The sequence below is a fragment of the Neophocaena asiaeorientalis genome, unplaced genomic scaffold (assembly GCF_003031525.2).
Source record: "Neophocaena asiaeorientalis asiaeorientalis breed wild unplaced genomic scaffold, Neophocaena_asiaeorientalis_V1.1 scaffold49, whole genome shotgun sequence".
Classification (NCBI taxonomy): domain Eukaryota; kingdom Metazoa; phylum Chordata; class Mammalia; order Artiodactyla; family Phocoenidae; genus Neophocaena; species Neophocaena asiaeorientalis.
Genome location: NW_020172456.1, coordinates 5,392,828 through 5,462,535, shown reverse-complemented (window position 1 = coordinate 5,462,535; position 69,708 = coordinate 5,392,828). Strand labels below are relative to the sequence as shown.

General features: G+C 50.1%; 2 protein-coding genes across 14 annotated transcripts; one reads left to right on the top strand and one right to left on the bottom strand.

The window, feature by feature from the left end:
• The first annotated feature begins 12,680 nt into the window (after positions 1 to 12,680).
• Positions 12,681 to 30,379, top strand: VSX2 (visual system homeobox 2). The gene is made up of 5 exons (XM_024737898.1): positions 12,681 to 13,050; positions 14,352 to 14,436; positions 18,308 to 18,431; positions 29,050 to 29,230; positions 30,054 to 30,379. The coding sequence occupies exons 1-5, from the start codon at positions 12,681 to 12,683 to the stop codon at positions 30,377 to 30,379; spliced, it is 1,086 nt and encodes a 361-aa protein (XP_024593666.1).
• A 23,395-nt stretch (positions 30,380 to 53,774) lies between these two features.
• On the bottom strand, positions 53,775 to 68,195 carry ABCD4 (ATP binding cassette subfamily D member 4). 13 transcript variants are annotated; one of them, XM_024737802.1, is made up of 19 exons: positions 68,075 to 68,192; positions 65,642 to 65,790; positions 65,356 to 65,483; positions 64,031 to 64,170; positions 62,660 to 62,776; positions 62,193 to 62,318; positions 61,509 to 61,559; positions 59,858 to 59,952; positions 59,506 to 59,627; positions 59,306 to 59,397; positions 59,002 to 59,091; positions 57,259 to 57,467; positions 57,031 to 57,122; positions 56,540 to 56,576; positions 56,105 to 56,154; positions 55,657 to 55,709; positions 55,260 to 55,336; positions 54,496 to 54,611; positions 53,775 to 54,332 (listed from the first exon to the last, which is right to left on the bottom strand). In XM_024737802.1, exons 1-19 carry the CDS (start codon positions 68,110 to 68,112, stop codon positions 54,264 to 54,266), a joined length of 1,851 nt encoding a protein of 616 aa, XP_024593570.1. In that variant the 5' UTR covers positions 68,113 to 68,192; the 3' UTR covers positions 53,775 to 54,263. The 13 variants fall into 13 exon arrangements, 11 of the variants coding, with proteins under 11 accessions (XP_024593570.1, XP_024593572.1, XP_024593571.1 ...); XM_024737804.1 differs by having other exon boundaries at positions 65,642 to 65,684; positions 68,075 to 68,121; XM_024737803.1 differs by having other exon boundaries at positions 65,642 to 65,760; positions 68,075 to 68,112.
• Positions 68,196 to 69,708: the final 1,513 nt, after the last annotated feature.

Genomic DNA, 69,708 nt, shown 5'->3' with positions numbered 1-69,708 from the left:
GCCTTGCCGCCCCTGGCCCCATCCTCAGGAGAGCCCAGCCCTGTAAAATTCCCAGAGTGCACCACATCTCATCTTTCCAAGCATCTGAGAGCCAGGGCCCAACTGATCACCCCCATTTCACCGATGAGGAAACGGAGGCTCCGAGAGGTGAGATGAGGCTCTGCTGGCCAAAGACAACCTGGACTCAACCTCTGCCACCAGCTTGCTGTGTGACCTTGAGCAAAGGGCCTCTGTGAGCCTCCTCGTAAGGATTACTGACAATGCGTGCACAGCGCCAGACACGTGGCAAGCACGCCATTGAGCATCGGCCAAGGTTACTACCCACACAGCAAGCACAGGCCAAGGCCCTGAAGCTAGGTGTCTGTGCCTGCTGACGGCGCCCCTCCCTGGCAGAACCTCATTTCCATCTGTTTTATCAAGGCCTGTACTGTATATTGCAGCCATTTCGAATTGCGCCATTCAAGATTTTATGCTGGAGACGTTAAAATTAAAAAGATCTATGTGCAAAGAGTCACAACGAATTTAATCAACTTGATTTAATAGAAAACAGCAAATGGAATTTATGATGCTCCAAAAGACAAGGGGATTTTTTTTCCAACAAAAAATAATAAAAAGCACTTTCTGGAAAACAGAAAGTGGAGTGGGATGGGGGTGGCTCCCCATCTGAGAGTTTATCAGAACCTAATCCGCGGCCAACAACCCCAGTCGGGGCGGTTTGCCCGCTAATCCCAGCTGCCATTAAAATATTAAAGATAAATCTAATCGTCTCTTTATCCAAAATAAGCGACTTTTGTGGGGGAGAAAACATATAACCCTTTGGGAGGAGAATTAGTCCTAATGCATCAAATGGAATTCGGTCCAGGCTGGGGCGAAATAGGGTTTAGAGTCAAATGAGATGGTAATAGAAATAAAGCCCAGAATAACAAATTAAAAACCCTCATTTACACGAATTAAAAGGGCGCACAAAAGGGCTGGAAGCCCAGGCCTACACTCCTCATCCCCCAGGCCCACTCCCCCCTCCCCTGGTCTCACCCGCCTAGCTCTTCACCCACTCACAGGCCCCCAGGAGAGGAGCCACTGCCTGACCTCATCCTCTCAACTTGTGTCCCGCAGCTTCCTGCGGACTCCCCAGCTTCCTGCTCCGAGCCCAAGTCCAGGCTGGGTTCCTGAAGGCTGACTGAGCCTTTAGGCATCTTTCCACATCCCTGGGGTGGGCTCTGGGGTCAGACAGAACTGGGCTCCTGTCCCAGGGCCGCCCCTCACTATGTGAGGTCTTGGTTTAATTTCTTAAACTCCCCAGGCCCCTGCTAAATTCACGGGAAAATGCGGATAACACTAGTCTCCACCCTTACGCAGCCTCTCTCCACGGCCTTGACCTCATTGCTGCCTGCCGCCCTAGCTCCCCTGGATTCAACAAGATGACATCAGGACAGCCCCAGGCAGCTTGGCCACTAAGGGACCCTGGGGAGGTCAGACCTGTGCCCCTGGAAGGCAGGAGAGCCTTCAGCAATGGGCCAGCCTGGAAGGCAGGGGGGCGGCCAGCAGCCATTTTGAAGAACTAGGTGGGGTCACCCCTAAATTGTCACTCGAGAGGCCTGAGGCCACTCCAGGTCTTCAGACTTTTCACTAAGCAGCGCTGTGTCCCCTGAGGTTGCCTCAGGGTTGATCTGTGGCTCCTCCTTCATGGTGGGATTTCGGGGGCTCTGACACATACCTCCCCCAACCCGGGAAACCCTCACCTTCGGGTCCAGGTCTGAATTCCCCACATTAAAATCACACTCTCTGCCTTAATAGTGGATGCTTAGCAAAGGAGACACACTCAAATAACAAAAAAAGAAAACAGAAAAAAAAGAAAAAAAAAAAAGGAGACACACTCCCCTCCAGAGGATTCAAGGGCCCCTCCCTGAACCATCACAAAGTTGACGGGTACAGACCAGTATGACAAACCCGCTCCCAAGAGCCTGTCTGGACGGCGGGCAGGAGAGGGGGAGGAGGGGGCTCTCATGCCTGAGGCACCCTGTACACACACACAGGAGGGCAGGAATACACCTCTGACCTCCCCCAGCCTTCTTAACAAATCCACTTGAACGGGAAGTTCATGCTGACAGCATTTTATTATGGAATATTAAGTGGAATCGGATTGCGGGGCTAAAGCTTTCCCTGGATGACTTTCTGTGTTCTGTTGGCCTCCTCCCCTCTGCACCCACCAGAGTCCCTCCTCCCTCTGGGAGTGCTAGGAGGGGGTCTCTCCTCTTACTTTCTTCAACACCTACCTGACCCCCACCTTTGGACTATGCCAAGTGGTAATTCTGGGAAATTGGGCTGGGCTGGAAGACATCCCTGGCCACTTGGGAGTGGGTGACCTTCTCCCCAGGATGACTGACCGGAAACGTGAGGAGATGCTGGATGGGATGGGGTTTCCCCAGAGAGGCGTCCTAAGCCTGAGGTTTGATGGGCAAGTGTTGAGGGAAGGTGGTCACAGGTGAAGGAGCTGGGGTGGCCCGTTGCTGCAAGCTACCTTAGCACATGGGGAAGGGGCTGGACTCCCAGAATAACACACAGTTCTGGGTTAGCAAATAGCACCATTATACAAGGTTGTTGTAAGGATTAAAAGGAAATATAACATTTGTGAGTGTCTACCATGTACCAGGCACTGTGGCAAGGGTTTTACGTACATTCTCTCACTTAATCCTCACACCTCCATAATGTGGATTCTTTAATTATCCCCATTTTACAAAACAGGAAACTCAGGCTCCCAGAGGTCAAGTAAATGCCAGGGTCTGATCCCAGCCATCTGACTCCAGAACTGTGCTTTTAGCCACTGAACCATAATAGCTCATATCAGGTGCTATACTAGCCACTTATGATAAAATGGTCAAGGTGTGAGCTTTGGTGCCAGATGGCTGGCCAGGTAGTATACGGGTTTGTCCACAATTCTTCCCTCCCTCTATACCCTTGTCGTGCCTTCCCTCGTGGGGGGAGTTTATTGCCCCACTTCATTGCCTTTGATCTTTGCTATGTGACTAGCTTCAGCTGATGGGATATGAGCAGGTATGACCCAAGCAGAGGCTTTAAATGGGTTTGTGTGCTTTGGCTGCCTCTGCTAGAAGAGCATGCCTTCGGTAGCCACAGTCCCAGAATGAGAGGTATGAGGCAGACCCAGAAGCAACCCACAGGTCACACCCAAGCCTAGCTGCGCATGGACCCTGGGACCCAGAGCGAGAGATAAACCGCCTGAGATGTGGACATTGTTGTTACACCTTACTTGTAGAAGCCATGGAGTTGCCCTGCTCAGACACAGTTCAGGAGAGAACTAGCTGTTCAGGTGCGAGAGTGCAGTTAGCAGACAGCCTCCAGCTGCAGCCTCTTCCAGATCCACAGCAGTGCTCTTTGATTTTTTCCCAGCTTTACTGAGATATAATTGACAGATAACATTGTGTAAGTTTAAGGTGTATAGCATGTTGATTTGATACATTTATAATCTGCAAAATGATTCCCACCATAGTATTAGTTATCACCTCCATCCCATCACATAGTTATCATTTCTTTTTTGTGATGAGAATATTTGAGATCTACTCTCTTGGTAACATTCAAGTATATGATCCAGAATTACTAGTTATAATCACTCACCCCAGTGTTTGAGTGACTGGGCATGGTGAGGGTCCTAGGGCCTGGCCATTTCTGCCCAACTCAAGGCTTCTTTAGAGGGCAGCCTTTGCTCCAGAGCTCCCCATTATATTGGCTGAGACTTTGTCAGAGCTGCATTGTGGTTTGAGGCTCTCCCTGTCCCATCCTGCTCCCCCTCCCCTTTACCTTTCACAGGGTTACCCCCACTCCCACCCCCAATAAACCACTTGCATTCCTAACCCCGTCTCATTATCTGCTTTCTTGAGTACTTGAACTGACACAGCCTTATCGCCACAAGACCTAACCATGCAATTCACTAGCTGCCTGCCTGTAACCGCACGATGAATCAGTTTCCTCATCTGTAAAGAGAAGATAACAGAAACACCCATCTCATAGGTTTTTTGTGGGTGTTGAGTAAGATAATCCATGTACAGTGCTGAGCACTCGATAAATGTTCACTGAGATTGCCAGAGGTAGTTGTAGCTCTCAATAAATAAACGCTAGCTACATATGAATGATATATGATAAAATATCAAGTCAACATATATCTAGGGCGGATCTTAAAAGACTGAAGTGTGAGAAGGGTGGGCAGATGAGTTGCAATTGTGGACAAGTATAAAGCAGAAAAAAATGACGAAAGCTTTCAAATGAGATGGTCGATATATTCTGAGCCATCATGTGTAACCAGAAAAAAGATTTCCAGACTTCTATATGATCTTTCACCTTCTAAATACATTCATGCTTATTTTCCTCCAAGAAAGCCAGGAATGGCATCACCATCTCCATTTTACGGGTAAAGGGACTGAGGCACAGAGAGGCTAAAAGACTCACCCCACAGCACACAAGTAAGTGTTGGAGGCAGAAGTGAAACCATGTTTGTAACTCTCCGTGCGCAGAGAATATCGGGCATCATGGAAAAGTACCAAAACAAAAAACTTAGGGGCTTCTCTGCAGCAAAGTACCTAGACCACTACAAAAGCTATTCTAGGGGACACTGGAGAAGTTCTCTAGATAGCACAGAAGAGAAGAGAATCAAGTGAGCATCAAAGTCTGTGAGGTTGGAGAGGAGAGACAGATCCAAGAGAGATTTCTAGCTGTCAGGACTTGGGGATAAGCCAGATCTCTGCTGTGATGGCAAGTCCTTCAATTTTCTCCCAGGTCAAAGCATTTGATTTCAAATCCTTCTCCAAGGTATCAGTGAAGTGTCACTTATGGCCTCTAGTAACAGAGACCGGACACCAGTGGTTTAGACACTGGTGGGGGAAAAAAAAAAGGAAATTTCTTTCTCTCTGTATAAAAAAAGCTCTTTGGGGGCAGTCCAGGGCTGATATGGTGGCTCCTGGGTCTTCAGGCACCCAGACTCCTAATCTTCAGTCCACTTTCCTAATGTTGGCTTCCATCCTCAAGGTCACCTCATAGCCCAAAACAACTGCTGAAGCACTAGCCATCATGTCTGTGTTCCAGACAGGAAGCTGGAAGAAAGGCAGAAAGAGCAAAAAGGGTGTGTGCTAAATGTCTTAAGATTTCTGCTCATATTTCATTGGTTACAACTTTATCAAATGGACACTTTTAGCTGAAAGGGAGGCTGGGAAATGTAATCTTTTATCTGTGGACATCACCACTCTGAATAAAATTAGAGTTCTGATACTAAGGCAGAGGAGAGAATAGAAATTGGGTAGGCAACCACCAGTCTCAGCATGCCCATAAACATAGATTTTATTAAGACATCTCTCTCCAAAACCCTTCTCTTTATTACCCCGTATTATTCATAGCTCAATGGCCCAAATTAGATTTTTAAGGGAAATTAAGGTTCCCAGGTTAAATTGTGTTGGGGAGTAGTGTGAGGTACTATACCCACAACTTTAAAATTTTGGTTTCAGGGTTATGGACAACTTTGTCTAATTTGACCCAAAAAGGAATTTACTAGAACAATACTGAGTAACTCAAAGATTCTCCAGGAGGTTGGGAAACTAGAATCAATGCCCAAAAGCTTGTCACGGTACTGGTCTGATGAAGAAGCCACTGCAGTTACTGTCCCCTTTACTGGATCCTAAGTGCTGGATCTCCCACTGCTGCCACCACTAACCCTGAGCAAGGAATTCTGCTGCTAATCTGTCACTCTGCAAGTTGGGCTTTGCTGCAACCACACTGCCACCAGAGGAGGTTCTCCCAACAACTTCTGCTTCTTTGTGTCCTTGGCTCCCCATTCAAAGTCCAGGGTGGCTGCTTCTGATTGGTGGAGCCCAGGTCACATGCCATGTTCTAGCTGCAAGAGAAGCTGGGAAAGCAAGTGTCTGGCATTTCCAGTTTTGTTGCAGCATTGGGGCTCAGTCTTCCAAAGAGTCTTGGGACTCATAAGTTGGGAAATTCTCAACCTGATTCTCAAATAGGAATCAGGTTCACATGATGGACAGCCCACAGAATAATAAATGACTATGATAGGACTTTGTAGATGTTCTTTCACGTAAACCACACAACAACTCATTTTATGCCTGATAAAGCTGAAGCTCAGAGAAGTGAAGTGACTTGCCTAAGGTCATGCAACTAGTAAGGACAAAGCTGCCCACCCCAGAGGGCCAATAAGTAAGGAATCAGGAAATTTGTGGGATCAGACCCTGGTGGTGCCTCTTTCCTTCCCCAACTGGATGCAGCATTGCCATGGTTCCCTTGTTCCCACCTGCCTCCTGGGTCTCTGGTAAAGCCACCCTCTAGGACATAGGCCCATCACCTCCCTTCTGTGATCCTCCTCCAGGCCCCCTGACTTTCTTGCCATTTACAGTAGCTTAATATTAATGGCTTCTGCAGGCAGCTCTACTGACCACCGGGACCTGCCTGGATCTGAGCCTCCCTCCTGATTCTGATAAATAGATGGAGGCCGAACTTCTGAGCACAGGGAGATACCCTTGAGCCAGATCAGGATCCCATGGGAAAAGCTCTGGGCCTGATGAGAGGGCTGCTGGGACTCTAAGGATAACAGAAGCAGCCATCAGAGAGACTTCTGGGCTCCAAGATCTCTGAGCTTTAAAAATTGTACTCTGCCTTAGGGATAGCGCTAGCTGCTTTCAATTTTTTTTTTTTTTTTTTTTTTTTTTTTGGAGTAATCCCCAGTCCATCCTCTTCTCTCCCTCCCCACTGCCACCTTCAACTCCTAAATCAACCAATGCTGTCTCTGGCCTGGATCACACAGTCCACCTCCCTCTTTGTTTCACAACTGCCGGCAGCTTCCCTTCACCCTGGGGATAACATCCAGTGTCCCACGAGGCCCTGCAGGCTTGGACCCCTGAAGACTGGTCTCCCCTTAAAGGCTCACCTGACCGTCAGCTCTACCCTCTAGCCTCCCTTAACTCCTCGCTGTTCTTCAGAAGTGCCTAGCTGGTCCTTCTCCAGAACATGGACACCTGCTGTCTCCCCAACCCTGTCACCTGCCCCAGCCCCCCACATGGCTGGCCTCTCACCACTCAGGTCCCTGCCCAAATGTTGACTACCCAGAAACCCCTTCCTGTCCTGCATCAAAAAGAGGTCCCTCCTGCTGTCAGTCTAAAACCCCTCACCCTGCTGTGTTTTTCCTTAGCACTTTGGATTCTTAAATTATCCTGTTTGTTTACTTACTTGCCTCTTTGTTAACTGTCTCTCAAACTAGAATCTAAATTCCATGAAAGCAGGAGGCTTTGCTTTCTTTTACCCCACAGTATTCCCATTAAGAGTATCTGGCATACAGTAGGTGCTCAGTAAATACTTGCTGAAGGTTCTTGACTAAATTATCTTGCAACATTCCTGTGGGACAAAACAAAACAAACATCCTCTCAGGGCATCAGGGATGTGGTCACTGTGTTACTGGCTCTGGATTCAAAGTGCAGGGTGGCTGCTTCTGATTGGTGAAGCCCAGGTCACATGGCCATGTTCTAGCTGCAAGGGAGGCTGGGAAAGCACGTGTCTGGCCTCTCCAGTTTCATTGCAGAATTGGGGCTCTGAGACCCATCACTTGAGACTGCAGGGAGACTGGACACAGCCCAGAGGCATGCAGCAAGCTGGTAGTGGAGCAAGTCCTCTAAGCCTTGCTGTTCTCCATTGTTCCACACTGCCCATAGGTGAACACTAGGGAAGAGACAAGGGCGATACATGTGGGATGTTTTTCTTTTCCCTTGAGTGGCTAAGGAATGGTTACTGCTGAGGGAGGGAGGAGACAGGGAGTTGTGGGCACCTGAAACCTGGTGGGTGGCGTTCTGCTGGGATACGAGCCTGAGCTGCAGATGGCACCTGGAACACCTACCTGGTGACAAGGTTTACAAGACTGGCTTGAAGGCAGTGCCAAGAGTCTATTCCTTCCTTCCCAATCCCTGGGCCCCTCCAAGAAAAGTCCAAAGGGTATAGATTATTCCTTGGAGAACTAGGAGAAGGAAACCAGCCCAGATGTTTGAGGTAAGGTGCTCTTCGTAGACTGAGGTTCTGGGGATTCACCAGCCTTGACCTCAGTAGCCCTTCTCGACCCTTTCTGGTGTCCCTTCCTTTTCTCTCTGCCATTCTCGGCAGGGCAGGATGGTAGCTCAAGCATTGCTGGGGCATCACTTGCCTGCCTATACCCAAGCTCCCTTCCTCTGTTTGAGGCTCTGGTTCCATCTTCAAGAAAACAAGAATGTGGTGGATTTGGACTCTGGTTGGCTCTTGGCAGCTGCATGTTCCTGGGGAGGTCACCTAGCCTCTCTGAGGTTGCTTCTTTTTTTTTTTTTTTGCGGTGCCCAAGCCTCTCACTGTTGTGGCCTCTTCCGTTGAGGAGCACAGGCTCCGGACGCGCAGGCTCAGCGGCCATGGCTCACGGGCCCAGCCGCTCCGCGGCATGTGGGATCTTCCCGGACCGGGGCACGAACCCATGTTCCCTGCCTCGGCAGGCGGACTCTCAACCACTGCGCCACCAGGGAAGCCCTGAGGTTACTTCTTCATTTGAAAAATGATATACATCTTTCAGGATAGTTGGGAGGATTTGTTGAGACAGTGTGAAAAAGTTCAGAACTTAATAAATGTTCATTGTGTATAACTTAAATGTGAATCAAAATCACTCCTGTTTTTCTCGTAGCATCAGCTACTTACTGAACAGGGGAGATGGGCTATCTGGCCCAGTGTCTGATGAGAGGAGAATGAGAGAGCTGGAGCTCAGGGACTCTGCCAGGACAACTGTCCAGCACAACAAGACAAGGTGTACTCTCAAGGGGTAAGCCCAAAATACACAAGAGCATTAAAAAAAGTGAAACACATTCGTGGGTGACAGATTCATAATGGGATTATTGATTCAAACACAGATCCTTTCTCTTCCTTGCATTTTCCACCCTCCTCCCTCCAAAAATTGTTGCTGACGGCTGGGAGGCGACTCAGGGAAGAAGCTAGCAAGAGACAATGACTTGGCTGCAACTGGTGCTAAAAATGACCAGCATCACAGCAAAGGAAGGAGATGGCATCGTCCCTCATCCCTAATCTCCCTCCCTGAGCCTTAGTATCTTATTTGTAACAAGGGGGAAAGAACTTGAGAAGCTGAGTGGATTAAATGCCATAAGGGGTCTGACACCCATTAATAATAGTAGTAAGAATCGTGATGTCTGGAGTCCCCAGGGCCAGACACCACGTTAAATGCTTTAAAAACAGCAGCTGCTTCGATCGCTGGCCCAAACTCCATGAAGGCCGGGACTAGGTCTGTCTTGCTCCCCGCCATATTGTCAGTCCCAAGTATAGTATCCTCCTGCATGTTGATGATAATAACCAACACTCCCAGGAACCTTATTTTGTAGTCTTATTTTGTATACTCACAGTATAGCCTTATTCACCCTTTTCAGCACTGTACATTTCTAATCTTCATGACAGTTCTAAGGGGTAGGTACTACCATTATCCCTATTTTATGGATGAGGAAACTGAGGCACAGAAGGAAAAGAGAAGCTGGGTAACTTTCCCAAGGTCACCAAGCAAGTGATAGAGCTGGAGTCTGAACCTAGAAAATCTGTCTCTAGAGCCCATGCCCTTGCCCCCTGTGCTAACTCAGGGGGTCAGTGAATGCTCACAAGTCCAGTGTCAGGCTGTTTTGTAGATAAAGCAATAGAAGCTAAGAGGGAAGTTAAATGATTGGCTCTAAGCCACAGAGCGATTAGGCGACAGACCCAGGATGTGGGTCCAAGGTGACCAAGCTAAATGCCTCTGAAAGGGTACAGTTTACTCCCCCAGGCCAAGCCCTGGGGGCCAGCCTTTCCCTGTAGCCCCAGCCCTGCCCCCCGCGACCCCAAATCCACAAATGTCCTCAGTTTTGGTCTGACCTCAGCTAGGCAGCTCAGAGAGAGCCCTCCAACCAGGAGTCCTTCAGGAGTCCATTTCCAAGGGTGGGACTGGCTGCAGGCTGCCGCTGGGCCCTCGCTTCATCTGTAGCCTCTGGCGAGGGTGCCTCTCAGAGGGCCTGGGGTTGTCCCCATTCCCAGCCTCCTAGGGCAGGGTGGAGACTGTCTCGCTGGGAGTGGGAAATGGCAGCTTCACATACAGTGTTTGCTCAAGAGATTTTTCATCCTCCTCTCCCGGCAAGAGCTGGGTTTCCATCACTCACATGCTTGCTTTCCATCACTCACTTCCTTGCCCATAGGCTGGCATCTGGCTCATGGTGGATGTCCCATGATAAGTCAGGGATATGACAGCTGCCATTAACAAAACTTCCCCATTCAACTTCCCAGGGTAGGTTGGCATGGAGAGGAGTCCGAGAGAGGGATGGAATCAAAAGAAAACAGCTTTTGACACTAGACTCATTTGAGGTTGAGTCTGGCCTCTCTGCTGCTTACAAGCTAGGTAGCTTGGGACAAGTCACCTAACCTCCCTAGGAACTTAAGTTTCCATATTCATAAAATGGTGATAGAAATTCTTATCTGGAAGGCAAAGCCACTGCTTTGCACAACTCTAGGGGTCATCATTCACATGGTTGTCTGTGTGAGTGGTGACACATGGAACCCAACTCCATAGAATAAAGGTGAAAGATGCCCTGAGATTGCATATCCCTGAGTCTGTACCTTGCAAGTAAGAATAGGTATGTGAACTTTCGAATGTGGAACCAAGATACTAACAGGGTCCTTGTGAAGACCTGATATTATGCTATGTAAAGGGGCTGGGGAGCGTGGATGCACAGTAGGCAAGGAGGCGGCCCTTGGAGTGAACAGTGCCCCTCTCCCGGACACCTGCCGCACTAAGGGATGTACCTGCCTAGTTCTGGATCTTGTGTGGACCAGCCCAGAGCAGATGAAGACCCACCTCACAACAGCCCTTAAGGCAAGGCCTCAGCTTCCATGTCCTATAGGGTTTCTTCTTACTTCTCAGTTTGGCCTCACGGCAACCACAGAGGGCACTAGATATCCTGGCAGTGGGCTGGGAGAGTTAGGGGGTTTCAATCTATTTGGGGGGTTGCAGTTGACTGGCCCAGAAATTCTGAATGGAATTTCTCTCCAGCCTTGCTTTCCAGTCTCTGCCTAAAACAACTCACCCTGTCTTTATTTCCCCTCAGAGGGTGCCTTCAAGTCAAGACAGCTTTATTAAAAACCTACCACTGTATGCTATGCTAGGCACAGTGGAGAGGAAGGTGCCAAGGTAGATAGACAGTCCTTAGTCCCACAAAGCTCACAGAAGAATTAGCTGAGGAGGTGGAGAGCAGGGACTCCGGGGTCCATGGTGCACGTACGTGTGTGTGTGTGTGTGTGTGTGTGTGTGTGTGTGTGTGTATAGAATCACGTTCACTTAACACTTGGACCCAAGGGAGCCATCCTCCCTGAAAGCAAGGAACCAGTAGCTCCACTGCCCACCTTTGGAATTCAAGCTTTTCTTGTTTCTCCAGGTGAGGGTCCTGCCTGCCTAGAGCAGTTCCCTGCAGCCTCTCACCACTTTTCAACTGGCCCAGCTGGCTGCACTTCTGCAGTTTCTGACACAGGAGTTAGTCAAGGGATCCCCATCGAATGGGCACAGAAGCTCACCTTTTAATTGCCTCTCACACCCTCCCTTCTCCCTCCTCCTTCCCTCCACTTCAACAATGCCATCCGCTTCATTTGTCTGTTCAGTGAACTCTGAGGTATAGCAGACCCCCTGACTTGTCTATCTGATTTACTGGGAACCCCTAGCTCCTTGCTCAGAGCTAGTAAGGGCTCAATACATATTAGTTGAGTGAATGGTTAGAAGAGTAATGAAATCTTTCCATGGAAGTTGGCGACCCTTCATTTTTATTCTAGGAAGATGTTCAGGTGTCCACCGGTGTTCTCCAAAAGAAGTCACCACCACTCTTCTTTCCCTCCAGGAACCCCTACTCCTGACCCCTTTATTCATTTATTCATTCATTGGGCGATATTTATTGAGTAGCTCTTCTGAACTAGGCATTGCATCCTGTGCTGGGGAGACAAGCTTTGAGCTCTCCCACTCCATCTCCCTCTTCAAACCCCCTTCTTTCTGCCCGTTGCCACAACACACCCTGCCCAGGACACTTGCCCCTTCCTCGTTCTGCCTTTTTTGGAGTGGTCCCATATTTGGGTTTCTTTGACCCTGCCAAACCTGTATAGGATTGAGGGAGGGAGGGAGGGAGGATGGGAGGGAGGCAGCAGGACTCCCAGTCTCTAGCACCTGCCCTCAGTCCATCCTTCCACCCCACCCCAGGGACTGTCCAAGCCAGCTCTGCCCAGAATCCCTAGCCACTCAGCCTCCTGGAACGGCCCTGAACCTTGTTGTCTCATCTCAGCCTCTGGGGGCCCTGCCCATAGGCGTCCTGCAGAGCCCACCCGGTGCCTGGCCCCCAGCGCCCTGGCCCCTCAGTGCTGCCCGCGGCGGGAGCTGCCAGCTTTTTGGAATTCCTAATCGCTCCTGGCCCCGGTGATTGGTTGCTCAGCTCTGACCCCACTTGGGCTGCCGCCTGGTTGGATAAAAGGGGAATCTCCTTGGGGCTCCAGAGCATTAGACATCGGAGGGGGCACCTGGGACCAACTTCGTGAAGCGGGGAGCCCGGCGGGGGGGTGGGGGGAGCAAAAGACCTGCGGCCTCAGCCCCTTCAAAGAGCCGAGAGATGACGGGGAAAGCCGGGGAAGCGCTGAGCAAGCCCAAAGCCGAGACAGTGGCCAAGAGTACCTCGGGGGGCGCCCCGGGCAGGTGCACCGGGTTTGGCATCCAGGAGATCCTGGGCTTGAACAAGGAGCCCCCCAGCTCCCACCCGCGGGCTCCCCTCGACGGTCTGGCCCCCGGGCACTTGCTGGCTGCGCGCTCCGTGCTCAGTCCCACAGGAGTGGGCGGTATGGGGCTACTGGGGCCCGGGGGGCTCCCTGGTTTCTATGCACAGCCCACCTTCCTGGAAGTGTTGTCCGACCCGCAGAGCGTCCACTTGCAGCCGCTGGGCAGAGCGTCGGGGCCGCTGGACACCAGCCAGACGGCCAGCTCGGGTAGGTGAGGGCGAGGCTGTGTGGCTGCCTGACAGGGGTGAGAGCCGGGAACCCCACGCCGTCGACTCTCGCTTGCACCGCAAGGCCTCCTCCGGGTGCAAAAGTTCGTGCCAGGCCGAGAGGTCGCAGAGCGGGCCTGGAGCCGGCGCGCCCTGGGCGGGGGCTCGGAGGATGCTCCCGGCTGCGGCCGGGTTTTGGCCTCCGCGTTTCCGGCGGCCGAGCTGTGCTCCGGTTCCCGCGTCGGGCCCGGCTCTGCCGCGGCGCCTGATTGGGGCCCCACTGGAAACAAGGCTTAGGGTGTCGGAGCGCGTGGGGCAGTCGGGGGTCCCCTTCCATTGCTCCACTTCGGCCCCGGCCTCTCGGAGGACCCGCGCTCCTAGAGCCCGATTCCGTTCCGGGCTTTGGCGGCCCGGGAAGCGGGTGCCAGCTTCGGGCCCCAGCCCTGGTGTCCAAAGTTGTCTTTTCCTTCCTCCTTTCCTCCGTTCCAAGCCTCCCGCATTGGTCAGCTGGGTTTTAATTTTCTCCTCAAGAGCTTAGACAACCCGGCCACGGCGGCGGCCCAAGGGGTCGCAATCCGAGATGCCACCTAAGCGGCACAATATCTCGGATCCCGGCGCCTCGCGGGCTCGGGACCCCTGGACAACCCTGCCGCGCCCTCCACGGGCAGTTTTCCCGGCCTCACGTCTCCGCCACCTCGGCCCTCCGGCTCTGGTTCGCGCTCTGCGATTTCCCCGATTTTTCGCTCTCGTTTAATTAATTTATTTTTATTTGGAGGGGCAACGAAAAGTGGTGCGTCGCAGTCTCTCCAGTCCTGAGGGGGGACGCATGGTGCGGGCGCTGGAAAGGGGGTTGTGCCCGGGAGTCCCCAGCCCTTCCCGGAGTCCAGCTCTCCGCGCCCAGGCTCCGCTCCTGCGGGCCACCTTCCGAACCCCGGCGCCACGGCTGCTAGCGCAGGGCAGGGCGCCTAACCCGGGGCACCGCCGGGGGGCCCTGCGACCCGCGGAGGCTGTTGCGACCCCCTGCTGTCCCTGCCCAGGCGTGTCTGGGCCTTTGCTTCTCAGAACGAAACAGAACGGAATGTGTTCACGACCTCGGGATTGCGGCGCCGGCGTGGGTAGAAACAGCCGCGGCTTAGGGATGGCGTAGACCTCACGGAGGGCTCTCCGGGGAGACGGAGCAGGCCCGGCTGCTCCCGGAGGCCGCCGGGGGTGGGGCCCCCGCGGGTTTCGGGAACCTGACGCGCCCGGGTGCTGCGGAGCGCGTCCCCCATTCTGCCGCACGTGCCTCCGCCCGCTTTTCAGATTCTGAAGATGTTTCCTCCAGCGACCGAAAAATGTCCAAATCGGCTTTAAATCAGACCAAGAAACGGAAGAAGCGGCGACACAGGTAAGGCCCCTGCAGCGTTTTCTGTCACCTTCCTGCTCACCTATCCCCTGCCGTCGTCCCCTGATCGGGGGTAGGGTCGCTCGGACCCTAATTTCGCCGGCTCTAGATCTGAGGTCCGCTGCTGTGCCAGGACGGGGAGACCGCACGTTGTTTGCGGACATCCGTCCGGGGCCCTGGCGTCCGGCCGTGCCGGGTGAGGACCTTGACCGTCCGCCGGGGAAGCGGCACCGTTTCAGGCTTTCTCCTGCTTCTCCGGGAGAAAGGAAAGCCCCCAACTAGGGCTAAACCCGAGCCAGACAGGAGCTGACGGCCCCCAGGTGCCAGCCCTGCATCGGTACATTCGGAGAGCCACGCACACCTCCGGGCGGGCAGATCGGCTCTCCCCTCCCGCCGGAGCCGGTTCCTCTGCCCTCTGCCCCGGCCCCTATTCCTCTCCCGCCGTGGCTGTCAGCGCCGCCAACCCCCTATCTTTCTGCGCCCACCGTTCGCATAATCTCGAGCGTGATACCCACATGGATGGCAAATTTTCCTTTGGCTTCTGCTGCTCTGTGATCCGTAAGCCTCAGTTTCCTTGTCTGTAAAATGCGGAGGGAGGAGTGTGTGCGCTGAAGGACTCCGCAAGCCCTCGCTGGAGTGGAGTGGGCTGCCTTGGAGGATACAGACTAAAGAGCGAGGGTTTTTTTGTTTTTGTTTTTCTTTAAATATTTTAAAAATAGACATTACTTGCACAAAGTTAAAATACAGTAGGTGCAGAAAGGTATATCCTGAAAAGTAATTCCCCACCCCAGACCCGCATTCCCTTCCGCAGCCGCTACCAATTCCTTGTGCAAATGTATGAGGAGGTTTTCAACAAATAAAGGAGTGAGAACCAAAAATCGACCCGACTTCCTGCGGGTGCTGTTTGCCCCTGCGCTTACCCTAGCTTTGTTTTCCCAGATCTCTCTCCGCCCCAGCGCGGATGGAGCGCCCGCAGGGTTCCCGATCGCTGGGTGGACGTTTCCCACTGGGGTGCTCTCCACCTCATCCTCTTCTCCCCAATTTGTTCTCAGCCTCTTTGCACCCTTTCTCCGGGTGCTTTTCTGCGTTCCTTTCTTCCTTCACCCCCGGAAATGACCCCCACGTTTTAAAACGGTTCTTCCTCACCTCTCAGGCCCCAACAGGTTCTGGCTTGAATGGGGGTGAACTTTGACTTGGTTTCTTGGTGACCTCGGTTTGTTCCCTTCAGGCGGCTGTTTGTTTTTGTTTTGTTTTGTCTTGTTTTATTGTAAACGGAAACGTTGTTTTTTTAGTCCTGATCCTGGGTCATTTTTTACATTCATCCGTCCAGCAAATATTCATTAAAACACCTCCGATGCATTCATATCATGCTGGTGGCAGGGTGGGGGTAATCCTGTCAGCCTCTGGAGCCTGGACAGGGACCTCCAGCAGGGACAGGGACCCGGAGGGCAGGCTGGAGTCCGGCTGACCGGCTTCTGTGCTGCTGACCGAATAGAGGTGGGGGAGGGATTCCCACAGCCAGGAGAGCCCCGGACAAAGCACCCCCAGGAGCAGTGCTTCTGCATGGGGGCATCTCCTTGTGTAGCACTTGGAGCTGACTGACCCACGGCCGAAAGTCCATGCTTAAGTTTTCTAACCCTCTATCCTCACCTGATACCCTCTCCACCAGGGAAAATTTGGGTGTTTTGGAGGGTTCCCAGGGAGACAGGACAACAGCCCTAGGTTTCGGGCTATTTCTGGTACACAAAGGGGGCAGATTATTGGAGAGAGGAGAATGGCTGCTGCAATTTTTAATTAGTAAAAAATGTGTTTTCCTGAGACTCTCATTTGGGGAGTTCAGGTAAGAGACCCTGGAATATGGTGATGAGAGGCAAGCATCTCTTGATCACCCAGAAACACAAGAGGCTTAGCAGGGGTTAGAGAGGGGAGTGGGAATGGAGCAGCAGCCTTTGGAGTCTCTCAGGTTTTGCTCTTCCCTTTTCCTGGAAGGCTCAGCTCTGATAGACTGGTTACAATGGGAAACTGAAGGGTCTGGGGTTCTGCGTAAAGCCAGGAGCAGGGTTTGGGTCACGTTGTTCGGGGCGCAGGGAGACTCCCTGGAGGGCACATCAGCATAAACACGTGGATTAGCTCTGAGGCAGGAACGAGGGGAAGTTTGGGGGATTTGAGGCATTGCTTCATTTTGTTTCTTTCTTAATTCCTTTCTTTTTTGTTTGGTTTGGTTTTTGGTTTGTTTTTTTGTTTTGGGTTTTTTGTTTGTTTTTAATGAGAGCTCTCCCAAGCCGAGGCTGGCACTTGAAAGGTTCTGAATGACCTGCCGTCCCCTTTCCTCTTTGGCTTTGGCCACGCCCCAATAGCTGTATGCCTCAGTTTTCTTAGTTTTGAAAAAGACTTGCATGTTTTGATTGTTTATTTTGACTGTTCAGGGACCCTTCGGTAAGTGGCAGGAGAGGAATAGAAAGCAGCAGATCTTCAAAATTCTGAAGAATTAACTTTCTGTATACATAAGCTTTCTGTTCTCCCCAAGAGGATAGGAGAAACAATTTAGAATCAAGCCAGTCATTTTCTATAAAGAGCAGAATCTTTCTTTCTCACACATCCTCCTCCACCCCCCCGCATCATCCTCCAAGACGTTAAAGCCAACACCAGCACAAGGAGTATACGGGGCTGACATTTGTACTTTTTCCTTGTGTTGGGCGAGGCGAGGGCAGCAGCGAGGGATTTTAAACCACACCCCCCCTTCCCATGCTGTTCCCAGGGTCCAAATCCCGGAGGTTCAAGCTGGGAAGGTACCATTGTTCAAGTGGAGTCTACGAACAAATCTGGACTATATTGCTCCCCGGCTTGTTGATGAGGGTGCAGGATAAAGGTCACCTAGAACCTGGTGAAATTCAGGGCTGAAAAAAGAATTTGTGTCTGTAAGTGGGTGTGTAGTGTATTTATTCAAGAAAGGGGGATATGAACCCCCTAATATTGGAGGTAAAACATTGTATGTACTGGAGCATATCCATTTGCTAGGGTGAGAGGATGTGGCTTTTACTGGATTCTTAAAGCAGTTTATGACTCAAAATAGGTCAATGTGAACCGCTCTGTGGGCGCTGGGGGAGTGTGTGGGAAGGCGCTCTCGGGATGACCTGAATGAAACTCCCCTGAATGGGGCTCCCGCTGGGTGAGTGGCTGAGCCTGTGTGTGGGATGGCGGGTAGGTGACCCTTCACTTCTGAGCCCAAGAAGAGACAGAGCACCCCCTTTCCCATCTCCCTGCCCCCAAGACTGCGTGGGGCAGCTCTAAGGAGGCTTTAGGTCTGGGCAGGTGAGGAGAGCGGGCGTGCTGAGGTAGGGTGAGGGGCTGCTAGAATCAGTTAGTTCTCTGCTGTACAGACGCTGGGGCTGGGGCGGCTGCTGCATTTGACCTTCTGGTGAATCTTTGAACTCTGAGTACAATTTAAAAGACCAACACTCCTGTCTGTGGGAGGAGCCCGGGAAGCTGGTCCCGACGAGGCTGAGGCATTTATTCACCTGGTGAGCCCTCCACGCTGTGCCCGGAAGAAGAGGGGCTTTCTGCAGTTTTCTAAAATTTGTGTCTTAACACCCTTTCCCCCCAAGCACTTCCAGGAAGATTCCCGGTATAAAATGTCACTGAGGGCTGAAATAATACTCCTCACCACCAGAAGGGTAGTGTGGGCCCTCAGACTTGAATGAAGAAGAGTTTAGAGGATGGGGGAGGGGGCAGGGAGCGAGGTTGCATCCGGTTGTGCTGGCCAAGCCTGGGTTTGGGGTCTGTCCAGGAGCCATGGGGGAGGGCCATTCTGTCCGCTCTGGGACAGCTTTTTCCATTTTTGGGGTCTTGACTGACCTTTTTTTGCTCCCCTCAGGACAATCTTTACCTCCTACCAGCTAGAGGAGCTGGAGAAGGCATTCAATGAGGCCCACTACCCAGACGTCTATGCCCGGGAGATGTTGGCCATGAAAACAGAGCTCCCGGAAGACAGGATACAGGTAACAGCTCTGAGTTCCTCTCTCACACTTTCCTTACCCTCAGGGACATCGACTGCCCCAGGCTCCCAGACACCCATCTCCCACCCCACAGCAGAGTGTGTGCTTGCTTGTAATCACGTCCTCATGCACAGCAGTTCATTTAAGCAGGCAGGTGTTTGCTGAATACCTACCATGTGAGATGGGCATTGCTGGGGGAACAAGAGACTTAGCAGAGGAGGCGAGGCCTGCTGCTGCACTGTGGGCTTCCTGAGGAGTATGTGAGACAAACCATGTGCCTGGAGGTGGCCCCAGGCCTCTCTGGGTGCCTGGGGGTGGGGGAGCATCTGTCTCCCTTCCTTCCACTGCTTTCCCATGAGGAAGATGTTGCCCCCTCCTTTCCTATCTACTCCCCACCACCTCCATCTACCTGAGCCTCCTTCCTCCTCACAACCCAACAGCTGGCCCTGCCCAGGGCTGCTGCTCCTTGACTTCTCCCAGATCTGGCCCATGATGTGCTCATTAAGCCCCTCCAGGTCACTGGAGAGTTTTGTGGCGGAACCAGCCCTGACCTGGACTGGGCTGTCCTCAGCTCTGCTGGGTGCCCAGCCTCCTTTCATCAGTGGCAGGATCCTCCCAAGTCCAGGACGCCTCTAGCTGGGCAGGAGTGGGCTGCTTAATCATTTCTTCGGGAGGAGATGAATTCTGATGATTCTCCAGACAGGGCCTCCAAGAGCAGGAAGAAGTGATGCGGTGGAGGAACACTTCCAGAAGCTTTGGGGTTGCCTTAGTTGGATCAAGACCTTTAATCAAAGTTGCTCCTATCGGGACACCTGAGTGGCCCGGAGTAGTTGACGGCCCAGGCTGGAAAAGGGCAGAAAGGGTCCCGACTTCCTGAAACCCCGTCTGCTCCGAATCTCCTCCTCCTTTGTGTCTCCACGTGTGATGTGAGTTGGGGTGGGTAGGGGACAAGTCCAGAGGAACCAAATAAGGTGTGTAGGTTCCTTGCGCTCCCTCACTGGAGAACCAGAGAATGGGAAACGAGGTGTGAGCTCCTTGTCCAGAAGAGGCTGCCTCTCCACTGGAAGTCTATGGGGAATTTCAGCCAATGGCTTTAGACAGTGACACTAACAATGAGCTCAATTATTCATAAGCAGATTATCTGTTTGGCGCATTATCCATGGTGGCCTGGCTCCACCATCCCCCCCAGCTGAGTTCCAGTGGGAACAGGCTGGGTGCTGCTTCTGGATCTTGTGTGTGTGTGTGCGCGTGTGTGCGGTCATGACGAGCAGCGGGGGTGGGGTGAGACTCCCCGATTTCCCCGTTGGTTGGTCCCACATTTGCGCTACTGACCAGTAGGAAAGAACAGCCTGTCCCTTGCGGTGGCTTGTCCTGAAATCCCTTTGGCTGTGGTGGTGGTGGTGGGTGGGAGCGTCTGAAAGATCTGGGGAAGCTCGCCCTTGCCCTCGGCTGTCACTGCATTGCTGCAAATGCCCAGCCGGCAGACTCTAGGCTTTTTAAAATCGCCTGGGGCGTTGTCTACAGGGTGGTGTCTGAAGCCACCAGAACCAGCATGGATGAGCCAAGAGTGTGGAGTACGTTGATTCCCTGGACTGTGAGGACTGGCTGTGGAATTTGCGGTTATGGGAGAACCAAGGCAAGGATCTCTCCAGCTCTTCCAGCACCGCCTGGTTCTTTTGGCTAAATGACGCCCCCAGAAGGTGTGTGAGTTGTCAAATAGCCGTGCCCCCAAGTGTTTTACCAAGTGGCCTGGGAAAGGTCTTAACATCTATCGGTGGCAGTCACAGCTCTATCCCACAGAGCAGTTCTCACGTGCCCAGTGCTCTAACTATGGGACATGCACAGGAGAGGCAGGGTGGTGCAGTGGTTAGGGACACCAACTCTGGAGCCAGACTGTCCTGGCCTCACCAGTTACCTGCTGAGTGACTGTGGACAGGTGACCTCACCAGCCCGAGCTTCCCATTGCTCATCTGTAAAATGGGGATGACAGTGGCAGCTGCAGGTGTCATGAGCCATGTGTGTGGCGTGTTCCAGTGGGTCCGGCATGGGCCCAGCTCACTTGGTTTGAGCTCTGATCTCATTAAATCCTGGCGACAGCCTGTGGGGGAGAGAACATTAGCCTCCTTTTATAACTGAGGAAAGTGAGACCAGACAGGGGGGACACAGGGACCCACCTAAGGTCTCTTTAGGCTGCACCTAAAGCCCACTCATTCACCACCTGCCTCTTGGGTTTGAAGCCTTTGCTTTGACTTGAAGCTGGAGGAACAGAGATGATTTGATGTCAGGTGGGAGGCCTGTATCAAATCTTTATTAAAAAAACCCCGATATTTATTGAGTACCAGATACTGTTCTAAAAACCCCCAAAACTCACTCATAATAAAATTATTTTTTGAATGAGCGAATTCAGGTACATGAGTTCAAAAGGGTGAAACGCGAGTCACCCTTGCCACTGTCCACCAGCAGTCCCTCCAGGGGTTACCAGTTTCCTTTGGTTCCTTCCAGAGATAGTTTATGTATATTCTTTTTTTTAAAAAAAATTTTTATTGGAGTATAATTGCTTTACAGTGTTGTGTTAGTTTCTGTATTCTATTCCCAAAGGATCCTCAGAATGCCCGATGGACTAGGTACTATTACTATTCCCACTTTACAGGTGGAGAACCTGAGGCCCAGAGTTCAGACCTGAGTCCCTTTAGACTCCAGAGCACTTACTTCACTATACTGCCACCCTTCCTCCTCATTTCCTCTCAGCATGTTGATTTAGTGGAACCAGTGCATCTAAGGATGGACCCTACCACTCAGAGCCAGTCCCCTCCCCTCCCCCAGCTTTCAGGCCTTTGTCTATGTGTTGAGGCTTAAGGGGAAGGGCAGTTATTAGAGGCTCCAACTCTGAAGTTAGACATTCTCAGGTGGAATGGAAAGGTTATTGGACTGGGTAACCAGTCAGGGACCCAGATCTTAGTCCTGGCTCTGACACCCACCAGGTATGGCAGAGGCCAAGCCATCTGTAAAGGAAAGAGGGGGAATCCCTCCCGGAGAGCAGCCTCCTCAGAATCACCTCTCTCACTGGGCCCCTGGGCTGCCATGGGTGTAATGGAGGAGCGGGACAGCCCCAGGTGGACAGCTGGGACACACACTTTTGCTGGGCCAAGCCAAGTAAGCCCCTGGATGTGTCTGAGACCTACTGTCCAATGTCTAACGAGAACACAGTGTAGATGTGAAAAGTCAGACACACCTACTTCTAATCTTTGTTTCACTGCCAGCAAATCAAACTCTGAGCCTCAGATTACTCATTTGTGAACGAATAATAACAAAAATTACCTAAAATAATTTAACAAAAGTATTGTTATTGGCATTATTAGTACATAGCATTGTCCCAGATATTAAGCGCTTTCCATGCCCTTTTTCATTACATCCTCACAAGAGCTAGATGAGTTAGATGCTATTCTTATCCCCATTTTCTGGATGAGGAAACTGAAGGGCTGAGAGGTGAAGTAAGTGGTGGACTGGGATTCAAACCCAGTACTCAAGTACTATCTCAGGAGAGCAAATGAGGGAAACGGGAGCACCCATCTACAGAAACTGGAATAATTAATGCAAATTGCAGTGATGAGGGACCAGCCCCCTCAGTAGTGGCGATTCCCTCTGCCTTTGTGCTTTGAGGGCAAGCACTTCCTCCCTCTATATCTCTCTGGGTTGGAGTGTGAAGGGATAAGGTGCATTGCTGGGGGAAGAAGAGATTTCCAGTCTTCATATCAGACTCAGACACGAAGTCCTTTCTGTGTCTCTGAGAAATGCTAGGATATGGCATTCTGGAAGCCCCTACCGGATGTCAGCCCTGGGGAAGAGGAAATGGATTTCCAGATTGACTTTACTTCCTCTGTGTGGTCACTCATTCTCAGAGTTGTAAGATAGGAGAATATTAAGATATTCACTTATGTTTACTGTATTTTTTTCTGACAAGAGTTGTATTTATTTAAAATGCCTCCATTGCAGAGATATGGATGCGCAAAGTGAACAGAGACATCTCACCTCCACTCTTAGCAGCCTGGTGTGTTTGGAAGGATGATATTTGGATTCTCTGACCAGCACTGTTCCATTCTGCCTCTTTTAAAGTGGTCCCCTCCCAAGGGTAGGGAACAAAGTTTTAGGGGATTATATTCCAGAAGTAAGAAGATAGCTGCCTGGATGGGAAAGGGTTTCCGTGTGTCTCAGTCCGGGACGTTTATGAGATCACAGGGCAGCTTTTTTAAATTACTCGTGCCAGCCCCCTACATCTAGCAATGCTAGGTTTGGTTTGATGTGGAGCCTGTACGTTTTTAAAGCTCTCCAGGTGATTGTGTGTAGCCAGTGTAAAAATGCTGGGTCAAGGGCTTCCCTGGTGGCGCAGTGGTTGAGAGTCCGCCTGCTGATGCAGGGGACACGGGTTTGTGTCCCGGTCCGGGAAGATCTCACATGCCGCGGAGCGGCTGGGCCCGTGAGCCATGGCTGCTGAGCCTGCGCGTCCGGAGCCTGTGCTCCTCAACGGGAGAGGCCACAACAGTGAGAGGCCGGCGTACCGCAAAAAAAAAAAAAAAAATGCTGGGTCAGAGGCTCAGGAAAAGAGTTTCAGTGTTTCAGGTGGGTTAATATGAGTGGAAGAAAGTGGAGTACTGGGTAACCTGGTGGGATGACCTATCCAGAGGTTCAGGGAAGGATGCTGCATGGGGCTGCCAGGAAACATGGGCAGAGCTGCCCCCTAGTGGACATAAGAGGCTACAGCAAGGCCAGGCTTTTCTGGGCCTGAAGCTGGGACTGGAAAGGGTGTGCTGAAATATGCTGTCAGAAGTGCTGAGTGGCTGTGGAGTGTGAGGTCGTTAAATCACGCTAGCAATGAGCCCATATTAATCAGCTTCCAGTCAGAGGAGAGGAGAGAATCTAAGTGAATATGATGGAAAGTGCCACATGGCCAAAAAAGCCGGGCCCGATAGCCTGGGGCAAGATTGGAGGGCAGGGCCTGGGGTAGCCAAGGGGCCAGAGGTGGAGAGCATCTATCATGCAGGATGTCTCCTTTAGTGGGACTATCCTGGAGGGACTGCAGAGGGAAGGAGGCCTGGGCACATAATCCTGTGGGGATACAAGGCTGGGAACTTGTGAATACAAGAGAAGCCCTGGTTACCCACAAAGGGTGAGAGACAGCTGACAATGTTGCCTGCCGGCTCGATGGGTGCCCTGTGGCCGAAGAGCATCCATTTGGCGAGAAGCCCTTTCCTGGGTCCAGTCCATCCTTGGAGGCACAAGCTCTTGGGACCCTCTCTGCCAGGGGTGGAGGCACCTGTCAGACCAGCTGTCGACAGCCAGAGGCCTCCTACCTGGGCTCTCTGAGTGCTACTGGGCACCACCTGTGAGGGGAAGTGCACCAGGAAACCCAGGCTCTTTCCTGAGCTAGAAGATCTTCCCCCTCTCCTTTCCCTGGGACTACCAAGTTGGTGACCCTTGATGTCCCTTGTAGGCCGCTTCTCAGGCACTTGGAGGCCCTGAAGTGGAAGGCAGGACTCTGGTCCTTGCTGGGGCCTGGACGCAGGCTCTCCTGAAGAGCTGCGGACCCGACTTCCTTGAGAGTGGAGCAGTGTCTTCCAGAAAGTACGCAGTCAGGAAAGTGAGAGAGAGATTGAAGGAGTATTGTGGGCTTGCCAGAACCAAGAGACCACGCAGGAAAGGGGGCCTAAATGCTGAAAAGACATGTCAAAGGTGGGAGATGGGAGGACCCGGCTTTATGGGAAAAGTGTCACTGAGCATATTTGCTTGAAAGCAAATCCTCATCTCGTAGCACATTTGTCCCCAGAATTCGCCCAGCATCAAGCCAACGTTTATCAGTTCTTACAACATGCCAGGCATTTCCCATGCACTATTCTGTTAAATTTTTACAACAAACCTGCAAGGAAGTGGTACCATAGGGCAGAGGAAGACTCGGAAGCTCAGAAAGGTTAAGAAATGCACCCAAAGTCACAAAGGCAGTTGGAGATAGAGCAGGGGTCTCCAACCTAGGTCTTCTAGCTCCTGATCATAGCCAGCTGCATGGGTGGTCTCTTGCATTTGAGCCTCAAGGGTCTGGGAAACATTAGAAACACGGGAGAGTTGCAGGGGCATCTGTTTGGCCCCTAGAGGGGAAACTCGAGGCTATCTGCATTAAAATCTTACAGCCTGAAGGTTAGCTCTGTACCCCCATCACACCTCCTGGAGTTGTTACTGTTATTATTATTATTTGTCAGTCCAGCCTTGCTGCAGAGCACGTGGAGAGGGCCAGGAGGGCAGGTAATGCCATTGCTAACCTGACCCCTGCACAGACTCCCACTGACTTTCTGTGCCTCCACTGAAATAATAATAAGTAGCTTTTATTGAGCACCTTCTGTGTGACAAACACTGATTTTAGGCACTTTCATTAATCCCTGAAAAAGTAGGTATTCTTTTTTTTTTTTTTGGTATTCTTATTTTATGCTTGAAGGGACTGAGAGAGAGCAAATAACTTGCCCAGGATCACACAGAAATTTTTGCCACAGTTGGGAATTCCAGTTCAGGACTGGCTGCTTTCAGTGCTTCTTGCAAATGTTTAAGTTCTGCACACATGCTGGTTGCTTCCAGGAAGGGACGAGAAAGGCAAATATGAAGAGTGGTTAGGGTTAATTCTAATTCCTTGTCCTCTTGCCTCCAAGGCACCAATGCCACAGCTTCCCTGCCAGCTGTCCTACAAAGAAATTGTTTTGGCTGTCCAGGTTTCCTCCATAAACTGGAGCAGCATCTGGTCCTCAAAGAGCCAGGCATTCCAGGAGCCCATAACCAAGGGTCTGGATGACTCCTGGTTTGAGCGACCAGCTGGCACCAACTCCCCTTGGAGCATCTGTGGGCAAAGTCTGATCTGCAGACCAGTTATTCATTTGTCCAAATTAGGAGACTGAGGAAAACGGTTCTGTTTACAGGCCCCGGAGATGATCTGAATCCCAAGTCTGCACCCTCTTCTTCAGTGTTCCAAGAAAGATGCTGTTTCCATCTGAGAGCCCTGCCCCCCCTCAAGCTCATGGAATCCTGGGGAAGCCAGGGCAATGCACCTTTCCAGGCACCCACACTTGGGGGGGTGGAGGGAGTGGAAGTGGGAGTGAGCATCTCTGCTTTTGTTTACTCCACAATCCCTTCTCCAGAATACCTGATTCTATTTATTTTTATTTATTTATTTTTTTGCTGTGCCATGCAGTATGTGGGATCTTAGTTCCCCTCAGGGCTCGAACCCTCGCCCTCTGCATTGGGAGCTTGGAGTCTTAACCACTGGACCACCAGGGAAGTCCCCAGAATACCTGACTCTAAACCGTACTGAAAACAGACACTTCTTTCATCAGTTTGTCAACAGAACTCATTCTTGGCAAAAACCAGATCTGACCTCATGCTCTTTATTTGTCCCTTATGAATATGTGTATATTTTGCTGCAGAAATCAAAGCTGGTTTGACTATGGGGTACTACTGCTGCTGCTGTAGGATGTTACATAACATGTAGTATACGCATCACATATTTTTTCTAAAATCCAAAACATTCTGGAGTCTGGTCCCAATGGGTTCCAGTTAAGGGCTTGTGGTCTTGTTGTTTTGTAATGCACCGTATTCAAGCAGGAAGGTCATCTCCTGCCCAGGAGGCAGATGGCTTACTTAGATTCATAAAGATAGCCTTCCCAACCCTCTGTGGTCAGACTTGGAATTCCACCTTAGAATTCCATCGCCAAGAGGTTCATTCTTTGCTGTCTTCTCTGTGAGGTGGATGAAACCAGAAGTCACTTACACCTTTCTGTGGCTTAGTCCTTTTAGATTTTTCCTCTGTGCAAAAAAGCTTGAGACGAGTACTTGCAGAGGACTACCAAGTGCTAACGGGAAGGAAGATAGAACAGGACAGAGGTCTCAGACAAACTTCAGGCTTTGGGTAGGGCAGAGGGCCTGCGGGACTGACGGGGCCGCAGGGGAGAGATCTAAACACACCACAGAGCCAGGCCAGGCCGATGGCCGAGTTAGCCCGAACTCGCATGGTGCACCTGTTTCCGCTCTTTAGTGCACGGAGCGCAGCCATCTAGTAGCCTTCAAATTACATAAACCCGTTCCTTGGCCAGGTTCGCTGAGTGCGGTCTGGGTCTAGACCAGAGGGAGGCCTTGCATTAGCTCCGCAGCTCTCCAGCAGGGACGGCAGGTGCTAAACCCGGTGGTGGCAACGGTGCGGCTCACCGGAGGCGGCGCCGCCCAGGGAGGGACGAGCGATCGTTTTCTAACAGCGCGGGCGCGGGTCAGTGTGAGGATTGAGAGGCCCGGGGTGTCTGAGGCCGCATCTCTCCCATTTTTAGAGTTTCCTAGTTATTTACAAATGAAGAAATGCCAAAACAGGTTACACACATTTGGGTCAACTTAAAGGTGTGCGAGGACCGTGCGGTCTGGAAGCAGCCCCGCAGAAAGTCTGTGACCGCGGGGCTCTGGGCGCCTTGTGGGTGTGGCCGGGGCGCCCCCTGCTGGATGTGGCCGGCCGCGCTCCACTGCAGACTTGGAGCTGTCGGGAGCTGCCAGGGAGCTCACTCCGCCACCTGGCGGCGGCGGCGGGAACCGCAGGGGCGCGCGGACTCCGAGCCCCCGCCGAGGCCTCCCCGCGGCCGAGGCAGCAAAGGGTTAAGCTGTCAGCGGCGCGATGTTAAACAGGTGTCAAAGGCTCCCCATATATCTGCAGATTGAAATCAAATTCTTTGCCGTATAAAAAGATAAATTACCCAGGCGCTGCCGCGCGTCCCACTCATCACGCCAGCGCCAGACGGCAAGCAATTTTTTTTTTTTAATGTGCTAACGACCTAATCAAGCAATCAAGTCGGAGAAGATTGCAGAGTGACCGGGGCAGCCATCTGCCGGCAAGCCCCGCATTCATTTCCCGCGCCCCCGCGTGGGGAGCGGGCCGGGGAGGGAGCTGCCATGGGGGAAGAGGGGAAAAAATGCTAAACAAATTAACACCCAATTTTCCCTGTCTAATTAGTTAAATGAGAAGCGTTTGGGGTCCCCCGGGGAGGGGGAGCGGCTTGCGGCGCGGCTCGCTCTGCCTCCCCAGCATTAATTAGTGCGGGTCAATGCCGCGGCTCCCGAGAGAGCAACCGCTTTAATTTCCCGTGATATTTCAGTGCTTGAGGCCCATCGATTCAAACAGAAATTAACTTATTTTTCAATCAGCCCAGGGTTGCCCCTGGGGGTGACTCTTCTTTTGCCGCCTCCTGAATAGAGCTGGAGCAATTTTTCATCAAAAGCTGAAATCTCCGCCGCCGGGGGCGGGGGAAGGGGGCCCGGAGGGAAGGGCGGGGACCTGGCCGAGGTGAGGGAATGGAAATCGCCCAGGAAACTAATAGATTCTCCCCGAACCCGCCTCTGCCCTCCCCCCACCCCCCCCACATCACGGGGCGCTTGGGTGGCTCGCCGCCGCCGGGGTCAGGGCCTGGAGGGGCTGTGAGGGGACCAGAGGGGGCTGGCGGGCCTGGGGTCCCTCCAGAGACCCCCGGTCTGCCGCGGGCCTCTCACCTGCTTGAGGGACAGTGCAGCTGTCCCTGGCTCTGGCTCCTGTCAGCTGCAGAAAGCCTCAGGAAAAATGCTTGGGGGGACCAAGAAATTCCCCCCTCCTCCATGCATGAAAGGGACCCAAGGATCTCCTCCCAAAACCAGGCTGGAGTGTTGCAGATACCCCCAGCCCACCCCATGCTCTTTCAGACCCTGCACCAGTCAGCTTTGGGGCCAGAGAAGCATCCCCTAGAGTGTCCCCTACCGCACTCTCCTAGGTCCCTACCTTCACATGCTCCTCACACCAGAAGCATTTTGTCTTCCTTCCCTGACTGAAGGATGGCTGCCCAGCTCCCCCAAATGTCATTCGGAGTTAGGTCCAAAATTGGGCACAGTGGGTGAACGGAGGACACCATGGCGGGGCAGGACTTGGCCACGACAGTGCAGAGAAGGGAGGCTGACTCAGGCCTCTTGGGAGTGTCCCCTGCCCTGCTTTGCAGCCGTTCCCAGGCTTCCTGACACCTGGATGAAAAGCCCTGTGCTACCTGAGTCCACACTGACCTCGCCTGCCGGGACTGCTCTGGCCTCTGCAGTTTTGGTGGAGACAGAGCCCTGAACCAAAGGCACTGGAAAGGACTTTGTCCTCTACGAGCCAGAAAAGGGATTCTGTTTGTATGCTGGAGGTGTGAACACTTGCAAGAGAGTTATGAGGGTCGGGCTTCTCGGCTGCAAACTGAGGACCTCATGGGGAACTGCCCATCTGCTAGACCCTGTCCAGGAGGTGTCCCTATTCCATCACCTTAAACTGCTTTGATTTAAAAAAAAAAAAAAAAGACCATTTTGCCCATCATGTTCTCACAGGACTTGTGTCTCATTCTGGACACCCTGAGCCTGGAGGAACCCCAGGGGTACTTCGGGGTAGGTGAGCTTAAGTAAGGATCCCCTGCTGGAGAAAGCGAAGTCACAGGGGAATGGGGCCGTTGGCAGTCAAAGAGGCAGGTCCCTTAACTCCAGGCAGACACAGCAGGGTAGGGGCCTGGCCTCTCTGCCTGGTGGAGGACGCCCCTGACCTGTTCGTCTGCACGTACAGGTCTGGTTCCAGAACCGAAGAGCCAAGTGGAGGAAGCGAGAGAAGTGCTGGGGCCGGAGCAGCGTCATGGCGGAGTACGGCCTCTACGGGGCCATGGTGCGCCACTCCATCCCCCTGCCGGAGTCCATCCTCAAGTCCGCCAAGGATGGCATCATGGACTCCTGCGCCCCGTGGCTGCTGGGTAAGAGCCTGCACTCTCCCTGGGGCCCTGCCCCCGTGGTGAGGGGAGCGGGCTCCCTGGAGGAGGGGACAGAGCCCTGGAGCAGGGACGCCTGGCCACAACAGCCTGGCGGGAGAGAGGCCCTCCAGAGCCGGTCTCCCAGTCTCCCTTGTGGGGCTCAGAGGGCAGGCTGCGCCCAGGGCTTGGTGTCTGTCCCTCACACCCACCTACTGGGTGCCTAGGACTCTCATCCTGGACGGATCCCCCCTGTGAGTTCTTTTGTCCTGTGAGCTATTGCCCCAGGGTGTGTATCCTCCTCTTCCCTTGGCTGGAGCTGGGGTTGTGGTGAATGAAACAGCCCCTCTTGGGGGAGGGGACCTCTAGGTCCCTTTGGCCACCATTCTGGCTTTGGCCAAAGGACTTCTTCCCCCTAAATCTCTCCACCTGCCATCCTCCCCCATCTGCCATCTGGACCTGTGTCTGACAGCAGCGCCAGCTTATCTTGGAGTTCTGAGATCTGGAATCCCAAAAGGGAGGGCTCGGGAGCAAGTGCTGTGCTCAGGAAGGGACAGACAGGACCCCCGGGGGCCAGGTGCCCAGGGACTTGGCTGGGAGAAGCCCTCTGCCGGCCTGGTGCCCCGCTGCTGCTCCGCAGCCTCATCCCCGGCCCCCCTCCCGCTGCCCCGGCCCCGACCCCGACCCCTGGGACTCGCGTGACTGCGGTGTTTGAAGTAAGGCTTTCTGCTCGTCCTTAATTCTGGCCTCTCTCTATCTTTGCCGTTTTCAGTTCAAGATGGCTTTCCCAGGCGCTTTTCTAAACCCGAATACCAACAATTCTTTTTAGGGATGCACAAAAAGTCGCTGGAGGCGGCAGCCGAGTCGGGGAGGAAGCCCGAGGCGGAGCGTCAGGCCCTGCCCAAGCTCGACCAGATAGAGCCGGAGGAGCGGGGTCCCGACGCCCCGGCCGCCATGTCCCAGGAGGAACTGAGGGAGAACAGCATCGCCGCGCTCCGAGCCAGAGCGCAGGAGCACAGCACCAAAGTGCTGGGGACTGTGTCCGGGCCCGACAGCCTGGCCCGGAACGGGGAGGAGCCGGAGCGGGAGGAGGCCCCGGACGAAAACAGGCCAGCGGAGAAGCTGAGTCCGCCGCAGCTCGAGGACATGGCGTAGGCAAGGGCGCACAGACCCCGGAGCCCCAGGACTCTGCTCGGCTCTGCTCGGGGCCTGTGGTGCTGCGAGGTGTTCTCAGAGGCGGGGCCCAGGCCTGCTCTCTGCCACCATCCCCCACCCCACAGGCCCTCTGTGACCCCCAGGGGACTTCAGGCACAAGTCAGTCCTGGCTGAGGCTTTGGGCCACGCTGAGACATCCCTACCTAGTCCTGACCTGGCCAGCACCCTCCTCCTCCAACTAACAGACCTGCCTCAGAAGCCTTCTTGCCGCCCCAGACCACCCCCTCAAGCTGCTTTCAACTCAATCCTTTGGCGGCTCTCCGTGCCCGAATCCACCCCTTACTCTCTGTTCTCTTGCTCAATAGCGCCCTCCTTCCCAGCGCCACACCCGCTGTGGGCTGTGCTCTGCCCAGACCCAAAGACCGCTGCTGCAAACACACTGGCCGCCACAGCGGCGACAAGGATGGAGGACCTGCACTCCAGTGCCGGTGTCCTGAGCGCCCCAGCCCCCAGCGAAACTCTGCTCCCCTGCCTGCGCCTTCCTCAGTGTGGGTGATGTACTGTCCTGAAGGCCCAGGCACAACCCCTGCCGGCCCCCGGCGCTGGGGCCCAGATTCCAGATTCAACTTGGAAAGTCTCAGCCCGGGCCCCTCGGCCAGCCTTCAAGTCCTGCCCTCCACAGTCAGACTCAGGAACCCACCCTCCACACCCAGCCGGTCCCACCGTTCCTCCCCACACAGGTGCCAGTGCTGCAGGGGGCAGTGTATAGTACCTGCAGTGAGGCCAGGGTCTGCCCTGCAGCCAGGGGGCACCTCTCACAGCTGCTGTGACTCACTGCACCTTTGGGAAGCCAAATCTTCCACCCAGGGCCCTTGGGTGTGTGTTTCTGGAGCATCCTGACCGCCCCCTCCACCCCCAATATGCTGCCTGTGACCCTGACTTGCTGTGCAAGGCATCCTTCCCCTAAAGATTCTTGCAAATCACCGGTTCACATGTGCCCTGCCTTGGAGCAACCCAATCAAGCTGTAAAATGAACACATAGGAAACCACAGATCTTGACTCAACTTGATCCAGGCCATTCCTGGAGGGGGCCTGGGGCTATAAATAGCCGTCACAGTTGATCACAAGAAGAGTATGAGAAAAGGCTAGAAGGAGAGCAAGGGAGGAGCCAGTGTTAGACCCAAACTAAGCTACAGGCACACATACCTTCCCGCTGGGTGTGAGCCGTGGTGCATGTTCTCTAGAGTCAGACAGTGATGGGGTAGGAACAGGGGACGGGACTTCTTCCTGTCTGCTGATGGGAGGACCTGTCCATACTGATGGCCTCTCTGCAGCTGCCCCTTCCACCCCCAGGCCAGGCACATGTCCCCCTCACCCCCATGGCATTTTCCTCTACTATCCCACCCACCCTTGCAGGGGATCCCTTGCAAGAGAAAGGCCTGAGTCAGTGAGCTGGGATTTTAATTCCATATCAAAAGTTGATTTCTTCTTCATTCTGTCCATGGACCTTCCCCCCAATTCTTCCTGTCTTTGTCTCCCATTGGTTTGAAGTGTTAGACTGTAGTCCCTGGTGTGTAAATAATGTACATAGAACCAGAAGAAAGAAACTTGATATTGAAGTGTTTGAAATATGGAACTGTAATAACTTCTAGGTATTCGAAACCCGTGATTTCTGTGCCATTTTCTGTAAAGATACAAGTAAGAATAAAATTGATGTAAAAACGGCAGAGAAGGGATCCAGGAGTCCCCTGTGGTGAGCATAGTGTGTGTTTGTGTGTATGGGTAGCATAAAAAGTAAATCCATGAAGTCATGTTTAGGTCAAAATTACTAGATTCCTATTTTAAAATTATTCCAACTGTAGAGGCACAGTGGTCTGCCTTTCTCCGCTAAGCTGATGTCACTTATTTGTCACTGCAGTATGGAACCCTCTTCCATTACAGGCATAACTGAGATATCCCAGCCAGTGAGCCCCTAAGTTATTACCTGTGACTCCTTCCTGCTCCCCACACAACAAATTACATTGACCTTTCCCTCTGGTCCTTACTTATAAACAACCCTAGTTCCTTCGCATCTCTGGTGAAGCCCACAGCCCACCTTGGCCCCCGAGAGTACTGACGCCCCGCCTTTTGTGTACACGTGCACTCGAATATCTCACCTACAACTCAAACACAGCAACAAATGGAAACGGCAAAGTCATCTGGAACTGAAAGTCAGGTAAACCTATGCTAAATCCCTGGGAAAGAGGAGAATAAACAAGAGAAACAGCATAAGGGAGACCCCCTGAGATCGCTTGAGGACAGCTGCGCCCCGCTGACTTGATGATGTGTTGGGTGGAATTACAAGATGAAAGAGCAGACGGAATGGACTCACATAGCTTATAGTTGAGCTTTTGGCTCAAGAAATCTCATAAGATTGTTTCCAATTGGCTCAGATATGGAACTCGTTGTCAGAAGAGGTTTTTCTGGCAGCCGGTCATGAAACGAGAATGACAGGGGGTCAGTGGTCCCTGTACCCCAGACTGGGCCCAGGTACAACCCTCCTGGACCCAGAGCCTGGGGGATACACGTGGGAGATCTCCGACTTCTATGTGCTGAAGGGAAAGGCCCAAGAGCCTGCTTTCAAGTTCTGCCCACACAGGGCTCCCCCAGGCCACCCCTGAGCATGTTGGGACCCTGCAGGACTCACTGTCACCCCCGGCTCTAGGAATGCCTTGCGCTCACCCTGCTCACCCCCAACACTCCAGCAAATGCACAGCCTCTCATCTTTCATGTTCCTTCCTACCTGGAGCCTTCCTGACTCTCCAGGCAGAGTCTACACCCTCTGTTCTCTCATATAGCACAAGACACATTCCTCCACTTCCGCACTCTATGCATTGTGTTGTAACTTTCTATTTACAAGTTTGTCTTCCCCACAAGACTGATTTCTTCAAGGGTGGCGATGGTATCTTATTCATCTTTTATCCCCAGGACCCATCAAAGGGTCACTCAAGCCACTGTTGAATGAATAAATGAATGAATGAATGAATGTTCTTTCTCTAACTCATCCATTTATTTAACAATTTCAAACATTTATTGAGCATCTACTGTGTACCAAGTAGTGGGGCAAGGCACTGGGGACAGAGTGGTGGGCACAGCAGTCCTATTTGGGGAAGTAAGAAACAAAATTGCAAGTGTCCTAAGGCCTCAGAGGCTCTAGATGAGGGACCATGAAAGCATATCCATGGGACTTGGGTCAAGGTGTTTAACCTCTGAGCCTCTCCTGTGTTCTAAATTGAAATAATAACCCTGGGTCCTTCAGTCTCGTACTGTTGAGAGGAAGAGGCAAGGACAATGGCAAAGGTACCACATGAGCAGGAGAGAAATGTGGCCACACCATGCGGCCTCCTCGAGCTGGGGGGCTGGCTGCGGGGGAGAGGGGCTGGCAGCTGCCCCGCCCTCAGTTAGATCTTGGGGACAAGTGGGACACTCAGAGGCTTGGGAGCTGCCAGAAATCCTCCTGGATGATCAACCCAGGGGATTTACCCCGGGAAGAGGCATGCAGCTCTCTGCAAAGGGACATACACATAGGCCTCCGGGCAATGAACAAGGGGAGAGGCTGTGATGCCACAAGGGAAAAACAGGACAGGGAAGGAAGGGCCTGAACAGCCGGGGCCCTAGGGTGCAGAACTAAGAGAAACCCTGCTAGGTGCTGACTGCACCCCAGGAGGGCCTTCTGCCAGAGGATCCTGTGGAGAATGAAAGGGAGATTTTATTTCAGGCTCCGCAGGCCCAACGGGCTGCCGATAGATGGCTGCGTACGCCAAGAATAGGCAGAGAGTGATAAAAGGACACGAGGGACTGATTTTTTAAATCAATTAATTAATTAATTGATCGATTTTTGGCTGCGTTAGGCTCCGTTGCTGTGCGTGGGCTTTCTCTAGTTGTAGCGAGCAGGGGCTACTCTTCGCTGAGGTGCGCAGGCTTTTCATTGCAGTGGCTTCTCTTGTTGCGGAGCACGGGCTCTAGGAACGTGGGCTTCAGTAGTTGTGGCACGTGGGCTCAGTAGCTGTGGCTTGTGGGCTCTAGAGCACAGGCTCAGTAGTTGTGGCGCACGGGCTTAGTTGCTCTGTGGCATGTGCGATCTTCCCGGACCAGGGCTCAAACCCGTGTCCCCTGCATTGGCAAGCGGATTCTTAACCACTGCACCTCCAGGGAAGTCCATCCAGGGCAGTTTTTGCCTTCTCAGAAGTAGAAACAAATGATGAAAAGCCAATTCCGGGCTCAGCCAACAAAGCTTTGCAGTTGAGATGATGACACAAGAATTACATAGATGGATACATTTATGAACAGGAGAATATTAAGTGCTAAGCTGAATGGCAACAGATACAGGAGTGTGTTTGGAGGACAAGAGCGTCCTCTAACAAGAATGCCTCCCTGGGCTTCCCTGGTGGCGCAGTGGTTGAGAGTCCGCCTGCCGATGCAGGGGACGCGGGTTCGTGCCCCGGTCTGGGAAGATCCCACATGCCGCGGAGCGGCTGGGCCCGTGAGCCACGGCCGCTGAGCCTGAGCGTCTGGAGCCTGTGCTCCGCAACGGGAGAGGCCCGCATACTGAAAAGAAAAAAAAAAAGTTAAGAGTGCCTCCCTCTGCTCCTTCATATATTTGTCTTCCGCAGTGCCTTCTGTTCAGACGTCAGTCCACCTGTGGTTTCCATGCAAGAGGAGCAAGAGCCCAGGAAGCGGGGGCAGGCAGCGCAAAAGGTGGGAACAGACTCAGGAGCCAGGCAGATGGCCCTCCTTCATCTGGGGACCACTCCTGTCTGAGCGCAAGGCTCCATCGCCCAGACATGACAGTTCCTGATGAGAAGAGTGCAACCTGAAAATAGGGAGAACATCAAAGTGGATCTGGAAGACCTGCTTTTAGGTGCAGACTCCGCTACTTTCTTAACTTCCTCAAGCAGTGGTACATTCATCGACACGACTGCAACCATGACAGCTCCTCACAGGGATGCCGTGAAGAGCCAAGGAGATGATGAGATGGTTTGCACTAAACGCTATTTCTTCTTGAGTCAGTTTTATTAAGTTTTTGCTGTTATTTTAAAATTTTTCCCACCTTCTGCTAACTTCTTGAGTTGAACACATCTCATTCATTTTTAAAAATTGAAGTAGAATTAATTTACAATGTTGTGTATCTCATTCATTTTTTTTTCTGCATTGGGTCTTTTTGGCCTGATTTTTTAAAAAATTTATTTATTTTTAATTTATTTTTATTTTTGGCTGTGTTGGGTCTTCATTGCTGTGTGCGGGTTTTCTCTAGTTGTCGAACGGGGGGTACTCTTGATTGTGGTGTGCGGGCTTCTCATTGCGGTGGCTTCTCTTGTTGTGGAGCATGGGCTCTAGGCATGCAGGCTTCAGTAGTTGCGGCACGTGGGCTCAGTAGTTGCAGCTTGTGGGCTCTGGAGCGCAGGCTCAGTAGTTGTGGCACACGGGCTTAGTAGCTCCGCGGCATGTGGGATCTTCTGGACCAGGGCTCGAACCCGTGTCCCCTGCATTGGCAGGTGGATTCTTAACCACTGTGCCACAAGGGAAGTCCTGTTCAAATTGTTTATATTGCTCCTCTTTTCTGTTTTACTTAGTGACAGTGAATGTTAAAAACCTTCTACTCTGGTTGTGGATTTGCCAGTTCTCCTTGAAATTCTACTTTCTGTTTTTGCATTTGCTGACTCGTGGTATATTATCTGCCTGTGCATTTTGTTAGTTAATTTGACAAGCTTCTCTTTTTCTGTGAAAATACTTGGGTTTCTTAACTGTTCTTTCCATTCCTCACCATGGGCCTGGTCTTCTGTCCCTGCCTGGGCATTTAACATGCAACTTCCTAGTCTACAGTAACCTGCTGCCCCCACACCCTGTCACTGTTGTGGCTCTCACACCTGGAATTTCTCCTTCTGGCTTCCTAGTTCAGTCATGCATTAAACTTGTCTTTGCTGTATTTTATTCATCTCTAGGTGCTCTTTTTTTAAAACTTTAATTAATTAATTTATTTATTGGCTGCATTGGGCCTTCTTTGCAGCGTGTGGGCTTTCTCTAGTTGTGGTGAGCAGAGGGCTACTCTTCATTGCAGTGCACGGGCTTCTGATTGTGGTGGCTTCTCTTATTGTGGAACACTAGGCATGTGGGCTTCAGTAGTTGTGGCACATGGGCTCAGTAGTTGTGGCTTGCAGGCTCTGGAGCGCAGGCTCAGTAATTGTGGCACACGGGCTTAGTCGCTCCACGGCATGTGGGGTCTTCCTAGACCAGGGCTCAAATCCATGTCCCCTGCATTGGCAGGCAGATTCTTAACCACTGCACCACCAAAGAAGTCCCAATCTCTATGTGTTCTTAATCAGAATTGTTTCATAAGTCTAGTCCACCATTTTCCCAGAAGTTCTTTGTAAACTGTAAAGGGCTGTAAAATGTGAATAAAATGATTACCTCTCAAGCCATTGGCTTTTGCGCATCCTTCCCCACTGTTAGTGGTCCCTGCCCCACCTGGTTCCCCATTGGGATACTTCCCCCAATCCTGACATCAGGTTACCTGCTTGCACTTGTTTCACTTGGTTCTTGTCAACCCCCTCCAACCACTGGCACCTTCCTCTCCATTTCTGTCCTCTTTATCCAGAAATGTCTCTCTCTCTCTCTCTCTATATATATATATATATGCACACACATACATATATATATATATATATAGTGCATTTTTTTCTAAACCATTTGAGACCAACTTGAAGACATGATGACACATAACTCCTTAATACTTCAGTATTTATTTTTTTTAAATGAGGATACTCTCCCACGTAACCACTACACAACCAATCAAATCAAGAAATTGACACTGATTCAGTACTTCCATCTAATCCTGAGAGTTATGTTTTATTCAGTATCCTCCTACAGCCCAGGAGACAGATAGCTCTGAGGAACTGTTCCAAAGAGGTAAGGGAGGAGCCAGGATATATAGGAGTTTTTGCAGAAAAAACAAACAAACAAACTTCCCTGGCGGTCCAATGGTTAAGACTCCACACTTCCACTGCAGGGGAGGTTGCCTCTCTCTGCCATACTATGACTTGATTACTGTTACTAACTGAATTACTTGTATCCTTATATCCTATTTAATTTTATTTATTTATTTATTTTATCATTATTATTTTTTGGCCACACCGCGCTACTTGCAGGATCTCAATTCCCCGACCAGGGATCGAACCTATGCCCCCTGCAGTGGAAGTTCCCCCTCAAAAGGTTTTTAAAACACTTAGTCAAATAGGATCCTTGGTCACTGTGAAACAATACTTGTTCATTCAACCAACGTGACAATAAAAGATTTTTAAGGAAAATACAGATCATTTAGAAGGCAAAGAAACTCACAATCTATTATCAAAAGTAGCTTAACAGGGCTTCCCTGGTGGTGCAGTGGTTGAGAGTCCGCCTGTCGATGCAGGGGACACGGGTTCGTGCCCTGGTCCGGGAAGATCCCACATGCCGCAGAGTGGCTGGGCCCGTGAGCCATGGCCGCTGAGCCTGCGCGTCCGGAGCCTGTGTTCCGCAACGGGAGAGGCCACAACAGTGAGAGGCCCGCGTACAGCAAAAACAAAAACAAAAGTAGCTCAACATTTCAAGAAAACTTTGTTCTCTTTTTTTAAAACATTTTGTTAGTCTTTTTTTTTTTTAGGTTTATTTTATTTATTTATTTTTTATTTTTGCCTGCGTTGGGTCTTTGTTGCTGTGTGCGGGCTTTCTCTAGTTGCAGCGAATGGAGGCTACTCTTTTCGTTGCAGTGCACGGGCTTCTCATTGCGGTGGCTTCTCTTGTTGCAGAGCACGGGCTCTGGGCACACGGGCTCCAGTAGTTGTGGCTCATGGGCTCTAGAGCACAGGTTCAGCAGTTGTGGTGCACGGGCTTAGTTGCTCTGCAACATGTGGGATCTTCCCGGACCAGGGCTCAAACCCGTGTCCCCTGCACTGGCAGGTAGATTCTTAACCACTGTGCCACCAGGGAAGCCCAAAATGTTGTCCTCTTAACACAGAGAGAAAACCAAACTCTAGTCCTGCACCAGCCCACCCTCAATAACAAAATTAATTTACCTAATTCAATTCAATTCCAATCCCAGCCTGACCATGCACAAAATTATTTCCTCAGGGTTCCCTTTCTACAAACCTTCTACAACTTTCTGTATCTATATTAGTTTAGCCCTTATTTTTCTTTCCCGTTTAAAAATAACCAGCTTTGGGACAAAATCACTTTCTTTCCCCTTAACAAAATGCATTTCCATTCCTCATACCTTCTTTTGCTGAAAACACACATCCTACTTTCCTTGCATACTAAAATGTTTCCTTTATTATCCCAGTAGCTTTAGTTATATATATTACAATTTTAATCCTTAAAAATCTTAATCTCGGGCTTCCCTGGTGGCGCAGTGGTTAAGAATCCGCCTGCCAATGCAGGGGACACAGGTTCGAGCCCTGGTCCGTGAAGATCTCACATGCCACGGAGCAACTAAGCCCGTGCGCCACATCTACTGAGCCTGCGCTCTAGAGCCTGCGTGCCACAATTACTGAAGCCCGTGCACCTAGAGCCCGTGTTCTGCAACAAGAGAAGCCACCACAATGAGAAACCTGCGCACCGCAACAAAGAGTAGCCCCCGCTCGCCTCAACTAGACAAAACCCGTGCACAGCAGCGAAGACCCAACGCAGCCAGAAATAAATAAAATAAATTTATATTAAAAAAAAGCCTAAACTAACTTTAATACCAGATATTGATTTAATATTTCCCAGATCATGTGAACCTGAAATTCACTTTGGTCAGTTTCATTTATATTTAGAAATATTTAATTTGTAAGCACTTACTTGTAAGTCAAATAGGGCTCTTTTATAATTTAATTTTCATAATACTATCTGAGGTAGAGACATATCATACGTATAATGGACACACAGATATATAAACAGAAATAACTAGAGATTTCATAGCTTCACTTTAAAACTTAGTTATGAATCAGGTACTACAATATAAACTTACTAGTTTATAAATAACAGTTGGAATACATTAAATTTATTTGCTCAGATGACTAAGGCTCTACTATTTCTGGAAAAGACTTTTTTTTTTTTTTTTTTTTTTTTTTTTTTTGGGAAAAGACTTTTAAGTTTTGTATTTGTCCTTGATAAATCCTTAAGGAGGCTATGAGGAGCTGTTACAGGGGTTTGAGCTTAAAAAGTCCTTTTTTCCCCCTTTGGTTTTGGGTTCTACCTGGTAGAGCCAATTAGGCTCAGTCATTGTGGGCTGTATTTACATTTCTGATTTGTAGAGATTTGCAAGACAAAAACAGTTGCTTTTAATTCCCCAAAGAACTGGTCTGCCACCTAAATGATATTAAAAGATCAAGGGCTTCCCTGGTGGCGCAGTGGTTGAGAGTCCACCTGCCGATGCAGGGGACACAGGTTCGTGCCCCGATCTGGGAAGATCCCACATGCTGCAGAGCGGCTGGGCCCTTGAGCCATGGCCGCTCAGCCTGCATGTCCGGAGCCTGTGCTCCGCAACGGGAGAGGCCACAACAGTGAGAGGGCCCGTGTACCGAAAAAAAAAAAAAATCGATTTGCCCAACTACATTTTCTTTAATTTGCTTTTTTTATTTCAGTGATAAGATTCCCAACTAAACTGAAAATCAAGAGATCTATGTTCTAGAACTTTAGGATTAAACTTATCATGTCTTCAAAAGTTTGCACAAAGCATTCCACAAAGGCCCTCTTTCTGAGGGTACAAGTTAAACCCAGAGCAAATAAATCTCTATTATTGTTTTTATTAGTCCCTGAATATTAGCTCCCAGTTTTTATTTCACATTGTGTGGGCTCAAGTAACCCTATTGGTTTCCTTTAGCATGGTTAATATTGCCTGAGGGGCAGATTTATTATATGCCCTGTCTTATAATATCAGGCAGGGGAAGCATTCCCCACAGAGACACAATTAGGCAAAAGAGATGTAACCATCTTATTGTATAAAGGCCACTTAAATATACCAATTTTTAGAAACTTTCATCTCAACTCTATCATCTTTAATACCTTTAACTTTAGTTTACATCAGGACCCCATCAACCTGTCTTGGTTTTACAAGGAGTCCAGAAACCTTTCTTTTTATCCTCCAGCCATTTAATCTATTTTTGTATAATGGCTTTGGGGTCCCCAGGGAGGGGTTGAGCCAAGGGACTCAGGACTTTGTCAATCTTTTCATTTATTTATTTAAGTTATTTATTTTTGGCTGCATTGGGTCTTCGTTGCGGTGCGTGGGCTTCTCATTGTGGTGGCTTCTCTTGCTGCAGAGCACGGGCTTTAGGCGCCTGGGCTTCAGGAGTTGTGGCTCGCGGGCTCTGGAGTGCAGGCAGTAGTTGAGGCATACGCGCTTAGCTGCTCTGCGGCATGTGTGATCTTCCTGAACAGGGCTCGAACCCGTGTCTCCTGCACTGGCAGGCGGATTCTTAACCACTGCGCCACCAGGGAAGCCCTTGTCAATCTTTAACTTGATTAATTGGCCTAAATGTTGTCCCAAGCAATTGCTGGTCAAGTATCTCAGTGTAATTTTCTTCCAGCTTTATATATATATATATATAGTGTTGTATCAAACCTTTGTTTTAATCCCATTAACATCCATTTTATTTATCCCATTTCCTTTTTTTAAATTTTTTTGGCCACGCTGAGAGGCATGTGGGATCTTAGTTCCCCAACCAGGGATCAAACCTGCACCCCCTGCAGTGGAAATGTGGAGTCTTAACCATTGGACCGCCAGGCAAGTCCCCTATTTATCTCATTTTTTAATAACCATCTAAAGATTTCTGTCCTGTTGGGATGAGTACCTTTAAAATTTCCATCCTGGGGCTTCCCTGGTGGCGCAGTGGTTGAGAGTCCTCCTGCTGATGCAAGGGACACGATAAAAAAAAAAAAAGAATCCGCCTGCCAATGCAGGGGACACGGGTTCGGTCCCTGGTCTAGGAAGATCCCAAATGCCGTGGAGCAACTAAGTCCACGTGCCACTACTACTGAAGCCCACGCAGCTAGAGTCCGTGCTCCACAACAAGAGAAGCCACCGCAATGAGAAGTCCGTGCACTGCAACGAAGAATAGCCCCCACTTGACACAACTAGAGAAAGCCCATGTGCAGCAATGAAGACCCAACGAAGCCAAAAATAAATAAATTAAAATAAAATAAGATAAAATTTCCATGCTGTTGGGAAATAGTCTCTTGACTTTCCCCTCAGCTTTTCTTTTTTTTCCTGTTGATCAACCTAATTAACATTAATTAACCTAATATTTTTATTAGCTTCTGTAAGACCCACTGAGGGGAAGCTAAGACACAAATAAGGTTTCCCAAACTGGTTTTTGTTTGTTTTAAACTAAGAGAGTTTTTAGGTTAGCTGTTTTTTATATATATATATTTTAAATCCACCTTCTAATTTGTTTCTTTCATAGGTACAAATAAAACAGCTGTTTATAATGAGTACTCTCTAAAAATTTACCAGTTTAGAAGTTTTTCCAGTTTAAAGGATCCATTGTCTGCCCGTTGACGAGTAGTACCTTAGTAGGTACTCAAACAAATAAGATGCAAGAGGTGTCCCCACAAGAGAGTGCAAAGGATGCAGCCTTCGCAAGATCTAGGAAGTTTACTCCACAAAATAGTCTAAGAAAGTAAAGGCCTTTGTTGTACAGGACACAATGAAGGTTAAGATGACAACAGCCCCTGAGAGTTGGTACAGTCAGACAAAAGACTGCTCAAAATCCCAGTCTATCTGACTGGCTGCCAAGTGTACACCTTATGTGTACCTTCCAGATGGGAGAGACAAAGCTCTCAAAATACAGGGGGGAAAAATGCCTAAGAAGATCAAGTAGAATATTTACATCTCAGAAACACAGGGAGGGAAATGCAAGTTTCCCCCTAGAAGGGCTTTTGTTCCTTTAAGGTCAGAGTTCTGAAAAGATGTTTTATCAAGACTTTTCTAGCTGTGTACACAAACAAACAAAAAAGAAAGGTCAGAAGAACCCCAGTTTGGCCATTTTTAGGGTGAGATTTCCTTTAAATCCAATTAATAAGCAAGAAATTTATTCTGTGCGTACATAATAAAGTCTTCCCAGTGTCTCTTAACTGAGGATAACCAGGTACCTTTTCTTGAAACTAAGTTTCAAGGAAAACCTACTTCCCCAGCAAGCAGTTTAACACCACTGAATAAAACTTAGGATCATCAGTCAATAATGGGAGATCCAAGACCCGGGAGAGACTCACCCAAATTTGTCTGAACTCTCTGAGGAGGCAGACTGGCTCAAGAGGTCTCTGCTAGTGCCAAAGCTCTGGTTCATCGTAGAGTTCAGGCAAAGAACAGAAGTTGAAACCAAGCAGGAACCTGTGGGGTCCTCCTGGGTACAAAAACCTATCTGTGTCCCCTGTTTCTTGTTTTTAGGAAAAAAGGCTTCAGCCTCCTAGACCTTCCCTGAGCACAAAAGGCAGATTCAAACAGTTTCTAATTAGGGAAGTAAGGGAATGTAGAAACAAAGGAGGAGCAATCAAGAAACAATAGTGCAGAGGACTTCCCTGGTGGTCCAGTGGCTAAGACTCCACGCTCCCAAAGCAGCAGGCCTGGGTTCAATCCCTGGTCAGGGAACTAGATCCCACATGCTGCAACTAAGATCCCACATGCCACATTAAAAAAAAAAAAAAAAAAAAATTCCTGCATGCCACAAGGAAGAGCCCGCATGCTGCAACTAAGGTCCAGTGCAGCTAAATAAATAAATATTTTTAATTAATTAATTAAATAAAAAAGAAACAATAGTGTAGCAATTAAAGCAGGATCCTGGGTCCTCCTCAAGGGATATATATAACAATATCTTTGAGTTCTTCTACAGGAACTAACGCCCCCACCCAGGTGGAGGATGGTAACTTCAGGCTGAGCACAAGATTCCTGGAACACTGCCTTGTTATCTTACCACAAACCAATCAGAGGAAAGTCAAACACACCCTGCAGCACTCACCCCAAATTTTGCCTATAAAAACTTTTCCCTGATAATTCTAGTTATTACTTTAAAATGTATATCTCAGAAATAACTAAATTTCAAAAAAAAAAAACCTTTTCCCTGAAAGCCATCAAGTAGTTTGGGGCTTTGAGCACAAGCTACCTGTTCTCCTTGCTTGACCCTGCAATAAACCTTTCTCTGCTCCAAACTCCGTGATGTTTTCATGTGTTTGGTCTCATTGTGTGTTGGACACAGTAACTTGCATTTGGCAACAAAGTCCGCTCTGGATCCCTTTGCTGACTGCCCAAACTGGCAACTGAAAAGAAAAAGCACAACTTAATAGTTGAGAGAAATGTTTTATTCAGGAACTTTGCTGAGGTCTATAGATCAGGAGATAGCCTCTCAGATAGCTGTGGAACTCTTCAAAAGAAGTAAGGAAAGAGCCAGGATATAAAGGTGTTTTGCTTAAAAGAAAAAAGAAAAAAAATGTAGTCAAACGTCAAGATTACTTCTAATCACAAAAAACAGACATCTCAGGTTAATAATTTTAGTGACTTTCTATGTATGGGAAGATGCAAGAGCCTGTGCTCATTGAAATTATTCCTTTGATATGCATCTTAACTATCGAGGGCCAGTATCTTATTTTGCTCCATCCTGAATTCTCTCAGGGTGCACTGTCGGGGGCAGCTGCAGTGGTGAATAGCTTGATGGCGGGTAATATTTGTTGTTTACTGAAATGGTAGACAACATTCTTTGTCCACGTGATCATTCCAATAATGTCCTTTATAAGTGGTGGATCCAATCCAGAACCACACTTTTTTTTTGGCTGCATTGGCGTGGGATCTTTTCATTGCTGTGTGTGGGCTCCAGAGCACGCAGGCTCAATAGTTGCAGCACAAAGGCTTAGTTGCCCTGTGGCATGTGGGATCTTAGTTCCCCAACCAGGGATCGAACCGTTCCTTGCATTGGAAGGCAGATTCTTAATGACTGGACCACCAGGGAAGTCCCCAGAACCACACATTGGATTTAGTTGCTAAATCTCTGTAGTGTCTTCAATTGGGAACAGCCCTCAGTCTTTCCTGGCCTTCCTTGACCTTGATATTTTTGAAGATTTCAGGATAGTTTCTTTATAGAATGTCCTTAATTTGAGTTTTTCTGGTATTTCCTCATGATTAGGTTGTATAACCTGAATCTAATCATAAGGAAACATCAGACATAGACTCACCAAAGCCCCATCCCAGCTCTGCTTGTACCCCCGCCCCCTTCACCTGCGAGGGTGGGGTGGGGGTCCCGGAACAGGAGGTGTGGTGGGCAACCTGCTTACGAGTCTGCCTTGAACCTTAGTTGTGCGTGCTCAGCGGCACATGGGACTAGGGCAGGCTGCTCCCCTGCCCTTCAGGTACCCAGTGTCATTGGGAAGATGTGACCACACGCTGTGTACAGAGAGTAAGGCAGCACCTCAGCACACAAGCTACAGGTTGAGGTGCCATGAGGGCCCTGGGAGTGTTACCTGAAAACTGGGTTCGCCTCTCGGTAGGTGTCAAATCAAAACACATAACCAAGCCAAAGCACAGGAGAAGGAAGGGTTTATTACTTGCAGCAAGTAAGAACACCAGGGAATCTTTCCCAAAGCAGTGTCTCCTAAAACAGCAAAACTGGGGAAATTTCAAGCTAAGGGTACATGCATATTCATGAAAAGCCTTGGGTGGTCGACAGAGTCTGAGCTTTAGTTGAAGTCAGGAGGGTCAGAAAAGGTCAACATCATTCCTTAGGTTCCAGTTGATCTGGTGGTTGAGAACGTCAGGCTAATCTTTACTACTGAAATAGAACTGGGAGTCTTTACAACTGATATGTTATCTTTGCTATTGTTACTTTTCTTGCCTGATAACAGTCATTTGTTTCTGCATTAAAAAAAATATTTTTATTGAAGTATAGTTGATTTACAATGTTGTGTTAGTTTCAGGTGTACAGCAAAGTGATTCAGTTTAATATCTATCCATCTCTATCTATAACTATCATCTATTATCTATCTATCTAGCTAATCTATCTATCTCTTCCTTTTCAGATTCTTTTCCATTGTAGGTTATTAAATGTTTCTGCATTCTTTTGTTTCCTTACGATTATTAATTACTGAGACCTGCTCAAGGGCAGGCATAGTGGTCAGGCTTAGATCACAAGATGGCTTAGGCCAAAAATGGTTTCTCTTATGTCAAGAAAGCCATGCCTGGTTCTTTCTCCAGGGACCCCCCGCTACCCTATCTGGTTACAGGAAGACTGGGGCAAGAGGACAGACTCCACGTGTTTTCTCATCCATTAGATATCTATGGAGCCCCTACTATGTGCCAACTCTGTGTAATGAACAGAGCAGACACAACCCCTCCCTGCCCTCGTGGAGTTAACATTCCAGTGGGCGGGGGCCAGGGAAGACAGAGAAGTATGTCAGGCTTTCCTGAAGAAGGGGAGAGTTGGTCAATCATTTATTGAGACCACCCTATGACCGAGGCTCTTTGCTAGCTCCCTGCTTGGTGACAAGGCCCGCTATTGCTAGGATGGCCAGAGCCGGGTTGGGGATGGGATGGGGCAGGTCTTTGGCAGGGCAGGGCCAGGTGTAGGAACCCAGATCCCTGCAAAGGTGCCGTAGGAGGCAGTGTGGAAGGAAAGGCCAGGGCTCTGATTCTGCTACCTGCCCTCCTACCTGAGTGCCATCCCCTCCATATTAGGCACCTGGCTGGACAGTACTCAGAGGATTCCTGTCAGCCTCCAGACTTGCCCTGCATGAAGCAGCTGGTGGCCTTTGTGTATCATCTCAACCTGGCCAACTCGGACCTGGAGTGCTGTGCCCAACTTGTCCAGAGGCAGCTCCAGTGCCAGCTGTAACACCAGATCCACAGCTAGAGATGGCTCTGGCACCACCTCCAGATGTAGATGTATAGCCAGAGCCAACTCTAGAGCTAGAACAAGCTCCAATACCAGCTCTAGAGCTAGAGTCAGCTCCAATGTCAGCTCCAAAGCTAGAGCCTGCACCAGCTCCAGGACAAGCATTGGCCCTAGCACCAGTCCTAGTTCTAGCTCCAGAGCTAAAAACAGCTGTGGCACCTACTCCAACACCAGCTCTAGAGCTAGAGCCAGTGCCAGCTCCAGAGCAAGAGCTAGATGCGTTATCAGCTCTAGCACCTGCCCCCAACTGAGAGCCATACTGAGTGTCAGCTCCAGAGCTAGAGCATCTCCTGCATCAGAGCCAGAGCCAGAACCAGCTCTAGGACTAGAGCCAGCTCCAGAGCTACAGCCAGTACCAGCACTAGCTCTAGCACAAGGTCCAGCGACAGAGCCAATGATAGAGCCATTGACATGTCCAGAGCCAGTGCCAGCTCCAGCCCCAGCTCTAATAGCAAAGCCAGAGCTAGGGCCAGCTATGGGCCAGAGCTAGTTCAGAGATACAGCCAGTTCCTGGATCAGCTCTCACACCAGTTGCGGGGCCACATCCAGCTGTAGCTCCAGCTCCAGCACCAGTGCCAGTTACAGATGTAGAGCCAGTGCTAGCTGCCAGCTCTAACACCAGAGCCAAAGCTAGAACCAGCTCTAAGGTTCCCATTAGCTAATTGAGCATATTTAAGACAGTTGATTTAAAGCCTTTGTCTAGAAAGTCCAACGTTTGGGCATCCTCAGGGAGGGTTTCTGTCCATTTTTTCCCCTTTGAATGGACCACAATCCTGTTTCTTTGTATGATTTTTTTGTTGTTGTTGAAAACTGAACATTTGAATATTATAATATGGTAACTCTGGAGATCACCTTCCCTCCTTTCCCCAGAGTTTACTGTTTTTGATTATTGAAAACTGCAGTCCTCTGTTTGTTTGATAACTTTCCCAAACTATTTTTGTAAAGACTGTCATCCTTGTCATGTGTGTTCATTTGAAGTCTCTGTTCAACTAGCATTTTCACAGAGATTTCCTTGAATACCAGGAGCTAAAAGGAAACAAACACCCCATCTCTTCCAGTCTTTACAGACTGGCTCTTTTCCGGCCACTGCTTTAGCATTTAGCCAGGCAGTTTAAACTCTGCCTTAGCTTTTATTTCCTGCTTGAACCAAGCCCAGTGACCCGCCAGAGGTGAAAGCTTAGGGTCTTCTCAGGTCTTTTCCAAACATGCATCCTGTCCTAGCCATGCATGTGGCTTTCTAAATTCTGTAGTACACAGGGTCACTTTAGAATACCCCAATTTCCCAAAGAGACTCCCCAGTATTTCTTCCCAGGCTTTAGGTGGTCCTATTGTATGTCTTAAGCATAATCTTTGCTTCAGGTGGCTGCAGGATTTTGTTCACCTTACAAAGTTTGTTTGTTTTTTGGTGTTTGGGGTTTTTTTTTGGCCATGGCACACAGCATGTGGGATCTTAGCTCCAGGACCAGGGACAGAACCCACGCCCCCTGCAGCGGAAGCATGGAACCTTAACAACTGCACTGCCAGTGAAGTCCCCCACCTTACAAAGTTTTTGAGCAATGCCTACTATTTTTCTGCCCTGAGTGAGTTCCAAGTCAGGCAAGACAGAGAAGGGCACCTGTCAGTCTTTCTAGCCCCTGATAGGTTAGAACAAACAATAATTTGTGAATAAGGTCTGCTCTGCTTTCTCTGGAATCAGGGACTGGGGTCCCATACTGAGAACATGGGCTGCTTTCTTCAAGACTGCCACCAAGCTGGTGAAGAGATGAGGCAAGGCAAGTAAAAACACCACACAGCTTTCCTACCTACCATATTGAAGTTGTCTTGATGCAGTCTTCGCTATAAATCTGACTGTTGTCCAGTTCAGACAAAGTTGGTTCTGACAGTTTCTGCTTGTTTTTCAATGTTCCTTTTGAGGGATGGGTGTTTGGAACTGCCTGCTTCACTATTTTGCTCTTTCCTGCTAGTGTCCTTTGATGCACAAAAGTTTTAATTTGATGAAGTCCGATGTATCCATTTTTCTTGTCGCTTGTGCTTTTGGCATCATATTTAAGAAACCATTGCCAAATTCAGGAAGTTCTGCCCTATGTTTTCTTCTAAGAGTGGTTTAGTTTAGCTATAAAATTTAGTTCTTTGATCCATTTGTAGTTAATTTTTGTATCTGGTGTGTGAGGTAAGGGTCCACTTGCATTCTGCATATGGATTTCAAGTTTTCCAGCACTATTTGTTGAAGACACTATCCCCACTGAATGGTCCTGGCACCCTTGACAAAAATCATTTGACTTAGATATATGGGTTTATTTCTGGAATCTCAATTCTATTCCACAGAACTTTATGTTAGTCTATTTTTATGCTAGTACTCCTACAGTGTTTTGATTACTGACTTTGAAGTAAATTTTGAAATCTGGAAGTGAGTCCTTCACCTTTGTTCTTCTTTTTCAAGACTGTTTTGCCTATTTGTGATCCCTTGTAATTCCACACAAATTATAGGATCAGGTTTTCAATTTCTGCAAAAAAAAAAAGCCACTGGAATTTTGATAGGCATTACATTTAATCTGTGAACCAGTATTTCGTTAGGAAATACTGCCATTTTATCAACGTTAAGTCTTCCAGTGACTTCCCTGGTGGTCCAGTGGTAAAGAATCTGCTTTCCAATGCAGGGGACGTGGGGTCAATCTGTGGTCTGGGGAACTAAGACTAAGACCCCACATGCCGTGGGGCAACTAAGCCCACACGCCACAACTACTGAGCTCACGCACCTCAATAAGAGAGCCCGCGTGCTGTAAACTACACAGCCCATGCGCTCTGGAGCCCAAGCACCACAACTGGAGAGAAAAAAAGAAAAAAAAACTTGCACACCACAACTAGAGAGAAACCTGCACATGGACACAGCCAAATAAATAAATAAAATATTAAAAAAATAAATACATAAATAAAGAAGTCTGCAAAATATCTAAAATAAAGTTTTCCAATCCATGAACATGGGATGTCTTTCTATTGATTTAGGTCTTTAATTTCTTTCAGCAATGTTTTGTATTTTCAGAGTATAAGTCTTGCACCGCCTGGGTGAATTTTATTCTTTCTGATGTTATTGTAAATATTGATAGAATTGTTTTCTTAATTCCTTTTTGCTTTGTCTATTACTAGTATATAGAAATACAATTGATTTTTGCATGTATCCTGCACCTTTGTTGACTTTGTTATACTTTGTGTTTTGTCTTTTTTCTTTAGGATTTTCTAGATATACGATCATGTCTTCTGCAAATAGTTTTATTTCCTCCTTTCCAATTTTGATGCCTTTTCTTTTTCTTGCCTAACTGCTCTGGCCAGAACCTCCAGTACAATGTTGAATAAAATTTGTAAAAGCAGTCATCCTTGTCTTGTTCCTGATCTTAGTGGGAAAGCTTTCAGTCTTTTACCGAGTATGATGTAGGGTTTTTTATATGTCTTTTTAGAAAATTTATTTTTAGAAAATTCCTTTTTAGAACATTCCCTTTCCTTCTAGTCTGCTTATTGAGTGCTTTTATCATAAAAGGGGATTGGATTTTATCAAATACTTTTTCTGCACCAATAGAGGTGATCATGTGGCTTCTCCCCTTCATTCTACTGTGGTGTTTTATGTTGATTTTCATATGAACTACCCTTGCATTCCTGGGCTAAATCTCACTTGATCATGATGTATAATGCTTTCAATATACTGCTGGATTCTGTCCACTAGTATTTTGTTGAGAATCTTTACATCTATATTCATAAAGGGTATTTGTCTTCAGTTTTCTTGTGATGTCTTTATATGGCTTTGGTGCAGGGCAATGATGACCTAATAGAATGAGTTAGGAAGTGTTCCCTCTGCTTCTATTTTCTGGAATATTTTGAGAAGGATTGATATGAAACATTCTTTAAATGTTTGGTAGAATTCACTAGTGAAGCCACCTGGCCCTCAGATTATTGGGGAGGGAGGGAGGATTATTGGTTGGGAGGTTTTTGATTACTGATTCAATCACTTGTTATAGAACCATTCAGATTTTGTTTCTCCTTGAGTCAGTCTTGGTAGTTTGTGCGCTTCCAGGAATGCATGGCAACAAGGCTCTCAGCTGGACCAGCTTGGCCCATCTCTGATGACAGAGGCCAATGGGCTGGAGGAGAGGGATGGGAGTGCAGCCTTGCAGGCCCAGTATTTTGGACTTTAATGTAGGGCACATCTAATTTGCATTTTTAAGGTCCTTCAGGCTGCTTTGTGGAGGATGTGGGGGGTTGGGAAAAGCAGCAGGGAGACCAGGGACAAGGCTGCCACAGTTGTCCGGGTGGACTTGGTGGTGGCCTCGGGGGAGGGCAGAGGTGGGCTTCAGATATATTTTGGAAGCAGAACCCATGGGATGTAGTGATGGATTGGATATGGGGAAGGAGGTCCGGAGGGTCTCAGGTCTCTAGCCTGAGCTCAGGGTGGACAGTGGAAGTGTCATTCCCTGAGATGGGCAAGATGAATGCAGCAGATGGGGGCGGTTCAGAGGCTGAGGAGTTCTGTTTTGAACTTGAGATTCCTAAGCAAGTCATTTCAGGTCCTGGAGCTCAGACTCTTCAACTGGGGTAAAAAGGAAAGAAAAGGAAGCATCTTCCTCGCAGGGTTCTTAAGAGAATGTGGCAGGAGCTGGGCTTCCCTTAAGCATGCAAGCTCTGCACAAATCTCTCCGCCAGTTCAAGACTGAGACTTGCTTTTGTTTTCCCCTTCACTCCCTTGTGGGCTGGCAGTTCTGGGCCTGGGGTCAGGGTCTGATAGCATGTTAGGTAAAAGTCTCTGCCCCGTCTTCGGACTTTCCCAGGGAAACCTTCCCCAGAGGCATCTGACCCTCAGAACCCTTAACTACTTACAGATGGGCAAATCTACTGGCCAGTTGTCCAGCTCACCCTGCCAGAGGCTTGAGGACAGTGTTCCCCAGCACATGTCCCCTGCCTGATGCCTGTCCACACTTTACCCTACTTCCTGGTAGGACAGTCTCTGCAGCTCCCCAGTCCAGGGCTCCCTTTCAGCTGGCTTGTTCTCCAGGCACCAGTTCTGACAACTCCCTGTGCCTCCAGGGGTTCCTTCCTGGCCCAGGGTTTAGCCCAGGGCCACCCATCATTCTGACACCTAGACAGGATGTCAGAAGGAAATAGCACCAACAAGACAATGTTTCTGGAAAGGCAGTCTTTACAGAGGGCAGCTGGCATTGCTCTTCTTTGGCTTCCTGGGAGACTGTCCTGGATGCAGAACACACAGCACAGCTCCCTGTGGGCTGTGGTAGAACAGAGACTCGTTTGTTATTCTCCACCCCAAAATGACTGGGGTGGTACACATGTTGATACGGTAGGTAAGTGGACACTTGATGGAGATAACAAAAGGTTGCTTTTCTGCCCTGTCCCATGGCTCCAGGACTCCTCAGAAGGGTGATGAGAGGGATATAAGGACAACATTTCTATGTATCATCCACGTGGGTCTGTGTAGATTCCTGGGTGGCAGAATGAGACTTAAAACATTTAAAATAAACATTTTGGTCCTTGTCATACACTGAGGACACATAACCTGACTTCTCCTCATGCAGGTTTGTATCGATTCACCTAAAACTCTCAAGTAGCCACCATCTCTGAGATGAATGATGGATAAGGGTACAGTCTACCTCTAAGAACGGCCTTCTCTTGGCAGAGTTTCTGCAAGGGAGGACGCTATTTGAGTATTAAGAACAGAAACAGCACTGGGAACATGTTTGAGGCAGAGGAAATAGCAAGTGCAAAGACTGAGTTAGGAACAAACTTGGTCTCTATAATAATCTGCTAGCAGCAGCACTTGTGAAAAAGGCTTAGGAGTTGAAGGAGCTTGTGAGTCTGAAGCAAGTCAGTGAGGCAATGCTATCACCAAAAAGGCTGAGGGGAGCTTCAGCTATATTGATGAAAGTACAGAAATTAAGCCAGAGAGGGAGTCTTTCCACACCCGAACCCCACAATTTAAAACATGCCCAAGGGGTGGGAGTCAGGGGGATCCTGAGGGAGATACGTTTCCCCTTGGCCTAAGGAAGAGCTTCCCTCAGAGGGGTCTGAGGATGGATGGCCCCCAATGCTAGAGGTGTCTGGACAGAGGCCAGAAGAGCACCTGGCAGGATATGGTTGGGAGATTCAAGTATGGGAAGGCTCGTGAAGCAGATGCCGACCTTGACGGTCCCTTTCAGCCCCATGAGAAGGGCTGCCACGGGCCTTCCCGATGCTGACATCCTGTAGGTCCCTAAGGAGGCTTCACCGGAGACTGGACACACCATCAGACCTGGTCAGGTGCCCACCCCAGAGTTCTCTCAGCTTGGCACCTGGACATACTGCTTTAGCACCCATATGGGGCAGAGCTGAAAATAGGCTTGAGGCCTCCATGCCAGCCACACCATGGAGGGAAGGGGTTAGACACGTTATCCAGGGCGACATCTCCCCAAGTCTGGAGCTCCACCCCGCATCTAGGATCATTTTCAGTGGTATCAAGAGACATTAAAGAACCTCGTCTTAGAGAGAGAAAATCACTTCCCTTGCGGTTCCCATTCCATTTCCCCAAATCTATTAAGAAGATTCTCAGTTGGGTGCTAGTATGTCTAACTCCTCTGTAACATCCCTAACCTCCCTTTGTACAGAGAGCAAGCCTCAGGTGTAGAGTCTTTGCAGGTGCAGTACGCAGCTGCCATTTCATAACATTATTTGTATTAATTTTTACAGTTACTTTCTATTTATATCAAGTGTAAACTTTCCTTTAAAAATGCATTTAGGGGGCTTCTCTGCCGGTGCAGTGGTTAAGAATCTGCCTGCCAATGCAGGGGACATGGGCTCGAGCCCTGGTCCGGGGAAGATCCCACATACAACGGAGCACTAAACCCGTGAGCCACAACTACTGAAGCCCGCGTACCCAGAGCCCATGCTCCGCAACAATAGAAGCCACCACAATGAGACGCCCGCGCACCACAACGAAGAGCAGCCCCGGCTCACTACAATTAGAGAAAGCTCGCACACAACAACGAAGACCCAACGTAGCCAAAAATAAATAAATTAATAAATTTATATTTTTAAAAATGCATTTAAGTAATGAATTAACTTAAAAATATTACGGGATTTATTTTCATCTGGGTTAAGAAAAGCTGAAGGGCCCTCGAGGTTAGTGGCTGAGGGACAACTGGCAATGGGTAAGTGGGAGATGCCAGTGAAGAACCTACGGGCAGAAGGATCCAGCACAGTGGAGAGTGCTGCTCCCACACCCCAGGCTCTCAAAGACAAGCCCGGAGAGTCAATTAAGAAGATTATCTTAGGGACTTCCTTGGCGGTCCAGTGGTTAAGACTCCATGCTTTCACTGCAGGGGGCACGGGTTTGATCCCTGGTTGGGGAACTAAGATCTCACATCCTGCATGGATCCTGCATCCCGCATGCCGTGGCCAAAAAAAAAAAAAAAAAAAAAAAAAAAAGATCATCTTATGATGAAGAAGAAAGAAAAAAAGGGGAAAGCTGCAAGTTTAAAAACATGTTTATCTTTTCTTTTAAAAAAATTTATAAAATTTAAATAGTTGATTAAAGTTAAAAATCTACTGTTGCAAAATTGATGTATTCTAAAAGATTCCTGGATCTCTTGACTCCAAGTCCGATACGCTCTCCATTTTGACCCTGCATTTCTTATAGATCCCACACTTTCAGGTTTTCTTTAGAAAACACGATCTGAGGTCATATGTGAAGTAATTAGCACGTCAAGTGTACGAAGCTCTGGCTGAGGCAGCAGGAGGCACCCTGGCAGGATGAGGGTCCTGCGGAGGGCCACACGTGGGCTGAGTCCACTGCTGCTGATGCTACCCACATGGGACCTGTGAGGCAAACCTGGAGCTCCTTCTTTGCCCCATCAGCCTTCCTGGTCTCTCCTGGGGACTCGACCTCCTGGGCTTGGCTCTCCTGCCGGTGGCCGGTCTTGGCTTCATTCCACTTTGATTCTGGTCAGCTCCCACCTTCCTTCTCCACAGAGTTTCAGAACCAAGGAGTGAAACTACAAAAGACCACCACCACGCGGAGATCAGGCTGCCCCGGCTGTGACAGATTCCCTGCCCTCTCTGCCATCCCCACTCTCCATTTTGAGGGGGCTCTGGCCCCGGCCAGGCCCAGCCTTGGCATTCTTTCTCCTCCTCAGGCCATCCTGCGGGCACGGGTACCTTCTCAAGGCTGCGCCGATGGCCCACGCTGATGAACGTCATGCCCAGCTGCTGGCCGATGCGGTAGAGCTCGCTCTCCACCTCCTCGGTCAGGGCACTGGTGGCTTCATCAAGCACTGAGGACAGAACTCAGTGGGAAGAGATGAAGTCCTGCCCCAGACCCACCTCTGCTGCTCCTCCAACCCACACCCACCTTCGCTGGGACCTGGTGGGAGGCTGAAAGCTGTTCTGGCTTACAGGGGCCCTGCCTTAGGGAGAGCGTGGGCCAGAGGAGCAGAGAGCTAGGCTCCATCTGGGAAGCATTCTGCCAGCTGCAGGACAAAATCCCTCAGTTTCCTACCCTATTCCTAATCCACCAGCCACTGCCTAGGACCACTCAATCCAGGGAATCCTAGTCCCCCCAAGGATGTCAGTCCTTAGAAAAGTTCACACCTCTGTCAGGCATAGCAGAGGGATGCCCATTCACTGATGGCCGAGCCTGACGGCCATAACATGAGAACCCCTCTCAAGGTTGGCTCCAGCTGCTGCACTGGCACAGAGGTTAAGAACTGGCACTTCAACATACACCTGAGGATGCCAAGCACTGCTGCCTCATGGGCAGAGCCCTGCCATCCTCTCCTGCAGGGACAGAGATACCTGGCCAGGCACAGGTGTGCTCTCCTACCCATACCAATGCCTCTCCAGGTGCAAACGAACACACGCTGCTATACCTGTGAGCGCAAACGTAGCCTGGCTAGCATGTGTACCTACAGAGCGAACCTCACCTGCATACTTTGGCTGCAGGTAGAAGAGCCGGGCAAAGGAGAGCCTCTGCATCTCTCCTGGGGATAGAACATCATACCTGAGAAAGGTGAACGAGAGAGGCCCACTGGAGGAAGGAGGCTATAGCTTGGCTTTTGCACAGAATGGTCTGGGCAGGAAGAGGCTCCCAGCACAGACAGGCTGCCCCAGGACAGATGGATGTCACCCCCCTTTCCACCACAGCCCCGCTGCCTACACAAGGCAAGGCCAAAATTCTGTACCACGGACATGAACCAGGTCCCCAGCAGCCCAGCAAACCCCTAGAATTTGGGGTCAGAAGTCACTTCATCCCTTGCCCAGGCCTCTGGGACCCACTGTCTTTGGGGAGCTGGCTCTGGAGCCCCCCAAACTCCTTCTTACCAGTTCCAATCGACCTGCTGGTCCAGACCCTCTGTCCTTGCCACCAAGCTGGACTGTAACACACCCAGAGGGAACGATGTCCATGAAAGGGCCCATCCCTGCTTCCTGCTATCCTGAGGACCTCCTCAGTCCCACCACACACACCCGAGACACAGCTACCCCTGGTCGCGTACCACGGTGGGGCTGGGGGAGCAGTCCGTCAGCCACACTGTTTAGACTTGCTGGAACGTGGTGACCAGAAAAAGCAGGCTGATGTAGTCTTATTATTGTTTTAAAATTTGCTAGAGAGTGGACGCTGCTTGTTGCCTGTACCTGGCCAACAGCTCCCACTGCCGATTTATACACCCATCGCCCTGCCCCAGGCTCAGACTTCCAGCTCCGCTGGGCCTGCACCTGTGGTCAGTGCCCCCAGGTGGGCTTGGACCTCAGGGTCCCTGCCCTCACTCACCAGGCCTGCCAACTCCAGGAACCTCATGATCCTCTCATCATCAGCAGAACCTGCAAAACACGGAAGCCTTCAAGAAGTCAGCTCCTCTGGGTAGCCAGAATAGATGGGGCACATCATGGCCGGGGGCCCCAGAATGTGGGCCAAGGCTCTGAAGCGACAGGTTACAGCACTTAATAAACACGGGAAGGACCCAGTGAAGGAAGTAATCCCTTCCTTTCCTCCAGTGGTGTTTCTCCTCCGGAGGGGGAGACAGAAAAAGATGAGGTCAGGGTACAGACCTCTGAATAGTAAACAGTCAAAGGAGGAGGTAGAGGGGACCCTACCTGAAACCAGCAGCCTGGCTGGGGCCTCTTCCAAAAGGTACAGGTGAGGCCACAGTCAGACAGAGAAGAGATGGTGGGATGGGAGGTTGCATCCTCAAGAAGCTCAGCTCACCTGAGTCCGGGTAGATCTCCTTCAGGGGATATATCACCTAATAAAAGAAGAAACCACATGGGCCTGGGGCAAGGGCCAAGGAGAGGTGGGGCTGCACACAGCTATCCTCCCTCAGAAACAGCCCCAGGAGCTGCCAGAGGCCAGGCTCCTCTCCACCTGAGGAGAGCAAGGAGTGTCCTGGCTGAGGGTCCGGTGGGAGAGGCGGGGCTGGCAAACAGCAGGGCAGGGCCCCCAGAATCCAAGTTGGTGTTCAACAAACACATGTGATATTTGGCTTACGGCCTCCACAGGTTAACCTGCTCCCAGAAGTTGCTCTGAGTACATGGCCTAATCCATAGAAGTGAATAAAAAGTCCTTAGAGCCAGGGAGTTCCTGGGCTTGGTTCATTTTATACCCTACCTGCTGTCCCATAGCTCTCCAGGGCTGAGACCTGTCCCACCACCAGGGTCCAGGTTGGGGGGAAGGGGTGGGAGGAGTGGGCCCCGGCTAACCTGCTCCCGAAGGGTCCCATCAGTGAAGAATGGCTTTTGTGGCAGGAACAGCACCCCGTGGGGTCCAAAGTCCATGAGCATCTGCACTGAGCCTACAGAAGCACCATTTTAAGACCTCCCAGAAAGGTAATTGCCCCTCATTCTGCTTTCCCAACAAGAGGCTTGATTGTTACACACATACCCCCCACAGGCCAAGGCTGGCTCAGAGCAGGGAAGGCTGGCTCTCACCCCATGTGCTCGCCCAGAGGCCACCCAGAACCCGGAGCAAGGAGGTCTTGCCGGTGCCCGTGTTGCCTGTGATAAGCAAGCTCTGCCCCTCAGAGATCTTCAGGCTCAGATCCTTGATTAAGGGTTTGTTAGAGGAGGGGGCGGAGATGCAGACCCGCTCAAGGAGAAAAGCTGTATCTGTTCGCTCTGTTGCTGGCCATCCCGGGGCCCTAGGGTGCAAGAAGGGAAGAGATGTTGGCAAGATAAGCGGTGTCGGTATTGCTGGGGGCAGGGGGGTAGTTCTTTCTCATTGAGGGCATCACCTCTGGACTGGAGGGTTGCCATGGGCTGAACTGTGGCCTCAAAAATCACATACTGAAGTCCCAACGCCTAGTACCTCAGAAGGTAACTGCATTTGGAGACAGGGTCTTTAAAGAGGTGATTACATTAAAATGAGGCCTTTAGGGTAGGGCCCAATCCAGTATGACTGGTGTCCTTTTAAGAAGAGGGAGAGACACCAGGGGTGCACACGCAAGGACACTGTGAGAAAGCGGCCATCTGCAAGCCAAGGAGCAAGGCCTCGGGAGAAATCAACCCTGCTGACACCTTGATCTTGGACTTCTAACCTGTAGAACTATGAGAAAATAAACTTCTGCTCTTTAAGCCACCCAGTTTATGGTACTCTGTCATGGCAGCCCTAGCAAACTGATAGAGATGGATTGGGTACCTGCTCTGCGGCAGGCTGGGCAAGGTCCTGCCCATGACTGATCTTAATCAGTCTTATCAGCCACGAGCCACAGCTATTATCCCCACTGGGCAGATGAGGAAACCGAGTCAGGTGGCTGAGTAACCTGCTCAGGGGCGCAGAGCTGCGTCTGTGCAATTCTAACGTTGGTGGCATTACACGCATTTTCATGGCATCACTGGGTGACTGACGTAAGAATGGGAGCGGAAACACTAACACAGTTTTGGAGTTTCTGGCTCTCCACGGATGCCCATCTCCCCCACAGAAAAGCATCTCCAGTTCCCCACAGTCCCTGCACCACCAGCCCGCCCCCCCGCTCCACCTCTGGGCTCAGAGCTGCATGAAGCTTTAATTCTGAACAGAGGCAACAGTTAAGGCATTAGCTCCTAAGAAGACAGTTGAGTGTAGACCCTGAAATTCAGCCTGTTTCCATTTTTGAAAGTTTACTCTGTGGCCTCCGTCCAAGCACTTTCTATGAACTATGATATCTAATCCCCACAACAACCCTAAGACGAAGGTTCCATTAACATCTTCTTTATAGAGACGAAGAAACTGAGACACAGAGCAGTTAAGTAGTTTGCTCAAGAAAAGTGAGGACATGAACAAATCCTTGATGCACAGAAAGGTCAGGAACATCACGGAGCCTGCAAAGATACAATAAAGACACCTCTGGGCCTGAGTGGGGACAAAGAATAGACATGCCCCAAGGAAGGGGACTGGCAGCAGGGCTCAGCGAGGAGGAGGGAATAAAGGAAGAGGAGGGATACAATTCAGATTTTTGTTTTGTTAACTCAGGCCCAGGCTGATTGTACTTTGTTTCCATCAGCTGGGGGATGGTGTAAATAAACAGATGCCGGAACAGCAACATCGATGCTGAACATTCACAACGTGCCTGGCATGAGACAGAGCTCAGTTGCTCCACCTAACTCTGCTGCCCGGCTGGGAACGGGCTGGGCTCCAGGGTGTTTCCAGCGCCTGCATTCTCCACCACCAGGCTGCACCGCCAGCCCAGCGCTCACCTGGCCAAGTCCCACTCGCTCTCGTCCAGGATCTCCCCATCCCGTGACTTCAGGGTCATGTCCAGCAGGGTCTCCTGAAGTTCCCCGATCCTGGGCGAGAAGTGAAAACCTGAGGAGGGTCTGGGCGCCCAGGTGAAGGCGTTACTCCTTTTTCTCTCTCATGCCCATTAGTATATGGTGAGCTGTTCTGCTCCTGTTTTCACTCTGCTACTTCTCCCTGAGGTACACGCTTTGCTCAGGACCTAGAGGGGCCAGACGCAGCCTCACCTGTGGGCGTGCCTAGAGGGGCCGGACGCAGCCTCACCTGTGTGTGTAGCCTGCCACATCGGAGAGCGTGGTGGAGAGATCGATGAGCCGGGTGAAGCAGCTGATGACGTACATGCATACAAAGGCGTTCTGGACAGGACAGAGGGCAGTGCGCACGGGCCTTGACTCCAAGGCCCTGGGTGCTGGGCCAAAGGGCAGGGGGGATGGCATGAGGGGGTCCCCAGAAGGGATTCTCACCTTGCTGACCAGGGTGCTGAGCTCTGTGGGGCTCAGGTCTCTGTAGACGCCGCTGAAAATGGGGATTGAGATCACGACGTAACTCAGGATGCTGCCCAGATAGTCAAACATGTTGACGCCGACTGCGGAAGACAGAAAGACCTAGGGTGAGAGACCTGGGAAGCAATCCTGTGCTCCGAGGGGAACGGGAAGCCAAGCACGGTCAAGCTATTCTGGGGATCCTCACTCTCCTGAGGTCATTCATGGCAAAGGCAAACTGATCAGTGCAGAAAGGGAGGAGGGAGTTGTGGGGAGGGAAGCAGGCTCCCCGCCACCACGGTGGTTCCTGCCTCCCGGGGCTCCCTGCACCTACTGTACAGCCAGAGCTCCTTGGACATCAGCTCCCTCTGGGTCTGAAGGAGTCTCTGCAGCCTGCGGTCTGTCCTCATGTGCTCCACGTGCCCAGCTCTGATGAGAAAGGCCGGGATGTCCACGGGGCCTGGAGAGCCTGAGTCCCCCTCCTCACACTCCTCTTTAGCGACCAAGCCCACCCAAGTGATCTTCCCCTCAGACCCTTTCGGCCAACAGCAGCCAGCCATTGCTTCATTCAGTCAACATGGTATTGTCTGCAGAAAGACCATGAACTCTAGACTGGGAAGACTGGATTCAAATCCTGGCTCTGGCCAGTTACTAGCTGGGTAACACTGACAGGTTATTAAGCCTCTGAGTCTCAGTTTGCTCATCTATACAATGGAGCTTATAATACCTACGTAATAGGCTAGAGTGAGAATTTCTGAATGCAAAGCGCCAAGCACATGAGGGGCTCCCAATGAAAAAGAGCTGCTATTATTAAACAAATATACACGCAGCAGTCACTAGGCGGCAGGCTTGGTGCTAGGTAGCCAGCGAAACAGTTTTGGACAAAAGAGCCCCTGTCCTCGAGGAGCTCCCAGTTCAGGGGGGCAGGCAGACGCGCTGCATTCTTCACCTGGAACATGGAAAGTGTTACGTAAGCCGTGTGTCTTCAGGGCTATGGAAGCAAATAGGCGTGACCCCTAAGGGAGTCTGGAAAGGCGCCCAGGAGGAGGTGACTTGGAGCTTCAAGGATGGGCAGAAATTCTCCAGGCAGAAAGGTTGGGGAAGGACAGAGGAAACGTTTCAGATTTTGCATGAAGGACAGAGAGGCTGCAGGAAAACACACTCGGAGCTCCAAGCATCAACCTGCTTTCCCCAGGGCCCAAAGCTTCATGAGCAGAGTGACTGAAGAATCCAAAAAAAACCTAGCGCAGGCCCAGCCCTACCTGGCCCCCACGACCTGCCCCATTCATAGGTCCCTGGTATCCTTGGTGCCCCCAGGTGGTGGCAGCTACAAACTGCAGCAGAGACGGACAGAAGAGCAAAGTCCCAGGGCTATTAGATCCAGGTGATCCAAGGAGTAACTTCTACTCCTTAAACACAAACCTCTGGGCCCTTACTGTCAATCCAAATACTGAATCCAGAGTCCTCATAGGAGGCAGAGTGCAGGGACCTACCCTGGCCCCGGGGGAAGGAATGGGGTTTCACAATGCTGCTGTCAGGAGACCACTTTGCTCCACTAGGACAGTGTCTGTGGCGAGCAGGTCTTCTGAGCTGAGAGGCTCCATTCCCTCCCACGCTACAGAGACAACGGATCAGCCTTGGACGTCAGGCACTGGCAGAAAGCCATTTTACAGACAGAAAAGCAGAGGCAGAGGCAATGCCTTACAGTCATTAGTAAGATGAGGAAGCATTCACTCATTTCATTCTTAGAACAAATTTAGGCCCCATGCCAGGCCACGAAAAGGAAGAACCAGTTTCAGAAGCAAATCCATGGACCTAAGGATGAGGCAGACGAGGATAGTGAGAGATAAGGGGAGAGGGTCACAGCCAAGTGTGAGGACGCCTGGCCCCTGGCCTTGGTGACGGTGCGGGGGTTGTTTACTTCTCCACCATCTCCACTAGCAGCTCTGACAAGGCAGAAGGGAAACTATCCCCGCTAGACTCACCTGAAAAAAGCAGCAGGCTCAGCATGCACCCGGATCTGCATGTGCTTGAACCTGGGAAGGCCGAAAGCAAATGTGTGCTGACAGTGGGCAGGACGGGTCCGTCTCCTTTCAGAGTCCTGGATCAAGACCTCCAGGCAAAGAGCAGCCTGGCTCCACTACGAGACTGCGGCTGCCTCAGCCCGACCCTTCCCTGGCCTGTCACAGGGTGGGAAATTCCAGGCCCGGGAGGGATGGCAGGAGACCTGCAGACACGGCAGCCACCTGCCTCTCCGAAGAGGACAGGTGCAGGCCTGCCACGGCTCCTCTTCTTCCCAGGGCCGGGTCTGAAGGAGGAGGCCAAGAAGCACAGAGTAGGGGCTGGACCCATCGGCTGACCAGAATAAGGGTGGCCGGAACAGAAGCATGTGAGAAGGCCAAGGGACGACGATGATGATGATGGCGGCCAACCAGTCACCGTTCTCAGTGCTTCTCATGTATGATCTCATTAATCCTCCTTACAACTCTGTCAGTACCGTCCCCATTTTACAGATGGGAAAACCGAAATTTAGAGAGGTTAAAGACCCCGCCCAAGACCATATGGCTGGTGACTGGCCTAACTGGGATTTAAACCTAGGCAGCCTTTCTCCAGATCCCAGTCCCTAACCATTATGCCTGGCCCAGAAACCTCAAGCAAGGGAGACACACCTGAAATCCCCCTCCAGCTTCTCCTGCTGCACCAGTTTTGCCACAATGGGACCCATCAACATCTTGTTCACCACGGTTCCCAGAATGAAATACCCAAAGATGCTCACAGGCCCAAGCCAGCCGGTGCTGAAAGGCAGAGAGAGGGAGGGTGTGGGGAGCCACATATCACCACAGGCCTCTGCTCTGACTCCTGCCCCTTTTTGGGCAGCCCCCTGTCCCATCTCAGAGCCCTGTGCGGGGGCATCTGGTACCTTGACACTGACACACCGCAGGGCCACAGGGAGGGCAGGGGCCCAAGCATGCAAGACAGGAAGACTTCCTGGGGTGCAGGTGGGAGGGAGGGAAGACCAGCCTCTCGTGGACCCTGACCAGGAAGAGCTGACTCCCACCCAATGTGTGAGTGAGGGACTCTGGGGAACCACCAGGCAGGGGAGGAGGAAGGGCTCTGGCAGGAAGAGAGCCTTCACCTCTGGAAGCACTGATAGGTGTAGTAGATGAGGGTGAAGGGGGAGACAATCAGCTTGCTGGCCACGCTGCTGAGCTGCCGGCAGAACCGCTCCACGTCCTGGCTGATGCGCTGGTCCCTGGAGCCAATGACACAGAGTGACTAGGCCCAGGGAGCTGGGCTTGAGGGTTGAGAGAGCTAAGGCACTTCCAGGCTACCTCTTATTCTGACCTTGCCTTTCAGTGCTGTCAGCAATGACCCCGTGGGAAGGTGGACCCAGACAAGGGCTCGTTTCCTAGAGGCAACGAGACCCTTAGGACTTTCAAACAGGGTTCTGAAGAGCTGCTTCCTATGGTGCCTCAGTCTACCCCTCAGAAAAAATGGCAACTGAAAGGTCCAGCACACAAGGGCTCTGAGCCAGCTTTGAGCAGAGCCAAAGAAAAACCCGAGGGTAGAGGATCCGAGTTTCCGGATGATCAGGAAAGCTACATCATTTACCTCACTCCTCCCAACCTCTCTCTCACGAGCCTGAGCCTGCCCCCATTTAGCTATCTGGCTGTGGAAGTTTTGTACAGGTTGAGCCATAGAGAAGAGGCCTAGGGACTTCCTTGGTGGTCCAGTGGTTAAGACTCTGTTCTCCCAATGCAGAGGGAACGGGTTTGATCCCTGGTTGGGGAGCTAAGATCCCACGTGCCTGGTGCGGCCAAGGGAAAAAAAAAATGTGGAGAAGAGGCCTAGAAGAGAAGGTTAAGAAGCAGCAGCAGCCTCCCAAGAGTCTTTGCTGCAAAGCTCCACTTGAGCTGAGGAGAGGTTGCGTCAGGCAACAAAGTGCTTGGGACGGTGTGAAGCGGGGAGGGAATGAGGGTGAAGAGAGACCCCACGTGTCTCATCCCACCACCAAGGCCACAACGACTCCTATTCCCAGTGAGACGTGAGCTTTGGCAAGTCACTTGCATTCTCTGGGCTTCAGCTGCCTCACCTGTAAGGGAACCTGGGGCTTAGTGAACCTAAGAGAGGTGATAGAATGGTGACTGGAATCCCAGACTGAGTCCTAGACAGCAGTAGTTTTTTACTGCTGAAAACTGGAGCGCTGCTCTTCTAGCTTTTTCTAGCAAGGACACTGTCTTCAGAGGGTGCCTTATCTGGAAGCCCAGGATGTGAAGTGGACAAAAGGGAGCTGCTCTTGGCCTCTTCCTTTTAGCTCCCTGACCTCAGCCCTGCAGCCTCTCCGGGGTCCTCTGCAGGGCACCCTTCCCCCTTGGCTCTGGGCAGCAACATTTGCAGATAATGGTGGATGACCTCATGGGGTCTGCCGCAGGGGGTCTCCAGGGCTGTGCCAGCCCAGGTGGACGAACCACGCAGAGGGTAGCAAGGACTGAGGGGGGGTGCCTACGGGTTATCGATGTCATCCCGCAGCACGTTGAGGGTGTAGTACATGCGGCCCCGGAAGTAGAGGCGGTGGAGATGCTCGGTGAGGTCCTTCCTCCAGCTCACATACAGCAGGTTGCAGGTGAACTGGTCAAAGCTCTTCAGCTGTGCAGCGGGGGAGACAAGGGGAAGGGAGAGGTGCAAGTCTCTTTCTACCAAGTCTCAGCTCCAAGCTCAGGCTGGCAGAAAGCCTCTGCTCACCAGTCCCAGCCCATTCGGCTGTCCACTCAGCACTTGAGCCTGTTAGAGCGTCAAGTCATGGGATTCATCCCTTCCTCATTCACTCATGTGTTTATTGACTGCACCAAATATTGAAGGGCTTACCAAAGGCAAGGCCTTCTAGCCTCCTCTACAGGGTATTGTCTTACATCTCCAGAGCACATGAGCTTCTGGAGATTGGGAACAATATCTTCTATTCCACTTATGTTCTTACTTTTTTGTCCCCCAAAACTTGGCACAGGGTTTGAATCCATAGGTGTTTACTGACCGAAGGCCCATCAAAAGTGCCAAAGTGTGATGAGAAGTGGCTTCCCCAAGAAAACAGGTAGTGCAGCCTGACAGAGAGCATTAGGCTTGAGTCCTAAAAGAGCCCTGACTCTCATCATTCCGTTTATGGAGCCCCTGTACGCTAAGCACGAGGGAAGTAACAATGAGCTCACAGTCTAGTGAGGGCACAGACAATCACAAGGGTGTAAGGATTGTTAGTGCAGAGCTGAACTCAAAGGATCAGGAGTCGAAGGGGCAGAGTTTGGTGGAGGAAACATGAAGGACAAGTTGAGGAGGACTTGAAGGAGGTGACAGCGGAGGAATCGTGAAAAGTGAGCAGGTGTTAAGCGAGTGAACAAGGGGTGGGGGAAGGAGGCCATTTTGCAAGAGAGCAGCAGGTGCAAAGGCTGGGAGATGTGACAAGTGCCAGGCTCAGGCACAGCCTCGGCCCCCCCAGAGGACAGCAGCAGCTCTGGCTGCTGAGCCCAGTTTTCAAGTGCTCTGAGCACCCTGAAGCAAGAGTTCTGGGAATGGAAGAGACAAGCATCATTTCCACCAAATGCTGGATTAAACCAGAACCCTGTGGCCAAGCCCCAGGAGCTCGTAACACTCTGGGAATTGGTCCCATGTGGGCCAACGGCAAGATCAATGCCCTGCCTAGAGTTTTGACCCCATGTTCCCAGAAGAGGGAGGGAACACACACCCACAGCTTGGTTCCTGCTTCCTGGTGGCTAAGTCCACTGGGCACTGGAGAGGCATCACACTAGGCTGGAGAGGAAGAGAGACACAGGGAGAAGACCTTACCATGGAGTTGAGGACGATGAGCACAACAGCCAGGAACGTCAGGGTCTTAAACCCATTTAAATCTTTGTTTCCTAGGACCCCAAAGTACTGACTGGGAATCAAGCCAACCCGGTAGATCACCAGTTGTTCTGGGGGGAAGGAGAGGAGTCAGGAATCAGTGATGAGGGCTGAGAAAAGACAAGGGAGGCTTCCTCTTGAGGCCTTGCCTCATCAACACCGCACAGAAGGAGAAGGACCTCAAACCAGGGCTGCCCTCCCCCCCACCGGCCTGGGCTCATTCACTCACCCAGTAGGGCCACACACAAAAGGGTCAGGAACATCAAGGCATTCTGTGATGACCAAGAGGGAAACAAAACCTTCTGTATCTGCAGGAACCGCTGGAAAAATTGCAGATCTAACCTGGGCCTGAAGAAGAGAAGCAGGAGAAGCAGAGTCCTAAAAGGACAACGGAGCCTTAGAGAGCAGTTACCAAGCTTATCTACAGCTGTTGGTGGGCAGGGCGCAGGCCATGCAGAAAGAACGGTTTACGAATGCTGAAGATGGTAGGAGGGAAACAGACCAGGGGATAAAAAGGAATTTAAGTTGATAAATGCTATGAAAGGTTATTTACCAAAAACCTATAGCTAAATTAATAAAGAAACTTTAGCCACATCCTCTTTTTTGGTCACAAACAAGACAAGGAAACCCACTACATCAAGGATTTTAAGATCCTGGCTAAAGCAATAAAGAAAAAAAAAGAAATGAGGTAAAAGGAATGAAAGAAGAGATTAAATTGTCATTATTTTCAGATGATGTGATCATTTACATAGGAAACACAGCAAAGCTATAGACAAAATGTTAGTGGGACTTCCCTGGTGGTCCAGTGGCTAAGACTCCACGCTCCCAATGCTGGGGGCCTGGGTTCGATTCCTGGTCGGGGAACTAGATCCCACAGGCATGCCTCAACTAAGACCCAGCACAGCCAAAATAAATGTTATTTTTTAAATAGACAAAACGTTAGAAATAAAAGGAGTCCAGCAATGTTGCTAGATACAGGGTTAACACACAAGTATCAATAACCAACAATAACCAACTAGCAAATATAAAGAAAATAAGATGTTATTTACAGAAAAAAAGTACAGAAAAACCATAAAATATCCAGGAATTAACTTTAAAAAAGAATGTATAAGACAGTTTGGAGGAAAAACCGAAAGCTCTATTATAGGATGTGAAAGAAGACTTAAATAGAAAGACTTCATTTCTAATAGAAGTCTGTAACTGCGATGCAATACCAGTCAAAACCAGGAGTTCTTTAAGGAACTGTATATGGAAATATAAAGGTCCATGAATAGGTCAGGACAACTGTGAGGAACAGGAAAGGAGGAGGAAGAAACCCACGTAAACCATCAGGTTATTAAGACATATCATATTACAGGGTTGGAGTAATAACAAAGTGTGGTATGAACACAGGAACAAAAAGACCATGGAACAGAAAGACCAAAACGAAAAAATTCACCTATGTTTACGTGAGCACATAATAGAGATTATATCACAAGAAAGGGCATATTAAACACACATTATATGCCAAACCCATACTACGTGCCCAGTACTGTTCTACACATTTTATGTGTATTAATTCATTTAATAATCACAACCTTAAAGATGAGGAACTGAGGGTAAAAAGGTTAAGTAACTTGCCTTGTCACCCACCTGATAAGTGGCAGCCTTAGGGTTTGAACACAGGCAGCCTGGCTCTGTGCTCTTAACTATGCTATACAGCTTCTCTAATTTTTAATTATTAATTAATTTGTCATTAATTGAATACGGTAGAGGAAAATTTACATCATTACCTCAAACTATGTATAAAAATAAACTTTAAAAACTCCAAATGGATTAAAAATCTAAATGTGAAAAGTAACATTACTTAGTTAATAGAATGTAGAAATATCTTAATGAAAATATAATGGAAGGTATTTCTCAAATAAGACCCCCAAACCACAAACTATAATGCAGGAAAACTAACAGATTTAACTTAGAATTAAGTATTTTTGTTCAACATAGTGCCACAGATTAAAAGACTTGGAGAAGTTACTTGCAGAGTGGAAAATAAACAAGGTAATAAAATCTAGTCCATATAAGTAATGACTGCATCAGGAAGACAGGAAATCCATAGAAAGTGGGAAAAGGATATAAATAAGGGGAAACCCAAATGCTTAATAGAGGAAAATTAACACAATGGGACACCACCTTACACTAATCAGGTCGATAAACATTAGAAAACCAAACAATACCAAACATTGGGCGGCAGGGTAGGGTGTCGGTCGTTAAGAAGAAACAGGAACCTTTAAGCAATGCTGTTGAAAAGTTGGTGTGACCATTCCAGAGAACAAATTTAGCAGAATTAAGTGACCTAGCATCCTACCCTGGGATGGATACTCCAAAGATCACCCATATCCACAAAGGAGGCAAGTGGTGCTTAAAAACTGGAAGCAATCTAATTGTCCGTCACTAGGGTAATGTATACGTAAACTGGGGTCTAACGCACTTACGTAGCACCATGCAGCACTCAGAAGTGAAAACTAGATTATTATACCATGGATGATCTCAAAAACACCATGTTGAGTAAAAAGTTAAAAAAAAAAATCACAGTATGTTATGAGGGCGGAAGGTGCTCCTTCCCCACACAGCCCCGAGTAGGACGCCCCGAGGCCCGGTCCTCCTCCCCAGTCGCCCTACTCACCGGGCGCCAGCCCGGGGCGCGGGCCCCCGGACCGCCATGACCCGGAATCCGACCGACGCGGGAACCCGGTAGCCCCCGGGTCCGCTCAGGGTAGAGTCCAAAGAACTCGCTTCCGCCGAAGAGGGGAGGGGCCCCGGCACCCGGCTACCACAGAGACGGGCGGATAGAGAGGAAGGGAGACGCAGCCGCTCCCGGAAGCGACCGACTTCTCGAAAAGAACCACAGTGCTGAGTCTGTTGACCCGGCGCCTAGAGCGCCCCCTCCTGGATATGGGAAGTTTCCCCTTTGGCAAGAAGTAGCCGAGAATGTGACTGAAGTATTTTAAACTCTGAATATAGATGTTTCATACATTCTCCCAAAGAAGCCAGAGTGATCTTTTAACAACATGTCAGGCTTCCAATTTCAGTTAGAATAAAATCCAAACGTTTCCATGGCACAAGTGATCCGGCCCTCTCCCCTTGGTCTTCATTGAACAGGCCACTCTATTTTGGCCTCAGGGTCTTTGCCTGGATCAGTCCTCTCCCTAGCCTAGAGCTTTCAGTGGCTGGCACATTCTCATCATTAGTTCAAATGGCAGCTGCTCACCCAACCTAGACCGTGCTGTCCTTGCCCCATCATTCACTGTTGCATTATACTTTTATTTTCTTCATAAGATTTATCACTGTCTGAAATCATCTTGTTTCGTTGCTTATTGTTTGTCTTCCTTTATAGGAATAAGTTTCATTGAGCAGGGACTCTGTCTTGCTCATTGTTGTATTCCCAACATCAAACACTGCTAGTACATAGTAAGTGCTTAATAAATATGCTAAATGTTGAATGAATGAAATGCTTATCAAGTGGCTGATCACAAGCAGCATGATCTCACAGGGCCCTAAATTTGAACCTGGATGTACCTTCCCTCCTTCTTTCAATCCTTATTAAGTGTCAACTATATTCCAAACACTCAAGATACATGTATCGCCTGTCTTCTTGGAGTTGCCAGTCTAGCTGGGAAGGCCAACCAGGTGACAGTTTTGGTTGTCTTTATGAAGCGCTATGACAAAGTGCTATACAGCAGGGTTTCTCAACCTTGGCACTATTGACTTTTTGGGCCTGATAATTCTTTCTTTGGCGAGTGGAGAGACTGTCCTGTGTATGGTAGGATGTTGAGCCGTATCCCTGGCATCTACTCACTAGATTCCAGTAGCACTGCCCCAGATCCAGTTGTGCCAACCAAAAATGTCTCCAGACATTGCCAAATGTCTCTTGGTGGGTGGGGGTGGGGAGGAGCAAAATCCTAGCCTTGTCCCAGCCCCCAGCACTGAAAATCACTGTCGCAGAGCCATAGAGAGGGCCATCCGACTCAGGATGGGGAAAAGGAGAGAGAAGATAACTGAGTGATTCCTCGACATGGCAAGAGCTTAACTATTCCCAAGTGTGATTTCCTGAGTATGTCCTGGTTACTTTGAAAATCAAACAAATAGGGCTTCTCCAAAAAAAAAAAAAAAAAAAAAAAAAAGAATCAAACAAATAAACACATCAGGATACAATTTCCGAAAAATTAAATAAGGCAACAAGAGTATCAAGGCGAGCAACCTCACCTTGCTAGGGAAATCCAGGTTTGTAGCTCTTGTTGCCTTTCACTCTCAATAGTG

Bases quoted from the DNA above. Each gene is read 5' to 3' on its own strand.
- VSX2 (XM_024737898.1), top strand. From the start codon at position 12,681: ATGACGGGGAAAGCCGGGGAAGCGCTGAGCAAGCCCAAAGCCGAGACA. The intron at 13,051-14,351 runs GTAGGTGAGGGC...CCCGCTTTTCAG, and splicing joins CAGCCAGACGGCCAGCTCGG to ATTCTGAAGATGTTTCCTCC. The intron at 29,231-30,053 runs GTAAGAGCCTGC...AATTCTTTTTAG, and splicing joins CTGCGCCCCGTGGCTGCTGG to GGATGCACAAAAAGTCGCTG.
- ABCD4 (XM_024737802.1), bottom strand. From the start codon at position 68,112: ATGGCGGTCCGGGGGCCCGCGCCCCGGGCTGGCGCCCG. The intron at 64,171-65,355 runs GTAAGGTCTTCT...CCCGCTGCACAG, and splicing joins TCATCGTCCTCAACTCCATG to CTGAAGAGCTTTGACCAGTT. The intron at 59,092-59,305 runs GTGAGGCTGCGT...CTTCTCGCCCAG, and splicing joins GTGGCAGGCTACACACACAG to GATCGGGGAACTTCAGGAGA.